At 54.0% G+C, this 68,015-nt stretch overlaps 2 protein-coding genes across 5 annotated transcripts in view; one reads left to right on the forward strand and one right to left on the reverse strand.

Annotated features, from left to right (window-relative positions):
• Positions 1-845: 845 nt before the first annotated feature.
• On the reverse strand, positions 846-38,034 carry COTL1 (coactosin like F-actin binding protein 1). Of its 2 annotated transcripts, none has more exons than XM_042968062.1 (4): positions 37,794-38,018; positions 37,449-37,531; positions 16,415-16,572; positions 846-2,006 (listed from the first exon to the last, which is right to left on the reverse strand). In XM_042968062.1, exons 1-4 carry the CDS (start codon positions 37,868-37,870, stop codon positions 1,896-1,898), a joined length of 429 nt encoding a protein of 142 aa, XP_042823996.1. In that variant the 5' UTR covers positions 37,871-38,018; the 3' UTR covers positions 846-1,895. The 2 variants fall into 2 exon arrangements, with proteins under 2 accessions (XP_042823996.1, XP_042823995.1); XM_042968061.1 differs by lacking the exon at positions 846-2,006 and adding an exon at positions 6,369-9,025 and having other exon boundaries at positions 37,794-38,034.
• A 24,041-nt stretch (positions 38,035-62,075) lies between these two features.
• KLHL36 (kelch like family member 36) overlaps positions 62,076-68,015 on the forward strand; it is a 12,238-nt gene continuing 6,298 nt past the window's right edge. The window contains exons 1-2 of one of the 3 annotated variants that reach the window (XM_042970316.1): positions 62,076-62,151; positions 64,439-64,517. In XM_042970316.1, coding sequence (XP_042826250.1) covers positions 64,455-64,517 — 63 coding nt within the window. In that variant the 5' untranslated portion in view covers positions 62,076-62,151; positions 64,439-64,454. Of the gene's footprint in view, positions 62,152-62,223; positions 62,350-62,487; positions 62,540-64,438; positions 64,518-68,015 lie in introns of those variants that run through there. The other 2 variants (XM_042970317.1, XM_042970318.1) reach the window with 2 other exon arrangements.

The raw sequence follows: 68,015 nt of genomic DNA on the forward strand, positions 1-68,015 counted from the left end.
CTGCGCCGGTCTTGGGTGCTGCCCTGCCCAGCCCCACACTCAGCTCCTCTGCGCCCGCCGTCTGTGTGTCTGACTTAAACTCCTCCGGCCTGATTCTGAGTCCCCCCCCGGGGCTGGCGTCCCGGAAGTACGGTTCTTTGGCTCGAGGACAACCTCCGAAAGGCTGTCGCAGCCCAGCCGAGGAGGGCGCTCTCCGTCAGCCTTTCCTGAAAAGCCAGCGTGGACGGTCCTGGCCACTCGGCAAATGTCACAACCCTGATGCGTCGTCACCCTCTCAAACGCAGGGCCTCTCCGCCGCCCTCCCAGACGCGGCGCCTGGGGCCCTGGGAGACGGAGGTTCGAATCCCAGCTCCGCTTTCTAGCTGGGCGGCCGCAGGTGACCCACTCAGTCTCTCTGAGCCTCAGTTTCCATGAAAGGGACACAAATGGCATCTAGTTCTTCAGGTTGTGGTTAAAAATTAAGCTACTGGGGCGCCTGGGTGGCTCGGTCGGTCGGGCGGCCGACTACAGCTCAGAGCATGATCTCTCGGTCTGTGAGTTCAAGCCCCGCGTCGGGCTCTGTGCCGACGGCTCGGAGCCTGGAGCCTGTTTCGGATTCTGTGTCTCCCTCTCTCTCTGCCCCTCCCCCACTCACGCTCTGTCTCTTTTAAAAATAATTAATTAACTAAATTTAAATAAATACATAAATAATTTTTTAAAAATTTTTAAAAATTAAGCTACTGAATGTGAATGTGCCTCTGTCCCCAGTAGCCCCATAAATGCCTCTTAGGTCCGAATAGGACAACTGCCTCCGTTGTTACAGGGAAGGAAGACGCTTCCTAAGACAAATCAGGCAAACTCGTTTCTTTTTGAAAAACAAAAAAACCACATTTATTTCTGTAAACTGTTTGAGGGCAGATGTTCACAGCCCCGATACAGCACAGACTTCCTACCCCCAAATGAAATGAGCAAGGAAAGAAAGAGAAAGAACGGGACGCATGAAGAAACAAGCCAATCTCATCTTCCTTTGAAAACAAAACTGCATTTGGACGTGTGGTGTGGACCTGGGATGAACACCACTGCCTTTCTGGGGCCACGCGGGCGGGGGTCCGTTCCACCGGCGGCTCGGCGGGGCCCCCCGAAAGCGAGGAATCGGGTTCTGCCCGAATCCCCACTCGGCACCCCGGCCTCCCTCCCTGGCGTCCTCATCACCTTGGGAGCCCCTGAAGCGAACCCTGAGAGATGCCAGGTCACAGCTGGACTCGGACCCGTGTCCCCACTCCGCGCCGCGCAGTGGGGTTCCGAGCAAAAGGGTAGGAACGAGCCGCTGCTGGGCAACTGTTAAGGCAAATTTTCTCTCTTCTCTTCGGTCGGAGTCAGGCTTCGATGTGTCACTGCCGGGCATGGGTAGCTTAGGCAACTCTGAATGCAGGGGTGAGGGACCCCCGGAGCACGCTTTGGGGGGGGGGGGTCCGAGCCTGACGCATGGGATGAACGAGGGTGCTCCCAAGACGGCCCCCCGACGGGCGCGGCCCCCAAGCCACGCAAGGTGGTGGTGGAGAAGCCAGGCGGGCTACGGTGTAAGAGAATGCCAGGAAAGGGGGGTCACCACAGGGGGAGCCTCAGATCTGATGATGTGCGTGGCCTTGGGATCAAAAGGATTTTTCCTTAGAACGAGAAAGAGCCGGGAAAGGAAGAGGAGATAAAAGAAACATGTTCCGCGAGCTTCGGGAGATAGGGCGCAACCGGGCTTGGGAGGGCAGCGGGAAAGGGGAGGCAGGCGGCAGACAGGGAGGCGCGTGCCTCTCACTGCGTCTCCCGTCCCTGGCGGGCTGGTGGGCTGGTGGCTGAGGCCGCGGTCCCCTCCCCCGGGGGGCAGGCAGATGACTTTGCAAGGGGCAGGGGAAGGGCTGGGGTTACTCCGTCTGGGCGTCGTAATTGGCTCCCCCCGCCTTCTTGAGCTCGCTCTTGATGAAATCTTCCTCCAGCTCCTTCCGATCGCTGATCACAAACTCTTTAGCAAAATTCTGCAAGAAAAGAACAAAATAAAACACAGAGTTCCCGCGAAGAAGGGACAGGATCTACATGCTGCTCAGACAACACACGAGCGAGTCCTGGCACCTAAAACGCTAAGAAATGATCAAAACGACAATCGCGTGGTTGCGTGGTTTGGCGAGAGAAAGAAAAACCGTGACTGGAGATCACAAAACGTGTGACATCAGGGTACGGTGTAGGCCCGAGGCCAAGGACGTGGGGCCAAAGTCAGCCCCGGTTTGAATTCTGGCTCTGCCATTTTCTGGCTGCATGTCCTTGGGCAAGCTCCTTCAACTCCCCGGGCCTCAGTTGCCCTGTCTGTGAAAGACCAACCTGTCAGGAGAACAGCAGGAGAGGAGGCTGGAAAGCCCGACTGGAACACCAGGCTTTCCAGAACAAAAAAGAGACAGGAAGAAAGACAAGCGGTGAGTAGCTTTTGCTCATTTCCATGGTGTGAATATTCCCACAACGGCCGGTTTCAGCCACAGCAAAGAGCTAAATGGGTACGGCCACTGTCCCAGCCCCCCCCCCCCCCGCCCCCAGAGGACACAGGCTTCAACCATAACATCCCACAGGCCAGGCACACGTGGGGCACTCCGTAAATGCCTGTGGCATGAATGCGTGGAGCGGGTGACCGGGCTTATCCGATAACTCCGAGCCATGAAGAATCAACGAATCAACGGCTGTTGTGGTATGTGGGTCACAAGACTTCGATAAACAAGGAAAATTTCAGGATGGTGTAAGAGACGGTTACCAAGGTACAAGTAACAAGCCTGAAGGTCAGAAAAATCATCCCCATTAAAAAAAAAAAAAAAAAAAAAAAAAAGAAATCCACAAGGAAATTGTGTTAACAATTACCGCCATTATTAAGCACCTACGGGTACCAGACGCAGTCACGCGTTGGCAAACTTAAAACACTTCAGTGTGACCCAGCCAGTTCACCCCCAGAGCTCTACACGAGGAAATAAAGCACACGGTCCCACAAACACTTGTACACGAATATTCATAGCAGCATCACTCGTAACAGCCCCAAAGTGGAAACCACCCAGACGTCCGCCGACAAACTGCGGTCTATCCACACAATGGAATATTATTCAGCCACAAAAAGGAACGAACGTCAAGGATGAGTCTCAAAACTGTCACGCTGAGTGAAAGACACCAGATGTGAAAGATCGCCTCCTCTATGATCCCTTTCATATGAAATGTCCAGAAAAGGCAAATCCACACAGACAGGAAGTAGATTGGCAGTTTCCAAGGACTGGGGGTGGAATGGGGTGACTGGTATTGGGGACGGGGTTTCTTCCGGGGGGATGAAGATGCCTTGGAACTAGACAGGGATTGTGGTTGCACAACACTGTGAAGAAGTACCAACGAACTCTATGTTTTAAAACGGTTAGTTTTAGGTTATGTGAATTTCACCTCTATTGGAAAAAAAAAAAAAAAAGGTCACCATGCCTCCAAGAACAATGACTAAACCAGGGGAACACTCAAGGTTGAGCCTCACAGTATAAAGATAAACCATTTGCCAGGCCAAGGAACTAAGACTACTAACTGGGAGGCGAGAGGGGAAGGTTAATATTTATCAAGCAACTAATATGTGCCAGGTGTAGGCTCACACATTTTCTCACTTAATCCTCCCTCAGTAGATTAGCTGTGTTCCTTTAAGATAAGACCCACGGGTTGGGTTTGGAGAGATTGTGTAGCCCAGAAGGACTAGACGTCCTTCTGACACTCTCTAGTCCCATTCCGTCATCCTGTGCCGTCTGTCCTCACTACAGTGAGGGAACATGAGTTGGGGCAGAAAGGGGAACTGAGAATTAACGTGTTTCTCAACCTGAGCCCAAGCGGCACGGTGGGGGGGGGGGGGGGGGGGAGAGGCAGAGAGCAGACCCAGGAGGAGGAAGCCAACATCTCGAGAGGCCTCTAGCAGGAAGTCCGAAGTTCCCCTGCCTCATGATAGCTATATATGGCAATCTAAAGAAATACGAACACTCCTGTTTGTGTCTGTTAGCCATTAGAAGATTTAGATTAAGAAAAGTTTGATAAGAGCCTAAGAAATCTACAGTAAAAGTGTAAATGGAGCTATGCATAGTCCAACTTGAGACCACAGGCATATGGCAAAGCAAATCACGGCCAAAATGAGGAACGATCCAGAATAATGGAACCCAGTAAAAACACGACATAACAATAAATGTAAATGAGCAAAATTACCCTCCCCCAACACAGCTATGTCTTAGACTACCAAAACCACCCCCCGAAACCCTACGCTACATACCAGAGACATGATTTAAAAACCAAAAGGCTAGTAAGAACGATGATTATACCGAACAAAAGTACATAGAGGAACAGCCCCATCGGCTCCCACTATGGGAACAGCACCTGCCCTCCAGGGGGCCAAAGGAGAGGGAGGGGGTGGAGCCACATGGAGGGGGCCCCACCAGGCCTCACAGGCCTCCCCCACACAGGATGCTCGTCACCCCCAGAGGCTTCAGAGGGGAGCTGACACTTCCCCTGAGGGTGTGGACTCTACAAAAAGTCCCTGAAGGTCTGAGTCAATCCAAAACCCAACCTGCATCAACCCCCTCCCCCCCCACCTCTGTCCCTTTCCAGCAGTCCTCAGGATAGGCCTTCCACTGGAGAGGGGGGACACCAGCGCCCCTGGGGGGGGTGGGCTTCATTGTGACATTTCAAAAAGAGGCAGAAACAGCAAAACCATATGCCCATGGGGCAGAAGCTGCAAGAGACAGAGGCATGTCCTCACTAGGAAGGACACAGGGCCCAGAGCAATGCTAACACATAGGGAATTTTTCATTTTCTAGCATCCACGGTGAAAAGAGTAAAAAACAAACAAACAAACAAAAAACAGGTGATACTTTCATAGGATTGTATCTAACTTTATATATCCCAAATACTGCCATTTGAACAGGTTACGGACATACAGAATCACTCATGGGACCTTCTACGTTCTTTTCTCCGTATTAAGTTTCAGGAACCCGGTGCACATGGCCCACCTACGGCCCAAAGCGGTACAGATGTGCCAAACCTCAAGAGCTCAGCAGCCACGTGTGGTTGGTGGTGGGGCAGGTCTAGCTAGAACAGGAAAGAGTCTGAAAGAATAATGTGTTCAGTCAAGGAGAAACATTAATCATAAAATAGCTGAGCTAGCTGACTGGAGGCCTGGAAATGTTCGTCTTGATCTGGAGATGAAAAAAAAAAAGAAAGAAAAGAAAAAAGAAACCTTAACTCTGACATTCACCCCCTCCTTTGATTGAAAAGCAGCATGAGACCCAGAGAGGGGAAGCTATTCATCCCCGGGCACACAGCAGCCTCATGGCAGGGGTCCTGGGGGCAGGTCCTGACCCTAGTCTGTCCTGTCCTCTCCCTTCCTCTGCTCCAGACTGCCTGCCCCACGACAGCCTCTGTCATACCCTCAAGGCTGCCAAAGCCACATGTCATAGACTTCAAAGCAAAAAGGTGCCGGTCTGCAGGTAGGGTTACCTATGGTTCTAGAAAGATCTTCTTTGTCACATCTAAGAACACTCTGTCCCTGTCTGATAGCTTCCAGAAAGGGTCACTCCCCCCACTCCACCCCACCTTTTTTTTTTTTTTTTTTTTTTTTTTGCCATGGCAGGACTTTTCCAAGGAAGAGGCCCATCCATCTAAATCTGACTCCAGGATGGCTTAGAAACCAATGACCAAGTTGAGGATACATTTGTCCCTGAGACTTTTCTCAAGTGCATACGTGTTCATATTTCAAAGATGTAAGACAGACATTGTTTCCAGCGGAAGCTTCCAATGGTCTGTTCCAAGGAAGGCAACTCTAGAGGACAGGTTAGGAACCAGGCTCTGTACACAGCCAAGAATCTATTTGCAAACCTGGTTTAAAAAGCGCTGGGGTGCCTGGGTGGCTCGGTCAGTTAACCGTCTGACTTCGGCTGAGGTCATGGTCTCGCGGTTCGAGGGTTCGAGCCTCGCATCGGGCTCTGTGCTGACAGCTGGGAGCCTGGAGCCTGCTTCAGATTCTGTGTCTCCCTCTCTCTCTCCCCCTCCCCTGCTCTCTCTCTCTCTCTCTCTCAAAAATAAATAAACATTAAAAAACACTAAAACATTTTGCGATCTTTGGTTTTAAACCATGTCATTTTCAAACAGCTCCCAACTGGCTGGCTTTAAACCCCTGCGTCAATCCTGAAGCATGCTGGGTGCCGCAGGTTTGGACCGAACACAAACAAGGGGCAGTTGTCCATTTGAATCTCCAGCAGCCGGCCCTCCCCAGGGACTTACCCCCCTCCCCCATCCCGAACTACCACTCCCCACCCCCCACTTCCCTGTCCCCCCAAGATTCCATCTCCTGGTCGGGTGGATCCGACGAGGGTGCAAAGGGTTTAGACACTCCATGAGGGTACCCAAGAGTCGTTAGGTGATAGTTTGGGTGATCCTGGCTGGGTTCACCTTTGTTTGCAAGATTGCCAGGGGACGCGAGGTCCAAAGTTTCCTGAAACACTCGAGTGTGAAGGCATAGGGAGCTGGCTCGTTCCTCTTCTCTCACCCACGATGATTCCTTCACCTCCACCCTTATTTTAGTGGAGGAAAGTCCGGGGAATTCCTGAGAATAACCAAGGCAGTGACTCTGGCATCACCTCGCCCTTGGAGAGAGAAGATAGCAAATCCAGCTGCACACCCAAAAGCTGGGGTGGGACACGGGGTTAGCCGTGGGAGGACGGCCTGTCAGGGTAGAAGTGTCAGGTCTCGTACCCAGAACATTAGGACTAAGGTGGGTTGCTAACCCGTGCAGACAATGTGGGTGCAGAGGAGGGTCTGGGAAGAGAAGAGGAACGTGGAGTCTTTAACGGTGAGGTTTGTGATGTCAGCAATGCACGTTCCTACAGAGCAGGGCATGGTAAGAGAGGTGACCTTCATTGTATCCAAAGATAAGGAGAGCTAATGAAACTCACACAACAAACACATGCTTACGAAGCACCTATTGCATAGCAGACATTCTCCCAGGTCCCAGGAAGTCAAAATTCTGGTACCTAGGGCTCTCTCTGAGAGTCTGAGAGCATAAAAGGAGAAGCAGAGGACTCGAAAATGCCCTAAGGGAAGCAGCCAATGGCTCTGGGCCCTGGTTTCTAGCTGCGTGAAAGAAGAGGGCTAGGCAACAGGCTCTTCTGGAACCTTCCCACCAGCCATCCTGGGTTTGCACTTAAGCCATCGGAGCGCGTGGGACAAAATTCCACCTCAGATGCCAGAATCTGATGGGCAATAGGGAAGAAAAAACTGGCACAGAAAAGTCAACTATGGGATTAGAGCCTGGCCTTCAAAAGGAAGGCCCGTCTTCAAAAGGAAGGCCTGGCCTTCAAAAGGAAGGCCCGACGTGGCCCGTCCCAAACCCTTGCAGAGACGTGTGGGGAATAGGCTCTCTCCTCCTGTGTGTGTGAGACACAAGACAAGACACACGCTGGCCACAATCATGTATCTTTCCCCCAAGTGGGTGGAGATTAACTAGAAACCAAAGACCTCAGTGTGCTGAAGGAAAGCAGTTGGTACCCTGCCGCCTGAATCTTGCTAGGAGAAAGGACACCCTCCAAGGACCATGTGCCAGATGAAAATGCACGGCATTGAACCCGCTGGGCATTCAGCTGCAACCCCTCCTGGGCCCCCCACGCTTGCCCTCCTACAACCATTCTAAAGAGCTTCAAAGACCCAGCTTCTCAAAATCCTTCCAGCAAAGTATAATTTACTCAAAAAGAACAGGTTCTTATAACAGCCATGAGTCATCAGAGAAACAAGAAAAAAAACAAACACCAAAAGGGTACAGTCTAGTGTTCGGCAGGTTCGGGAACAAAGGCACATACGTCACCTGAGCATCTCGTGAATGATGTGACCCTCCTTCGCGGGGGAGAGAAAACAAAGGCCATGAGAGAGGCACGCAGTCAGGTTTCAGGTGGGCACGATTCAGGGAATCGTCCAAAGCAGACGGATGGCAAGGAGGCATGACATCCTAGAACACGCGGTGGGTAGGTCTGGGCCAAAACCTAATAGGGACAGTTGTCCATATGCCTCGAATCCTGACCCCGGCAGGGCCACCCACCTCTTTAAAACTTGGGTGACTGCCTAGGTTCTGACCCCCGCTTTCCTGACCGTGGACACTTACAGAAGCCCACCTCCCCTCTGCCTGATGTCTGACTACGCCTACGTCCAGATCAGGAATGTGGGAAACACACGTCACTCCTCCCGCATCCACGGCAGACATAACCAATCGTGCCACTTTCCTCACGAGTCCGGACTTCGCATCAGAAGCCTCCTTAACCCAGAGCCCCAGCTGTCGACCAACTGGCAAGCACAGTGCAATCCGGGCTGGGGTGTTCAATTTCCGCCCGGTCAAAATCGTGCCCGTCATTGCTTGTTCCCCAGCCACACCCACTTGGGGGAAGGCTGCCCGGGAAATAATTCAGCAGATTTTTTTTTCCTAATTATAATATATATGCACAGATGTTCGTTGTCCGTAAACACCAGACTGTTTTCACTTTTCGACAAAAGCTGAATAAGTAAACAGCATCGCCGTCAAACCCTTCATACACATCAGGCACTTTGATAGGGTATTTTCTTTAATTTTTGCGACTCCACGCGTCAGCCAGAGATGCTCGTCCCGAACTTTCAGAGGAGGAGGCTCAAACTCAGGTTAGGGAAGTAGCCCGATAGAGGTCGCACCTGCCGAGCGCCGGGCTGGGCCTGGGAGCCACGACTCACCCCGTGCTGAGATCCCTGCCGGGAGAGCGTGCCCGTGTCGCACACGGGCACTACGCTGAACACAACAGCACGCAGACGCTAAAATGAGGAAAGCACACTTACAAAGCGTTAAGAGGACACAGGTACCTCTGCTATGACTAATCACCTTCGTAAAACACGTTCCATTGGCAAGGGCTCCACGGGAAGCCGCAGGAATCAGACATCTCTGCGTGAGGTGAGGGATCGCGGCTGATCGTTCTTTTGTGCCTTCGTTTTGTCTGAGCCACTTTAAAAAAAATTTTTTTAATGTTTATTTATTTTTTAAGAGAGAGATAGAGCGTGGCAGACAGAGAGGGAGACACAGAATCGGAAGCAGGCTCCAGGCTCCGAGCGGTCAGCACAGAGCCCGACGCGGGGCTCGAACTCACGGACCGCGAGATCACGACCTGAGCCGAAGTCGGACGCTTCACCGACTGAGCCACCCAGGCGCCTCTGAACCGTTTTTTAACAACCACAAGGCCCTGGGATGCACCACCACGGGGGAGAAACCAGGGTGCCTGGGGCTTGTTCCAGAAGGGAGTCTGAAAGGCAGCATATCCAGGGACAGAAAATGACAAGATAAATACAAAAGTGAGGAGCGGTACAGGGAAGGGACAAGAAACAGGGAGGAAAGATCCAAACGACACACACAAGACGCCAGGAGCAGAGACAGCTTCGGGGTGCCTGGGGGGCTCAGCCGGTGAAGCATCCGACTTCGGCTCAGGTCATGATCTCGGGGTTCCTGAGTTCGAGCCCCGCGTCGGGCTCTGTGCTGACAGCTCGGAGCCTGGAGCCCGCTTCCGATTCTGTGTCTCCCCCTCTCTCTCTGCCCTTCCTCTGCCTGTGCACGCTCTCTCTCTCTCTCTCTCTCTCTCTTAAATAAGCATTTTTTAAAAAACATCTGAAAAAAAAAAAAGAGTACAGGCAGCTCCACAGAACCCCAATGAGAACGTGGGGTACGCGTGTCACATGTGAACAGGAACCGTCTGGACTTGGTGCTCCGGGACCTGCCTGCGTTCTGACCCCGTCCCCACCACGGGGGTTAAACTGCATGCTGGTGACAGCCAAGGGGATTGCTGCGCGGGGCGCCAGGAGGCCAGCTGCTGGAGGGTGACCAGGCAGGGGCCGTGCCACCACGGGCTGGCGGAGGGCGGGGACCCGTCCGGGGCTTAGCGAGGGGCACCCAGGCCCCAGCCCGGCGGGCAGCGCTCTTTGCTTGTGACGGTGGCTTCCATTTTTGCGCCAGGCTCCGGGTGTGGGACAGCTTCCTCCCTTCCCGACTGGAGCTTGCACCTTCTTAGCAGCAGGAGCCCAGACGGGGCCGCGGGGCTCCCCACCCTGAAGGCGGCCTCTGACCCCCGCCATCTGCTTCTCTGCCTCAACGCTCGCCTTGGCTCCTCCCTCCGAGCCTCAGCTTCCCCATCTGTATGTTGGGTGTAATAACCTCACCCGGCCCCCTCCGCGATACCCACCCACCCCCCTTCACGGGCTGCCGGGGCGTTGGATTTCCGATCAGGTCGTTTGGGTCTCAGACATAGGCCACAGGCCACAGAAAGCCCCTTTGCCCGAGCCCAGGCCCAGGTGAAACGCACGGGGCCCAGAAGGCCCTCTCCGGCTCCGAGAATAAAGGGCCTTTCCATAAACCCCGAGCGTGAAGAAGCGTACACATTTCCCGGTGAAAACGAACAGCCGAAATCCTCTGGAGGGCCACGAAGCAGCCAGAGCCGGTCCCCCGAGTGCTGGGCGGCACCGAGGCTCTGAAGGCAGAGCGGGGACCCCACGAATCTCGTCCCACGGAGGAGCGCGGCTTTCTCCCGGGCGACCCAGCCAGCTTCGCTATTGCAACGAAAGCAGAGCCTCTGGAAACTCCAGCCCCGCCGCCAAAGCCCTCCCTGAGGGTAACTGGCTTCCACAATTTAATCCGATCCTGACACCGGTTATGGAACACGTAGGAATGTTCTTCTGTCCTAGGGATACGCAGAGTAAGACACAGTCCGAAGCCAGCCCGTGTGAACAGCTGTGTCTCTTTACTTTTTCGCACCCGTTTTGGTGCGTTTCCAGGTACGAGGACTGTTCTGTAATAAAGCAGGCCTGGTCCCTGCCCTCGAGATTCCTTTCGAGGGTCCTTTAATTATACTTAAATGGGACCCATGAAATTCATGGGATCATAGCAGAAACACGTGAAGGAGAAATTCTGCCTGAGGCTGGTAGGAGAATGGAGTAAAGAATGAGGGTTTTGAAGGACGAATAGAAGTTCACCAGTCACCAAAACAGAAAACTTTTTTTACATCCTTTGCATTTCTGGATCCTTTGCAACAGCTCTGTGGGCATTTGCGTTCTCTTTTTCATAACACCTTTTTCACAGGTTCTAAAGATAAAGTTACTTGCCCGAGGTCCTAAAGCAAAGAGTTATGGAGCTAGAGTATCACCTTGGGTCTCCCTCCCCCTTCAGCCCATGACCTTTTCCGTTGGACACAGCAACATTTTTATTTATGTATTTATTTTTTAAACATGTTTATCTTGAGAGAGAGAGACAGCGTGAGTGGGAAAGGGTCAGAGAGAGGGAGACGCAGAATCCCAAGCAGGCTCCAGGCTCCGAGCCGTCGGCACAGAGCCCGACGCGGGGCTCGAACCCACGAACCGTGAGTTCATGACCTGAGCCGAAGTCGGCCGCTCCACCGACCGAGCCACCCAGGCGCAATTTGCGGAGTCATGATATTCCATTTCCAGAATTTTTTTTAAGGCTCTACCATCAAGAAGATGAAGTATGTCTGAAAATAAATCTAAGAGGTTTATTGCCTGCACAACTTCTCAGAGCGTTTAATGTGCTGTGTGATCCTGCAAAGGTAGGGCTTCCGACCCGCACGTGGCCTCAGAACATTTCCTTGGGGCTGAGGACTTTGGAAACGTGCAGGAGGGCAAGGTGCCAGCGTCGGGGCTCTGGGGCCGGGCAGCCTGGGCGCTGGACGGAGTGCCACCGCGTCCAGGCGCTGGGAGCCTGAGCAAATTACTCAGCCTCCTTGGGCCCCAGGCCCCTTGTCTATAAAATGGGGACAGTGATAGAAGTGGCCTGTCCGGCAAAGAATACACGATTGCGATATGGGACTTTTCCCTCCTGTCTGAGTGTTAGGTATATCTGGGGGGTGGGAAGGGGTCCAGAATTTAAGCCGACCCCGCTCCCGGGGCTCAGGAGCCATCAGAGTACACATTAAGCTGATGGTTGCAGAGTCCCTGAAACATCGGTCCTTCCTGCCTCCCCTGCCCCTTGGGGGAAACAACACCGCTCTCCTCTGCCCAGGCTGAGAGCGGAGACGCGCCCTCTGGCTGTTCCCACTCCGGAACGTTCAGAGGACATCAAAAAATAAATAAAAGGATCACGTGAATAGAGACATTCTGCAAGGCAAGCACGACACATCAGTGACAGAGTCTGATCCCAGTCAAGACAGCCTGGCCCAGCACGGACAGTGGGCCCCGGACAATGGTGGCTGCATTGTCCCCGTAATCCCCCACAGGCGCCAGAACAACGGGCGCTCCTGTGCGGCAGACGACAGCCGCGGCGAGGCAGCCACGTGTGCTGTCCCCTCCGCGCAGCCCCTGGACTCAAGCCCGGGCGTCGCTACTGTCCGGCCCGACCCGCCCGGAAGCTCGTCTTAGCCACGCAGGCGCCCCAGCGCCAGGACCTTCCGGCGTCGTTGATGGTGGAGACTGTGGTCAGAGAGGCAGATACTACTTTACTCCCGTTCTTGGACTTCAGGGGACCGGGAGGCCCAGAGAAAGCAAGCAACGTGCCCAAGGCCGCCCAGAGCTGAAATCTGAACCCACAGCGCCTCGCTCAAAAAGCTCCGCCCGTTCGCCGGACAAAGCGAAATGAGGTTCCTGTAAAGGTATTATGCCATCGACCAAGTAGCACATTTTTAAAAGGAAAACACTAAAAAAAAATAAAAATAAAAAAAAATAATAAAATAAAATGAAAACACTTCGGGATACGTCCAAGCAGAATATGACCCAGCAAATCAACCCACTCAACCCTTCGTTTTATCAATGGGGAAGTTGTGGCCCGGGAAGGCCTAGGCCAGGCAGGCAGCATAAGGACCCACCTTTCTCGATTCTGGTGCCTCGGTGTCAGTTTACACGGCCTGCGTTTCGCGCAAAGTGCAAGGCCGTGGGGATATTACTTTCATTGCAATAAAAGCCAAGGGTGTACCGAAAATCTTAAGTCCTAGAGTCAATACGCTCAGTCTTCCCCTGGAAATCATGGCAAGAGGCAGTTGGGGAAGTAACACCGTCCACAAGACGCAGAATCCAGAGTGTCCCGTCTGGAAGGCCCCTCAGCATCTCAGTCTGAGTCTCTATTAGACAGAGGGGACGCTGGTACCCGCACCAGGATCGGCACGATTTTAGCGGCTGTGGAAAGACACCATTAGGCCAGCATAACTGACCCTTTGGGACTTACATGGCTGTATTTGCAACTGTAGGATAAGCGCGAGGTATCGCGATAGCTTCAGATACTAAACCCTTTTAAATGCAAGAGTGGAATACACAAAGGGTAACGGTCAAGATGCAACATGGCACCTGCAGGCCAAGATGGCGTCCCAGCTCCCCCACCCAAGTGACGTTCATCGGCATCCCTTTAACACGAAGCCCCGCCTCCCTGCCCATAGGATGTGCATGTGACCTGAGTTGAGCCAATCAGGGTCCTTTATAAGGGAATGATTGACACCGAGGGCTCTATCTTCCCTTGGGATCAACACCCAGAAGAACCACCAGAGCCTGGACCACTTCTGCTGTACAGAGGCCGCCGAAGGCTAAACTCAAGAAAAAAGACAGATGAGGGGAAGCTATTGCTTGAGCCCAGAACCCAGCCACACCTAAAGCCCAGTAACCCTGCACTTCCCAGTTTAGAGAGTCAGGCAATTCCCTTTTTCGCTTTCACGTCTTTGAGCTCGCCAACCAATGGATGATGGCCAAGAGTCCCAAGTGAAACTCCCCACCAAAGAATTCTATTTCCCCAAATCACCCTCGGTCACTGGCTCACTGAGCCAAACTGGGATGAGCACTAGACCCAAAAGGAACTCTCCCGGAGCTCTGCTCACGGAGACGGAGATTCCCTTGGAGGTGATGGAAAAGTTCTGGAACTAGACAGGGGTGATGGCTGCTCAACGCTGGAAATGTGCTTCCAGGCCACTGAGTCATAGGCTTTAAAATGGGTAAAATGAGGGGCGCCTGGGTGGCTCAGTCGGTTAAGCGGCCGACTTCGGCTCAGGTCATGATTTCGTGGTCCGTGAGTTCGAGCCCCGCGTCGGGCTCTGTGCTGACAGCTCAGAGAGCCTGGAGCCTGTTTCAGACTCTGTGTCTCCCTCTCTCTGACCCTCCCCCGTTCATGCTCTGTCTCTCTCTGTCTCAAAAATACACAAACGTTAAAAAAAAATTTTTTTTAATAAAATAAAATGGGTAAAATGAGGGGTGCCTGGGTGGCTCAGTCGGTTGAGCGTCTGACTTCCGCTCAGGTCATGGTCTCACAGCCCGTGAGTTCGAGCCCCGTGTCGGGCTCTGTGCTGACAGCTCGGAGCCCGGAGCCTGCTTCGGATTCTGTGTCCCCCTCTCTCTCTGCCTCTCCCCTACTCGTGTTCTGTCTGTCTCTCAAAAGTGAATACACATTAAAAAATAAATAGATTTCTTTAAAAAAAAAATAAACTAAAATGGGCAAAATGAGCAATTTGATGTTATTGAATTTTTACCCCAATTATTTTAAGTGGAAAGGAAAACAGAGCCCTGCGAGATTCAGAAGATTGCCCCACTGGACGTCACCCAGGCAAGGCGCTCTCTCCCGGGCCGCCGAGGGGAGAGGAATAAGCGTGCAAGGAAGAATTCGGCAGGAGACCTTTGGCCACGGAACAGGCTGCCGCCATAAAGGACACCCCTGATGGCCGGTTGACCATTAAAACGGCCCTGGTTTGAGCAGGTGGCTTTCCAAAGCGAGGGTCCATGCCGGACAGGGTGCAGCCAGTGATGTTAACCAGTAATGCGGATCAGAATGTGAAATCAACGACATGCATTAAGCACATACTATGTCCCAGACACGGTGCTAACCCGTTTCTAGAAGGTAATCTGACACGTCGCACCTTTTTGAAATGATTTTCGTGTCTATTAAGTCTGGAACCCTGCCTCCTGAACATGTACCCTAAAGACATAAGTCAGCGGGGGAGGCAGAGGAGCCGTGTGTATGAAAAGGGTGGTTGGAACGTTATCTGTGAAAATAAAAACTGGAAGCAACTCGATGGGCCAACACCAGGGGAACATTTGGCCCATGACGATGCACTTGGCAAAGGAACACTCAGCCACCAGAAAAACGCGCATCCCGGAGCCGGCAGCCACATCATTTAGGAGATGCCCCCTCGCGTGCGATTTGCAGGCTGTGACCGCGGGGATGCGCAGAGCTCGGTGGGAAAAAACGGGCCACGATCATGCAACGGAAGGACTTCTTTTTCTCTTTCCTAATAGAATTTGCTAAATCAACGTTTTCCGCGAGGGATGATTTTAGATTCACAGAAAAGCTGCAGGAGACAGTACGAGAGCTCCCACACACCCCACACTCTGTTTTCATGAGGCTTACGGTCTTCCGTTGCTGCGGTACGTTTCTCGCAACTGAGAAGCCCACACTGACGCGTTACCATTAACGAAACCCCTGACCCCGTTCTGATGCCACTGGCTTTTCCGTGCCAGGATCCGATCCACGATACCGCGTTCCGTGCGGCCTGTTTTGGTGCGTGTTGCTGGTTTGGGTTTTTACAACGCAGTGGCTTTTCACACATTCGTGGATACGTGCAAGCATCACGCCAGTCAGTTCAAGGATATTTTCATCCCCTCCGAAGGAAAGCCCATACCCGTCCGTCCGCCATCATGTCCCGATCGTGGGCTTTGAGGAACCCTTTTGCGAGACGGAGAACACTCCGGGAAGGAGAGAGCACTCCTTCGCCTCCCTTCCCCTGGATTCTCTTTCTGGAATTCAGATTTTCTCTTCTCAGTGTGACCCCAAGCCTTAGCCCCAAACGAACCACCTCGGAAGCTTCCGGCAGTACCGATCTGTGATATGTCCGCTTGGAAACAGAAACCCTCTAAGGGAAGTGTCAAGAGCTCAGAGACAAAACCAAGGGTATTCCCACCTCCCCCTCTTCCTGCTGATCTAGCAAGGACTGGGGGATAAGTGTTATTGAGTACCTACTGTATGCCAGGCACCGTTCAGGGAGGCCATGCATGAAGGTGCCCATTGGGTCGTCATGGCCACCACTGGGAGCCAACCATGATCACCCGCGATCCAAGCAGGTAGAGGTCCCCATTTTGGTCGTCCTTCCAGCCCCCTTCTTCATCTTTCCAGCTCCCTTCCTCATGAACCGCCTGCCCCACCTCAAAGGTGGGCCCCCAGCTGCCATGTTTCCATGACGTGGTGGTCAAGTCCTGAGCCCGCACCCTGCATACAACTGCGGTGACATTTCGCCGGTGGCTCTGGCGGCACAGAGATGTGGCCCAGCCTGCTTTCAGTCACAGGCGCCAACCCCGGCCTGCTCTGTCCCTGGGGACGGCGACCCTGAGTGGGGCGTGACCCGCCCAGCCTCGGAAAGAGCACAAAGCCAATTACCTGCACCACCTCCTTCACCAGGGTCTTGTCCGTGCCCGTTTTGGCTCGCTGCAGCCCGCTGACGTTCTCACCAATCCACGTGATGAGGGCAAACTTGGACCTCTTGCTCATGGCATCCCCGGTGGTGAAACGCACAAAGGCGAACAATCGGACGTCATCTGCCGGGACAGCAAGGAGAGGGCACGGGGCTCAGTTAAAACGTCCCAAGACGGTGGCCCCGGGGAGCAGCCACGAGCCGGAAGGCACCCAGGGCAACGTGGCAGGCGCTCAACACGGACCTCGGCCAACATTCCCTCATTTAAAAAAAAATGTTTATTTATTTTGAGAGAGAGAGAGAGAGAGAGAGAGAGAGAGGAGAGGGCACGAGCAGGGGAGGGGCAGAGAGGGAGAGAATCCCAAGCAGGTTCAGCATTGTCAGCACGGAGCCCGATGCGGGGCTCGATCTCACGGATCGGGAGATCATGACCAGAACTGAAACCAAGGGTCCGATGCTTAACCGACTGAGCCACCGGGCGCCCCCGACATTCCCTCGTTTAATCCAGCATTGCCACCACAGCCTCCGAGGCCCAATTCACAGCTGGGAAACGGGGGTTCAGAAGGAACATGTGACGCTCCCACGGCCACATGGGCAGTTCGAGGCCATGCTGGGATCTGAACCCAGGCCTCTGTGGCCACGACCCCTGCAACCTCCACCCCCACCCCCACCCCCCCCATCCCTCACGCACTCAGGGAAGGGCTCAAATTCTGGATCTTATGTAGGGAGACCTTCCTCAAGTCTTCTGAGCCCCGGAGGCCCTGCTCGGAATAGGAACTGAGCTGCGGGGTGGGAGCTGGGGGGGATCGCGTGGCCCCGATCTTGCTGTGGGATACGGCTCCAGGACCGCGGGCCACGTCTAGCTCACGGCTGGAACTCGCTCTTTACGGTGGGGACCGTCCTGAGCAGAATCCCTGGCCTCCACTCGCTAGATGCAGGATCACCCCTCCGCCCCTGGGACAACAACCGTCCTCTGGGGGGCGGAACCGCCCCTGGCTGACGATGACCTTCTAGACAGTCGGGGTCCCCATTTGATGAAGCCCCTCTGTGTTTTCCACCGAAATTCTGTGTTTTTCACTGAGGAAATCATAGACCCTTACTCAGCTGGGTTCCCAAACGGTTCATATTTTAATCGCGATGATGGCGGAGAGCTCATCTCAATCCCTGGCTGGAGACGCCCGCATGGGACTGTTCTGGGCGGGGGGCTCCTCTCCTACTAGCTGCTCGATCAGCTTTTCCATCCATGCAGGGCTTTTGGCTGCCGGCTGTAGGATTCCTCAGGTTCCCAACGACAGCGGGGAGCTGTGCTTCTGACATGTCCGTGTGTATCTGAATCGCTCGGGGATCCTGCTAATGTGCAGATTCCGAGGCCTCGGGTTTCGGATGGGGCCCCGGGGCCTGCGTTTCTAAGTGGCTCCCCGGTGACACAAACGCTGCCGGCCAAAGGACCACATTTGAGGCCTTTTTTTATTTTCCTGTATTTTTCTGAAAACCCAAGGCATCTTCCTTCCTAGACTTTCCAGGTGCTTCTGTGCTGAATCCCACACAGCGTATATAGGTTTAGGCACCAAGGTCACACGCCCTCTGGGTGTAAAGGCGACAGTCTGGGGCTGATTAAGTTCTCTGCCTCGTTAGGACCTCAAAGCCTGAGCACAAGTTGGCCAAGAAGCTGTCTGGAGGGGCAACCACCTGTCACAAGGGAACCAAGGAACACGGTCCTTTGCAGGCCACGGACTCCTGACCCAGACACTAGAGGCCAAGCCAGGAGGCTCCACGGCACTGATTTCTTAAAGGACACGGAACCACCAGTCACGGTTCTGAAACACGTTCATGCTTCACCGTCTCATTTGGTCTTTGTTAAGTTTTATTTCTTGTTTTTTTTTGTTTTTTTTTTTTCTTTTTGAGAGAGAGAGAGAGAGAGAGAGTGCAAGCAGGGGAGGGGGAAAGAGAGAGAGAGAGAATCCCAAGCAGGTTCCACGCTCAGCACCGAGCCCGATAGAGGGCTCGATCCCACAGCCCTGGGATCGTGACCTGAGCCGAAACCAAGAGTCGGACGCTCAACCCACGGAGTCACCCAGGCGCCCCTCATTTGGTCTTTATGATGAGGCCGTGAGGCGGGCAGTGGGGGAGGAGGGGACGTCAGAGTCTTCTTCATCAACATGCACTCCACCCTGTGACAGATGAGGCTCAGAGGTCATGCGATGTGCCCAAGGTAACGCATCCTGGCCAAGGGGGCTGCAGCCCGAGGCCTGGGTGGCTTGGGCGTGCCTGCCCAGCCCCCTTCCTTTGGGGAACTGCCCCCACCGGCCACGGGAGTCTGGCGGACACCCACTGGAGGACCCGCCCACGGGGGTCCAGGGGGACAGAGAAGGACAGTCTCAGGGACACCGCATGGTCAGATCGACAGGGCTTGGTGACAGACTGGCCACGGGAGGAAAGGAAGGAGTCCAGGGGCTCCCACGTGGGGGTGAGACCTCTATCTCGTACCCTCACGGACCCTGACTTAATCCCCAAACACTGAGCCTCCGCTCCCTCCTCCGTAAAACGCGGTGAGTTTTTTGTTTTGGGTACTGCCTGCCCCCGCCCCCCCTTTTTATTTTTAAGAAGAAAAAGAAAAAGCCACAGTGAAAGATAAAAGTCACCACGTCAACTATTTTAAAGCGTACGTTCAGTGGCATTTAGTACGTTCACAGTGTTGTGCAATCACAGCCCCTACCTTGTTCCAGAACACATGCCTCTTCCCCAAAAGGAAACCCTTTCGCCCACGACAGTCGCTCCCCGGCCCCCGTCCGCCCGGCCCTAAGCAACACCAAGCCGCTTTCTGTCTCCGGATCTGCTTGTTCGGGGCATTTCACGTAGATGGAATCACACCGCCCGCGGCCTCTGGGGCCCGGCTTCTCTCCCTCAGCAAGTTCAGCCCCCGCGGTGGCCCGATGGGTCCCTTCCACGGCCAAGGTCTGCTCCTCCCACATCCAGCTGCTGAGCCACGTGTGGGATCCTTCCAAACAGGGGACCACATCACTAGTCGCCCACGGGGATTAAATACCACGGGGGCCCGCCCGGCCCGCCACAGCGGAAGCCTCTCCCTGAAGCTGTGGCCACAGGACGGAGTGCGGGAACGAGGCGGCGGGTCTGAGGACCCGAGTAGACACAGCCACGCGGGATGTCTGGGTTCCCGTGGCTCCAGCTGGATCCCCACCCCCCCGTCGCCGGCCAGAGCCTCCACGTGGGAAAGTTGCCTGTCCCAAGTGCCAGCCCGGGGCCTGGCGTGAGACAGGCCCACGAGCAGTCAGTCACCAAGGGCGTGGGGAGCCCGGCCTTTGCGGACCTTCCAGAAGCGCAGGCCAATGTCATTTACATCCTCGTGGCAGCGGGGGACTGTTTGCCGGGGTGGCCGCTGGGCGCTGGCTTATCTGACACCGGTCTGGCCAACAAGACTGCTGACGTCTTTGAAAATTCGAGAGTCCCGTTACGCCTGCAAATGTTTGCTGCTCCCGATCGGGCGTGACACCGGGAAGTCAGCTGAGCCTGCGCGGGGAAAACGCGGTTGGTCGGGGCGATGTTTTCGCAGCTGCCCACGCAGACGCGAAGCCTCTCTCCCCCTGCTCTAAGCCCATCTTGACCGCAGACTGGTTTGTGCAGGGGGAGGCGGTCGTTCGTAGTCTGGGCCGGGCCACCTCCTCTCCTCCAGACACACGGGGCCGACCTGAGACACACGCGCGCACACACACACACACACGTACACACACGCGGCCACAGCACCGCAGGGGCATGGAAAACGCCACACCCCTCACTTCTGTCCCGCTGGCACCCGCTCACACACAGGAAAACGTGGGTGCCTCCACAGAAAGGCAGCGCTAAGCCTCATCGTAAATGTGTGTGGTGTGTGTGGGGGGGCACACGTGTGTGGACCAAGAAGGACACTGGCCGGGAGAACGTTACTACTCGACGTTGCCGTCCCTCTCATGGTGCCAGCCGGTCCCCAGGGGGCCAGGGGCACACCTCTGGGGCCTGAGACTGGGGAGCCGAGGGTGTGGGCAAGCCCAGGGTGGGAAGCCGGGCCCAGACACTCCCACAGCACGCGGACCCCCGCGCTCCCTCTCCCAGAGGCCTCAGCCCAGCCGTCTACACCGGCCGCTCACGTTCAGCCTTCTGCTCCCCGGCCCGGCACCCAGGCGAAGAGTCCAAGTTCCGGAATCCAACAGAAGCTCCCCCGACTTCGTACCAGCTCTGTGACCTGGACCAGACGCACGAATGCCCCTAAGCCTCAGTTTCCGCACGCGCACAGTCATGAGGCGGCTGAGGGGGCTGCAGGAAACAGAGGGCGTGTGACGGGCGCAGCTCGTGGGGCGACCGCTCTTTTTCTATCCCTACCTTTCCAGTTCCAACGGGCATTTCCGGAGGGCCTACTATGTGCCAGGCACAGTGCTAAGCACGGGGGGCGCAGATAAGACGAACGAGGGTCCTGAGGATAACAGGAGCCGTCTGCTGGGCACCGACGACGGGCCGGGTACCGTCCTAAGCTTACGCGTCTTGGCACATCGCTTCGTGCCGAGCTCTCTGTGAGGTCTCCACTGCTCCCGGGCCCATTTTATAGCTGAAGACACTGAGGCTCAGAGAGCTAAAGTGGTAAGAAGCCAGACAACGCTGGCCCTGCCCGTGGGAGCACTGGTTAAGCGGAGGACGGTTCTCGGAGCGGGGTCCCCCGGACCAGTCCAGTCAGCAGCCCCCCCCCCCCCTCCAGGAAACCATGAGCACGTGGTTGCCTGGGTCCACCCCAGACCTACTGACTCACAAGCTCTGGGAATGGGGAGTGGCAGCCGAGCCCCTGGGGGATCTGGGTGCTTCCAAAGCTTGAGAACCACTGACCTAGGGAGGGTGGGGGAGGGGAGGAGCATTCGTGCCAGCGCTGGTGGGAAAGGGGTGGCAGGAGGTTTCAAGGGCAGAAAAGCTTCAGTGCCCCGAGCCCAGCCCACCCCCTCCCTTCCCACCCACACTTCTCTGGTTTTGAGGAAGTGATCGTCAAAAGGAGCTTCCTGTATGGCCTGGCTTCGCATCATCATAATTTACAGACTGATTGTGCCTCAGGCATCATTCCCAATTTGGGGCTGTGAACACCCACTCCTTCTCACCCAGCGAGAACCTTGGCCATGAAAAGACGGCCCTCCCATGGTGTGAATAAACCCCACACTCAAAAGAACTTAACCTTCTGGGTGGCCTACAGAGCCTCACAGTGTGAAAGAGATCCCACCAGCCCTAAGGCCCCACCAGCTCAGGGCAGAGCAACACCGGGCAGGGTCCACCCGGTTCCATGTTCCAGTTCTCTCTTCAAGGTCTTTGCTTTCATGTACTTAGCAAGTTAATACACAACGTGAGGCTGCCATTGCCAAGTTCGTGGGCACGGCCTGGTGCAGAGTAAGCGCCCAGAAATGCCGCTGTCGTCACCTTGGGCTCTCTCCTCCATGCCCCTCGTTGCCTTGGGCTCTCCCCTCTCACCCCCTTCTGGGCCTTGCATTTCCCTCCTTTCTCTCCCATATGACCACCTTCACCCCTCACCACCTGCCCCTGTATTTCCTTCTCTCACGCTCTCTGTCTGGGGCTGGACTGGCAGGAAGGATTCAGGAGCGAGAGTAGACATGGCAAGAGGACAGGGGGCATGATGCTAAGCACTTAGGACAGGGTGGCTGTGGAAGGAAACACAACGAGAGGAGATGACCACACAGGGCACAGGAACAGAGGGAGGAAGGAAGGAGGAGTCAGACTTCACTGGCATCGCCACGGCCACCAGGATGAACCATTCCGTATTTTCCCAAAAACTGTGAATGGCACAGAATCTCCACCAAGCTCTCAGGGACTCTCCTGCCCTCTCCCCACTGATTTGAAATCCGCCCCCCCCCCCCCCCGCTTCAGCTCAGGTAATCCTGAGAGGCAGATTCTGACCACCCCACCCAGCATTCTCAGCAGGGGGACCCCAACACGGGGTCCACACTGACCAAGGGCCCCCACCTTCTCCCAAAAGGGACCCTAGTCTTCCCCTCTGCCTCTCCTTGAAGCCAGCCCTGGCTGGAAAGGGACAGAACCCAGAGGAGACTGAGGATCGTTTGCAAATGCTTTGAACAATTCTTTTCCATTTCACACAAAACACAAAGCGGACGATCATGAGAAGTACAAATAAGCCAACAATAAGGGTCTCACCACCTACGTAACCCCCTAAGTAGACGCTCTGGCATGTGCTCGGTTTATCTATTTAGCTACTTTCACATCTGTCCACTCGGTGTTATCTCCCACGGCACGAGGCACTTCGTGGGCACTAATACACATCTGCCGGCCAGCAGAGGGACAGAGAGAGCACACGCATCATTTCGTAACCTCCATCCAACAGTGAACTCGCTCTCAAGAGTGAGTCAAAAGAAAAGGGAAGGAGAAGCGGGGAGGAAATTGCCCCAGAGCGCGACATGATTGCAGCTTGCTCTAAAGCTGACCTTACCTTATATAGACTCCCTAAGAAGTTATGCAAACAAGGTTCATGTAAGGAAGAAAACAACCCACACACCAAAAAGCTGAGCTGTCAGCTTCCACCAAGAGAGCTCCTTGGAGTGGGTGAGGGAGGAAATGGGAAAGAATTCGAACATCCTGCTGCCTGGGGCCGGGGGACAGCTGGACAGGGACGACAGCAGCCCTCCCTTCCACGGGGCTGCTCACCGGGGTGGAGGGTGGGGGGGGGCAGGCCTAGTGGAGGGAGGGGAGCCCAGGCAGTAACGGACGAGGACCTGGGAGGTGGAGAACGTCCTCTCTAGGAGTCAGAGGACAGGGGGCTTGGTGGCTGCCCCAGGGGAGGGGACTGAGGCCTGAGGCTGATAGGAACGAGTTCCTCCCTTGACAGGAGAGACCTGTCATTACTGAAAAGCCCCATGTGACTCACACTCTCTTTTTCAAGGTGGTTCTTAACTGTTTGCCCTGATTGGTTAAACACACAACAAAAAACCCTCCTGTCCCACTCAAAAAATTTGGGGGAAATACTAAGCACAAAAAAAAAAAAAAGAAGAAAGAAAGAAAGAGAGAAAGAAAGCCCATTACCCTAGGAATAAGGCCCCTGTTCACATCTTGGTTCATTCGTCACAGAGCAGGCATGGAGACTGGATTTGATTACGTGCTCTGTGCTGTGGGTCCGTATATAGAGGGTCCACACCTGCCGTCTGAGATCTGCTCCCCCATTCGTCAAAGGGAGGCTTTTTAAAAACTGTTTTTTGATGTGTATTTTTGAGAGAGAGACAGCGCATAAGCAGGGGAGGGGCAGAGACAGCGAAGGGGACACAGGATCCGCAGCAGGCTCCAGGCTCTGAGCTGTCAACACGAGGGCCTGATGCGGGGCTCGAACCCACGAACCGCGAGATCCTGACCTGAGCCGAAGTCGGACGCTCCACCCACGGAGCCCCCCAGGCGCCCCTCAAGGCGGTAGACTTCTCCAGGGATTCCTGACTCACTGCGGTTCCATTACACGCGAGTGACCCAGCTTTCCCACTCTGGCAGAAAACAGGAGAAAATGGAGTACACGACAGCCAGAGGGAAGGCAAGGTGATTACTTCGGTAGAACCCTCCGGGAGCGGGCTGATCTGGATACCCAAATTGTCAGGGTAGCTGAAGGTTCTCCCCAAATGACAAGGCACCGGAACTTTCTTGCTGCCTTTTTTTTTTTTTTTTTTTTGATGGTTAGTTTTACTTCCTTAAATGGAAGTCAGCATGCTAAACCCGACGGGACCTTCTGACTTTGAGAACAGAGGCCACAACCAGGTCCCGGAGGCAGAACCCACTCCTACAGCACCTGCAGCGAGACACCGTGGGGACGCTGAAGTGTCTGACTGTCCCAGCACCACAGTCCCCTGTCGTGCCCCGCTCTGCATTCTTGCATCTGTTTTTGCTGTCGGTCGTCGTGGACACGTATTAACAATCTGTGAAGAGGGACTTTGCTCAAGAAGACACAGTCCCTGGGGCGCCTGGGGGGGGGGGGGCTCAGTCGGGTGGGCGTCCGACTTCGGCTCAGCTCATGATCTCACGGTTCGTGAGTTCGACCCCCGCGTCGGGCTCTGCGCTGACGGCTCGGAGCCCGGAGCCTGCTGTGGATCCTGTGTCTCCCTCTCTCTCTGCCCCTCCCCTGTTCACGCTCTGTCTCTCTCTGTCTCAAAAAGAAATAAACATTAAAGAAAAAATTTTTTTGAAAAAAGAAGAAGACACCATCCCTGCCCTCAAAGGACGTACACTCTAGCCCAGCAAACAAAAACAGAGCGTGTGACACAGAGCAGTTAATGCCACAGCAACAAGTTTCCACAGGGCGGATGGGAACTTCAAAGAAAGCAGGAAATTCATTCTGCCTGGGGAGTGGCGATCAGGGCGAGCTTCCAAGAGGAAGTGACGTTTCAACTGGGTCTCGGGGAGCCAAGCAAATCCTAGACCCCAGCAGCCTGAGGGAGCCAGGAGCCCCAGGCTTGCGTCCCAGCTCTGCCTCTTTCCACGGGGTGACTGCGGCCCAGTGGCTTCTCACTCCGATCCCCAGCTCTCCGGGCTGCGGCGTGTGGCTCTTTCAACTCCGGCGCCCCTGGGTGCCGGGCACAGAACTCACAAAACGTTTGCACCCCCACCGATCCCCACGGCTGGTAACCTTCCAGCCCTCAAGTTCGCCCACACGTTCACAGCTGACTCATTTCACTTTTACCGACTCACTAATTTATTAACCCCTATGAACACCCGAGACGGACCGCCTACTTTTCTTTAAATGCTCATTTCTGATACCAGGGCTGACGGCAATGAGATACACACGCCCTGGGCACCGGCTCCGTCCTGGGCGTGGGCTCGGGAAGACGAGAACACAGCCACGGGACCTATGTCCCTGGATATCAATCCTCCCCAGAACGGAGAGCGAAAGCCTCAGAAGCGAGCCTTGGCACAGAGCCAGCGGTGAAAAAACGCTAGACAGTGATGACAAGAGGTCAACTATCACGAAGCCGATGGAAATGGCGAGGAGAATGGAAATCCAGGACATCAAGTGCACACGGCACGTGCAGGGGTGGCGGGGCGGGGGGGGGGGGGGGGGCGGGGAGGGCAGCGCTGAGTGCATCTGAGGGGCCCACGGGGGTGGAGGGTCGCCGTGGGGACGGGCAGGTCTGCAACAGACGGAACAGTGACAAGAGCGAAACATGCTGAGCAGGGGATTCTCCACGAGAAGGACCGAGGCAAACTTCCAGAAGGCTGTAGAACAAAGGCATAGGAAGAAAACGCTCAAGTAAAACCCAGAGTCGTCGCCGCGGCCCACGGGGCCCCCCGGACCCCCTTGCCTCTACACATTGCAAAAACTGAGACATCATTCACGTATCATAAAATTCACCTTTTTTTTTCAACTTTTATTTATTTTTGAGATAGAGAAAGAGCATGAATGGGGGAGGGTCAGAGAGAGGGAGACACAGATTCTGAAGCAGGCTCCAGGCTCTGAGCTGTCAGCACAGAGCCCGACATGGGGCTTGAATTCACGGACCGTGAGATCATGACCTGAGCCCAAGTCGGACACTTATACGACCGAGCCACCCAGGCGCCCCAAAATTCACCCCTTTTAAACGCACAATTCATTGGCCGTTAGGTCTAATTCCAAAACATTCCGTTAGCCCCAAAAGGAGACCTCCTACCCGCCGGTGGTCTATCTTCCTTCATCCCCTGCCCCCCACCCCGGCAACTACTCCCCAGCTCTCTAGCGCCTCGTTCTGGAACCTTCAAATACATGGGATCGCACAACGCGTGGCCTTTCGCGTCTGGCTTCTTTCGCTTGGCATCATGTTCTCAAGGCTCGCCAGCGTCACGGCATCGACAAATCGCGATTTCCTCCCTTGCTACGGCTGGGTAACGTCCCACCACGTGGAGAGACGCGTTTTGTCTATCCTGCATCCGACGACGGTCAGCCGGGCGGTCTCCGCTCCCCGGCTCTCGTGAACGATGCTTGTGAACATTCGCGCGCAAGTTTTCGCGTAGACCCGTGACTGCGTTTCTCTCGGGTAGATACTAAGGAGTGGGATTGCCAGGCTCCTGGGAGAGATGCCTGTTCAAACCCCTCGCCCGTTTTCTTTTTTGTTTATTGTTGAGGGCCTTCCTTTGTGCCGGGCCCACTCCACTCCCAGGCACCCGAGTGTCCACCTCCTTCGCGTTCAGGCTTGCCTCAGCGTCCCCTCCTCTTTAGGCCTCCCGTGACCAAACCCTGGCTGACGGTGGCCCCGCTGCGGGCCACCTCCAGGCCGTGGCTTCTTTTCATCCTCTTTGGGGCATTCGGGAGTGACCCAATTTGCCAGCTTGTCTGTGATCGGTCCCTGTGCCCCCAAAACAACGCGAGCTCTGTGACTTATGTCCCTTGCGGCCAGAGGGGCTGGCATGCGGCAGGTCCTCGATTTGTATTTGTTGGATGGGAGTGAAGAGAAGTCACGCTGAGGGAGAGAGTAAGCTATTTTCTCAGAATCGGACACGTGGCAGTGGGTTTTGCTAAATCGAGAACGGGGCGAGGGGCATCGTCTTCAGGGCTGCGGGGCTCGCGGGAGTGAACACGGGCCCTCCTCTGTTGGGGGGTGGGGGGCGGAGGGGGGCTCGCAGCCCAGGACCCGGCTCTTCTCAGTTTTCCCCAGGAGCCCAGCGTGACCCAGAGGGAACCCTGGCCTGCCCGAGGCGGCAACCGGCTTTTATCTGAAACCAGGAACAACACGCTCCAGTCTACAGTCGGGGTAGAATCAGAGCCCCCCAAAAGGGACGAAAACTACCTCCGGGTCAGATCAGATGACCTCCCGGAACGTCCTTTCAGGCAAAAGTAGCAAAGTCAGAATTGTCCCCTGGGAAGGACAGAGGCATTTGAATCACAGAGGTGTCCTTCAGAGACCATCGCAGGTTTTCCACTTCTTCCAGAAAAATCACCTCTGAGCTGTGAGTCCCACTAACGTGTGCCACCAGCCAGGGACACAGGCCTTAGGTCTGCCCCTGAGCGTTCCAGAAAAGAGCTTGCGGAAAGCTATTATGAGCGTGGGTCCTAAGAGCTCTGATCACAAAGAGAAATGCTTTCTCTTTCGCTTTATTGCACCCCCCCATCAGATGACAGATATCCACGGAACCTCCCGTGGTGATCATTCCGCAGCACGTAGAAAGCAAACCATTGTGCCTTACGCTGCTAATGACATCTGTCAAATATCTCTCAGTAAAACTGGGGGGTGGGGGAAGGAAAAAGCTTTTTTGTTTTTTTTTTAAGAGAGATTTTTTTTTTTAATGTTTTTTTCAAGAGAGAGCGCGTGCACGCGTAAGGAGGGGAGGAACAGAGGGAGAGGGAGACACCGAATCGGAAGCAGGCTCCAGGCTCCGAGCTGTCAGCGCAGAGCCCGACGCGGGGCTCGAACTCACGGACCGCGAGATCAGGACCTGAGCCGAAGTCGGACGCTTCACCGACGGAGCCGCCCAGGCGTCCCCAAAAGAGCTTGTTTGAAAAGAATTTCAGTTGCAAGCGTAGGGAAGCAGCGGGGTGTCGGGGGGGTGGCCAGGAACCCAGGCGCCAGGGAAGGAACAGAGCGGGGCCTCTGTGCAACCTTGGGCCAGGGCCTTCCCATCTCTGAGCCTCAGTTTTCCCACCTACGGAGTGGGACTTACAGCGGGACCTACCACACTGGGCCACGGTGTAGATGAGATGAAATCATTAGATCACAGCGGCTGGCAAGACGGCTGGCCACGATGTCCGCGTCGGAATCTCCAGAACCCACGACTATAGCACCTGACCCAGAAGGGCCTTTGCAGAGGTGATTGTTAAGGATCTGGATAGGAGAGAGCATCCTGGATGATGCAGGTGGGCCCAACGTCATCAGGAGCAAAAGAATCAGAACCAGAGACACAGCAGCTTGACAAGGACGCGACCCGCTCTCGCTGGCCTCGAAGGTGGAGGAGGGGCCCTGAGTCGAGGGACGCAGGCGCCTCCGGGAGCTGGAAAAGGCCAGGAAATGGACTCTCCCCTGGGGCCTCCAGAAAGACCACACCCCTGCCTACACCTGGAGTTTAGCCCGGTGCCACAGATTTTGGACTTCTGACCTCCAGAACTGTCAGATGATAAAATCGCGTTACTTCAAGCCACTCGGTTTGTGGGAATTTGTTCCAGAAGGCACAGGAAAAATGAGGTAGAGGAGGATAAACGCAGTCCAGGACCAACTCAGGACGTAAGGCAGGCTGATTTCAAAATGTGCTGGTGAGACAAAAGACAAAATGCTGAGGGCATAGCCCCGCCAGCAGGTCAGACACAGGCCTCGGGGGACCTGCCCCCGCTGAGGCCACTGACTGAGCTGAATCTGAAAAGCCAAGCACACAAAATCAGGTGGGCGAGGAACGCAGCCATGCAAGGGCCCTGGGGCAGGAAACCGGAGCCAGAAGCCAGTGGGGGCAGAGGCAGCGGCCAGGGAGCCCTGGCACCTGCAGATGTCCATACGGGCCACTGGGTTGCAACCTCAGCAGGGGCACAGCGTGCCTTCGCAGGGGGGTGGGGGGTAGCTCAGCTCTCAAACATCTCAGGGGACTGTCATTCCTCAACAAGCAGCAGATGAGAATGCCAGGTGGTGTTCCAGGTGCTGACGGGACAGCAACCAGGATTCCGCCCCGGGGGGAGCTCAGCCTCCAGCAGGGAAAGTCAGACGACAGACGTGGGGACGTGGGTACGTGGGTACGACGTGGGTACGACGTGAGGCGCTGCTGAGTGCTGCAGCCTGCGACTTGGGCCCACATAAGGAAAAGAGATCGGGACCGGCTAACCGCGGGGGGCAGGGGTTCGCCACCAAGGAGGCCACCACCCCGGCCCGAGTGGCTCTCTCCAGGCCCTTGCTGCACCGCTGAAGAAACAGGCACCCCTCACCCCGCACAATGTGGTGAGCATCACGGAGGCAAGGAGGCCATCTGCACTGAGGGGACATTTCCACTGGGCCTTGACAGGTGTATAGAAGTCCTCCGGGAGGACAAAGCTCCTTGGACACAGATCTGGGGTCCAAGGCCACCTACTCTCCCATCTCAAGCAAGCAACTTTCGACTCTTCAAGGAAATGGTCAGACTCCTCATCAGTGAAACGGGAAAACTCCTACTTACTCATCACGCACACATCCTTCACGGATACGAAACAGTATCTGTGCCAATGTGTGCAAAGCGTCCGCACGGAGCCTGGCCTTTGAGTAACCGAGGGGTCAGAACCCTCTGTGTTGGGGACGAGCAAAGGGAGGGCTCGTAAGGGGCATTCTGTGTTATTGCTAAGCATTTGGACCTTATGGGCAAAAGCCACCAGATGTTCCAAAGGGGAGAGGAGTTGACGCCACCTGGCCCTGGGCTACGCGGTCACCAGGCAAAGGGCGTGGCACCCAGCAGGCGCTCACCCCATTCCCTGCAGAAGGAAAAGCCAAGATCAAGGGTGGGAAACACCCACTCTTGTGGGGCAAGAAGGGAAAAGAGAAGCGGGAGCAGGAAATGAGAACAGGAGGTAAGAGACATAAAAGGAGAAGTATGTGTGTTTGCAGGGGGAAGCAGAGGGAAGGAAACGTGTTTTTTCAGTGAGTCGTGCTCACCAACAAAAGCTGGGAGAACACAGAGTGGAATCAGGACAAAGAAACGGCCGCTAATTTTGGTGACCAGATTACCAAAGACCTACGCGTGGGGTGCCGTGCTCTAGGGGTGAGGGGACAGTCCCCAGAACGTAACAGGTGGAGAAATGATGGAAGATGAGGGGGCGGAGGGAACACCTAGTCACTCCACAAGCAATACATTAAAAGTCTGCACCAACTCCCAGCGATCTTCAAGGAGCAAAAATTCAATTCAATTCAATTCAATTCAATTCAATTCAATTCAATTCATCGAAGACTCTTTCTGAACAAGGACACGCTACTTACCAGGCAGATGGACAGGTAGCAGCCTTCCCCATGGAAGGGGAAAGACCACAAAGTCAAAAGCAGGCACCACTATCACCCCAGAGGCAATCCAGACAAGCCATCTCAAGTGTGCCCATGCATCTTAGGACACAAGGAAGCAAGGCAGTGCAGCTCAAAACCCCTCAGCGACACACGTGCGGGAAAAGAAAGCAACGAGACACTGTATATCGCAGAAAGCCGTGCAGGTAGTGGGTCACTAGCCTTCAGAGTGTCACCTAAAAATCACAAACCCAACACTGTCTCTGGAACAAAGGACGTGCTCTGTCCTCGTTCGTTCCATGGGCGGACAGACTGCTTAGCGCTTTGCCACGTTCACAGCACTGTTGCAGATTTAAAGCTTCCTTTCGACCTCCTATTCCCTTAGACTCACTAGACGTTTCTCTCCTGACCTTTTGGCTGAAATTTCTGGAGTCTGTACGTGTATGGGCCACAAGGGGGTCGGGAAACAGCCAAGTGCAGAACAGCACGATAAACTGACCACCGATTGTACGTGCGTTGTGCAGCTGCACACACAGAGGCCCCAGACGAGGGCATTTGTCTTATTCGCGCCCCATCCGCTTTCTTTTGGTAGCAGCAAAAGTTCCGTCCTTGACCAAATTCTAATCTGGCCTTCTGAACGCTTCTTCACCTAGGTCTCAACTTTCGGACTTCTGTGTTCATCTGTGCGTTACTCGCGTTCAGCAAGAATCCTGCTAAGTTTAGCAGTTCGGCCAGAATCGCCCTCAGCCCTGACACTTCCTCTTGGCCACTCCCCACCCACTGGCCCCCACCTTGCTTCTTGACTATAAATTCGGACTTTTTCTTGTCGTATTCAGAACTGAGCCTGATCCCCCTCCCCCGTTGCAAACCCACACGGTAATGGTCCCTACACCTGTCACACAGTCCCCCTGAATAAAGCCTGCCTTACTGTTCTTGGGCAAGTGTCAGAATAAATAGTGTTTCCTCTAACTATAAACGCACCCATTTTCCTTAGAAACCACCCGACTGCCGCTGTCAGCCCCTGGTAGGGCTGACCCCATCCCGGGCCTATACTAATGCATTCTGTTTCTCTTCCTGGGAGTAGAACAGACCAGAAGAGGAGAGTGCATGGTCACGGATGGCCCCTTTCAAACCCTTTCTTAAACATCTGTGCTAAGTGGTCAGGCAACCACTCCCGACATACCTTCCACGATGGCGGTCTCACTGCCTTCAGTGACAGCCCATTCTAACCCAAGGACAGTCCTTCCTCAGGTGAACCTACAATCTACCCCTGAAATTCCTACTGTCTGGTCCTTCTACCACGTGGGGTTGGGGTGTGAAGAAGTAAAGTGGGCACATGGCACAGGGCAGCCCCTCAAACACCAAGGACAACACTCAAGTCCCCTGAGATGCCTCTCCGAGCTAAAAATGCCCGGATACCTCAACCAATCCTCATAGGAGAGCTTTTGAATTCCTGGGCCAGCCTGGATTCTCCTCCCTCAGCCCCGCCCAGCCATCTACCCTGGGGGCTATGGCCTCGGGCTCTTTTCGATGGAAATGATAAAGAGCCTACTCAAGTTGGCTTGAGGAAAAGAAATTGAACTGGCCCCTGGAAGCAAACAGCCTCAGGAGAGAGCTCCAGGCGTGGCTGCACCTGAGACTTTAAGCCACGCCCTCTAGGTCCCGCTCCCCATCTCTGGCTCTGCTCCCGAGTCCCCACAGGGTGCAAGGGTCCCGAAAGCTCCAGGCCTTCACTATGCTAACAGGTCTTAATCCCAGAGCAAAAAGGGCTCGCCCAGCAACTCTGTCCAAAGTATCAGGGATGCAGCCGATTGGCTCGACTTGAGTCACGAGGGCCCAACCCCGAACCAATCAGTCAACAGAGGACACTGCTTACTCCCAATGGGGCTGTACGGAGTTAAGTCAGCTTCCCTGGAACTACACTGGCAGAGCGGGGATTACTCTGAAATGAGAAAAGCCCCCCACCCCAAGGATGGGACGTCCAAGGATGGACAAAAATATCAAACCCCGCTTTTCCCTGTGAGTGAGGTTTTGAGCTGAAGACTCCAGGCTCAACAAAGCATCGTGGGAATATTATCCGCACCCAGACCCTCATCTAGCCAACATCACAGGGCATCTACCCCAATCAAGCTTCACGCGGACACTGACCTCCAAGTTTATTTCAACCTATCCATTGATGTGCGACACCTTCCAAGAAGGTTCTGCATTAGCAACAACCATAGTTTTTGAGCCCTGAGGCCATACCAAGGGCCGCTTTGTATATATCATGTCGATGTATTCTCACAACAAAGCTTGGTGCAGTCATTATCCCCATCTTACAGAGGGGGAAACAAAATGCGGGAGTCTTGCCCAAGGTCACACGGCACCTCAAGGCTACAAGTCCAGGCAAGATACCCTGGCTTGACCATCGATGCTCGAACCCGATCGGCTCTAAAATATGGACCCACAGAAAACTGGATTCATTCCCAGGTGCTTGGATCCGTTCCAAAATAAAACGGGCTTGCGACAGAGTACTTTGGGGTCCATCAACAAAGAATTGGTTAAACAATGCTACACTTATATGAGAGAACATTACGTAGCCATTTTAAAGGCTGGGCAATGACAATAGAACATGAGCTCTCTGAGGACAGGGACCTTCTCTGTTTCTATATTTATCCTCAGTGCCCAGAACAGGACCCTGCAGAAGAGCCACTCACATACGTGGAAGGCAGAAATATGTGGAGGGAGGAAGGGAGGGAGGCATGAAGGGAAGGAAGGAGGAAGGAGGAAGGAAGGAAGGAAGGAAGGAAGGAAGGAAGGAAGGAAGGAAGGAAGGACACACGAATTAACGAACTCATTTCTGAGTAATAAAAGTGTATCTGAACTATATCCAGTTTCTATTCTCTTCTTTTTGCTTAGTCTGGCTTTCTCAATATTCCACCAGGGACACACAATACTTATCAAGTACAAAAACAAAACGTGATTTCATAGACAGCTTGAGCCACTGATCGTCGCGTACCCATGATCCGCAGGCCCTCTCTGCCGCAATCAGAGGGATCACATATCCACTCAGCCTGGCAAGTGGCTCCCCTCGGCTCCCCCAGGCTCTGTCGGGGGCACCCCCCGCCCTGCAGCACAGCTGGCTACCCCTTTCCTCCCCATCGCTTCTTGACCCTCCCACCTCTCTGGTGCTCTCAGACCACACAGGCTCCTGCCACACCAATTAAGTTCCACCAAGGAGATGAAGACCATGACAATCACAGTCATTAACATTTAAGGAGCGCTTAGGACCTCCTCAGCACGGTGAGTTGCTTCCTTAACCCTCCTAATGACCACACTGTAGCAAAGGATGCGAAGGCAGGTCACGCAACTGCCCCAGGTCACATGACTGGCCCGACCCGGAAGCCAGGCCAGCCCGATGCAGCCTAAACCTTGAACCGCTGTGCCAACCGTCTCTTCCGCAGTCGGTGCTTATGGACTGAGCGTTACTGCGCACTGACCCAGGCGAAAGGTCCAAGGCGTGCCACGCCGCCCTGGGGTCGAGTGGCTACTGGGGCTAATCTGGAGCTCTGGGCCCACTGGGCACGGCGCTGAGGCACGTGCCGGGACCTCCAGAACAGAAAACACAACGTCCTCGTAAGAGGTACGAGAGTAAACCCCATAAAAAGTACCAACAGTCGACGTGCCATCGGGGGCCTGTGCTCTCCTTTTAAATGTGTTCTTTCGGCCAACCCTCCCAGTCACTGTCAGAGGTGAGCACCGCCAGGACGCCCATTTCACAGACTAGAACACTGAGGCACAGAGAAGGGGATGTCCTTGCCCCAGGCCACACAGCAAGCAAGAGACACAGTTGGGATGTGACTCTAGAGATTTTCTAACTCCGGGCTGTGGAAATAAAAAACACACCCCACTATGCGAGCTCTCAGACCATCTCTCGTGGACTGAGGTGTGGGGCAAAAAGCCAAGAGTGGAGGCAGTAAAGCAGTTGGGGGGGGGGAGGGGGGGCAGGTGCATCCAGCACCAAAAGAGCCAGTACAGAACACAGAGGGCTCCAAACCCTGCCAGCAGAAACAGGAAGATGAGCAACCTTCCAGAAAACAGCCGCAGCCAAGGAGAGGCCAGGCCTGGGGGCGAGGAGAGATGAGAGGCAGAAGCTGGGCAGGCAGGACGGCAGCAGCCAGAGGGCACGGGGCTGGGAAAGAAGGGCTGGTTCGGAGAGAATGCCAGAAATGGGCTGTCAGGGAGGAGAGAAAGCCGGGGAGGAAACGCCCCGTCCCACCGCCCCTCCCCCACCCCACCCCAGCACCTTTGGAGGGAGAGATGGAGCGATGGCTTCTGGCTTCTAAGTCCCCTTTGCACCTTGTTCGATGTTTGGAAAGGGGAAGGCTGGGCCAGAGCGAGAGCCTGTCCCCATGGCCTGGGCCCCTCAGGCTTGCAGGACACCTGCCTGGGAATTAGGGCCACAGAGAGCCCTCCCCGCATCACATAAGTGGTGTATCCTGCAAACAAACTGGAACCTACTGTAGCACTAAAGAAGCCTCCTGGCTTGAAAATGAGAATCTAAACCACTTCCGGGGTACCTGGCAGGCTGGGTCGGAAGAGTGAGCCACCCTTGATCTCGGGGTCGGGAGTTCAAGCCCCACGTGGGGTGTGGAGATTACTTAAATAAATAAAACTTAAAAAAAAAAAATCTAAACCCACTTCCTTAGAGAGACGAGGCCACAAACATGGGACTTGGAGCCAGCCTGCCTGGGTTCAAGTCCCAGCTCTGCCACGTCCTAACTACGTACGTGATGGCGGGCAAGTTGCTTAACTGCGCTGGGCCTTGGGCTACTCACCTGTGGAAGGGGAACTATCTCAGTCATGGGGACAAGGCACGCCAAGTGCAGCGACTTGCGAGTACAAAGCTACCGGCCGGTGCGTTCTGAGTCCTTTGTCACTGGGTCACGAGGACACGGCCGGCCGTGGTTTTCCGAGGGGAACCAGTGCAGACACAGCAACCGTAACTCGTCTATACATTTGTCCAACAGATGGCTGGGGAAGGCAGGCAGATTTCCAGCCAAAGCAGACGGAGCTTCGGATCCCACAGCCCATTCATAAGATCAACGAGCAGCAGGGAAAGCATTTTTAGTTCCCCCACCAGGCACTCCCCACTCCCATCCCTGCCACTGGGGGAAGGGTCAGAGTAAACCGCCTGCAAGGCCCCAGGGGAGGAAGGAAGTATTCTCTGACCGCACCAAGCCCTTCCAATGGCCTCGAGCATCTGTTCAGAGTCTCTTCTATTGACAGGATGCACTTTCGTCCCTGGGTCACCTTCTCCTACTTGCTGGAGCGGACAATAGCTTCAGAGGCAAGACCCAGTCTGATGGCGGCGGCGGCAGCGGGGGCGGGGTGGGGGTGGGGGTGGGGGGGAGGGGGTTGGGTGGGAAGTGATGGATGGTCAAAGGGAGGAAAGAAACTGCTAGTTTTCTGTTCCTGAATTCAGCGAGGAGCAAAGCTGGCCGGTCGGACAAAGCCTCAGATCCGACCAGGCAAAAAATACTGCTAAATCTCCTGGTTGTCCACCAGATTGGGGGGAAAGCCAAGAGTCTGTACTTAGGCTACTTGCAAAAGCATCCACCACAGCGGAGGAAGGGTAGTGGTGGTACAGAGGCAGGGATCCTGAGTCAGGGGCCTGGGTTCAAATCCCGCCCCAGCGGCTCTCCACGAGACACGCTCGGTGCCTTATTCAACGGGAGCTGTTACAGCATTTCACACCTCTGATATTTTAGGTTTAATTTTTAAGCAATCTGTACGCCTTAGGACCGCCCAGCCCACAGCAGACTCTTCAGAAACATTCTTTCAATTAAACCAAAGGCAAAATACCATTTGGATAAGGAAACAGTGAAGGAAAGGCGCGGCCACGTGATCCCGTGGCACAATTTCCTACGTTTTCTTCATTTCACAGTTGGCCGTGTAGTTTTGCACAGGCACTGCCCCGAGCATTTTACACACGTTGACTCAGTTACCCTCACAGCAGTCCTCTGAGACTACAGGTAAGGAAACCAGGGCCCCGAGAGGTTAAGTAACTTGCCCCCAGTCACACAGCCAGGAAGTGGCCAGTTGGTGATTCACACCCAGTCTGTGGAGCTGGCCCAGAGTTCCTGCTCTAACCTCCAGGCCACACTGCCTTTGTTTGCACATCTGTTTCAAAGCTAGAGACCAGAGACCTGGAATGGGTCCCATTCCCAAAGGGGCTGGGCTTTTTGCCTCTACCGAGGGGTCTGTGGTTATACACAGCATGCATTCTTTCCTTTCAACGGTTTCACACACCCCCAGGGAAGTGCACAAAGTTTACACATCAGAAGTATTTTGCTCAATGATTTCTAACCTAGGTACACACCTGTGTAATCACCTCCCAGATGGAAAGAGGAGACATTTTCAAAAGCCCGCGGCCTTCCGTGTGCCCTTCCCAAGTCAAAGGCTATCTGCCCCAAAAGGAGATCACTCTTCTGACTTTTCACACCACACATCGGATTTGCCTTTTCTACAATTTCACATCAATGAAATTGTACTCGTCATATGGCGTGTACTCTGTCCTATCTGACTCTATTTTCTACAAGGAAAAAACACACATATGACCAAAACACTGACAATGATCTCGGGAGAAGGGAGGATATAGCTGAGTTTCTTTCTCCTGCAAGTTCCTGGATTGTTTTTATTTTGGCTCACTGACTGGTGAAGGTGGGGAGGGCGGAAGACGAGTTCGGAACCACACTGAGTTGGCCCTTGGAAAACCAGTGACCCGCAGGGGGCAGAGGAGCCAAAGGAGCCATCTCTTCTGGAGAGGGTACTGTGGCAGCAAGGGAGCCAGGCAGTGCCCCCTGGTTGCTCTGGATGTCCAGAGGGAGCACGTTTCACGAGGCTTTAAAATCCTCAAATCTGGTTCCCCCAGCGCCAGAGGCGCGGTGGGGGTGGCCAGGCTCCTCGCAGCTTGGCCTCCGCCGAAGCTCCTCTTTCCCGCGTTGACAATTTCCCCCAAAGATCAGCAATCTCCCCCCACCCCCACCCCCGCCCCAACCCCCTCGAAGGCGCGTTTCCCTACCTGTGCACTGTTGGATGAAGTCCTGATACTGTGCTCCCTGCTCGCCGGGGACGATGGTGGAGCCGTCATATTTAAAAGTCACCCTTTGGATTGGGAGAAGAAAAAACACACACATACACACATCAGCGATGGTAGCAGCCAGGTGCCAAGCTTCCAGCAGGACAATCTAAAGGATGCTCTGAATAGGGAGAAGCCAGCGCTGGCTTTCCACGCTGTCCTGGGTTAAGGCTGCGGGAGACAGCACGGCATGACCCTTAATCCGTCCCGTTTGGAAGCCGGTTCAGTGCACCAGGCCCCTCGCGAGCCCGGGGAGCGGGGCTTGGAGAGCAATGGAAAGTTCCTCACCAGATGACGGCCGAGCAGTCGTCGCGCACCAGGTTGTACGCCGCCCGGCAAGCCTCTTTGTCGATCTTGGTGGCCATCGCCGCAGGGCCGCAGCAGGGACACTCTGCCCGGAGCGACCGAGCGCTCCCCGGGCCGGCCGCAGGGAAAGGAGCGCGGCGGGGACGCGCGGAGGGCGGGCGGCGGTGGTGGCAGCGGCGACAGCGGCGCGGGCTGCGAGGGGCGAGCTGCGAGCTGCGAGCGCGGCGGCGGCTCCGAGGGCGCATAGGGCGCGCGCTGGGATCCAGGCCGCGCCGCCACGCCCCCCTCCGGCCATTGGCCGCTGGGCCGTGGGGGCGGGGCCTCTTGATTCGCCTACGACCAATCCCAGTCCGGGCGGGTTGCGCAACTCCGTGGCAGGGGCTGGAGGAGGGGCTTTCTGCTCCTCCCTCCCAACCCCCTTCTCGTTCTCCCACTCCCCCTCCTCCTCCCCCCCACTTCCTCCTCCCCAACCCCTCTTTCTCCTTTCCCTCACCCTTCCCTACTCCCTCTCCCTCCTCCCTCCTCCCCTTCCTTGTGGAAGCCCTCCTTATTCCCTCCCTGCTCCCCTCCTCCCCTCCCCCTCCTTGCTCCTCCCACTTCCCAACCCCTCCTCCGCCTCTTCTCTTACCTCCCCTCCCTTCCTTTCTTCCCCCTTCTCTCTTCCTTTTTAACTCTCCCCGTTATCTCCACCACTTACCCCTTCTCCTTTCTCCCTATTCTCTCCTCCTCCTCCCTTCCCCCTCCTCCCTTGTCTTCTGCCCTCCTCCTCCCTCCCACTCCGTGCCTCTCCCTCTTCCTTATTCCTCCTCCCCACCCCCCACCCCCCGCCCAGGCTGCAGAACTGCAGACCTCCTAGCCTCCAAAGGGGACCTCCAAGCGGGTGACTTAATGGAGCAGACCAAAGGAACTGACCCCACCCCGTGTTTGACCCTGGGTTCTAGGTGCGGAGGGACTGGAAAGAAGGAAGCATTTCAAATAGGAGGGGATAGAAAGTGGATTGCTTCCAGAACGCTGGTGGGATCACTGTTTACTTTGTACTCTGGTTATTTGTATTCTGGTTATCTCCCCCTTTGGGTTCCTCTGAGTGCAAAAGCTGACTCATTCGATCTTCCTCCCTCCCTGGCTGACTCACTCATTCATTCCTTATCCTGCCAGACCACAAAGACTAGTAACCGTGTCAAGGCAGGTAAAAAAGAAAAACAGGAGCAGGTGTTGCTATAAATAAAAAGTCAAAAACAAATTCCAGTCCAAGGCAGCCCAAAGCAGTTCCTATCTTACTCCTTGATAAAGGTACTGATACAATTGACCGTTGGGAAGAAACAAAAAAACTGGATGCAGACCTCGCACCACTGATCGGGGGCAATCCGAAAGCATCACGGCTTTAAGTGTAAATAAAGGAGACCGCAGAAGTTTCCGAAGCAAACCCGGGAAGAAGTCTGAAATGAGAGAGGTCTTTCAGGCTTGACTCAAAATCCAAACCTAGAACAAAACAAGGACACATTTATATGGATAAAGAGTGCTCTTCCGAGGAGAAACAACATAAACAACACATAGTGCCTCGTGCAAAGTGTGAAAACAAAAGACAAAGCAGGGAACAGTATTTGCAACTCACATCACAAAGAATTCATCTTGCTGATGTATACAGACGCCAATCTGAGCAAAAAAACGAAAGCAGAAACCGGCCCAGGCCACGACCAGATAGATTAAATGGCTCTCAAACATATGCTCCCTTTCAGCCCAAATTAAGGCAGGACAGAGATCCCTTCAAAATAAACTAGCAGGTCAGCAAAGATCAAAGTTGGACAAGCCTGCTCTGTGGTGAGGCTAGGGAGACCCAGCCCCTGTCACACTGGTGGGGGTGCACGTGGGCATCACGCCCAACAGAGGCCACTTGGCAATGTCTAGCAGATTTACAAGCCTACGTGCTCTTGACCAGTCAAGTTCCCCTAGAGGTCAGTGGTGCCCAGGGCTGGCTGGACCCTGGAGTTAGCCTGGTGCCCTGACCCCACACTCGGAGATGCTGATGCGATTGATCTCAGGTCCAGCCAGGGGGCCGGGATGCTTAAAGTCCCCCTAGGTGATTCTCCTGTGCAGGTGGGGCTACAGCCGCTGCTATAGCCAGGCTCACGTGTGTGTAAATCTATTCAAGGTTATTCATTGAACTTTATTTCCAGCCGCAAAAGGTTAGGAGCGACCTAAAATGCCCATCGGTAGGGGACTGGGTGAATAGAGTATGACACAGGTCTGCCAAGGAGAACCAACGCAGCCGTGAAAGAGGTGAGGGAGGGGAGTCTGGGGTGGGGAGAGACCCTCTGTATGGACTGATATGGAACATTCTACCCGATACGTCATGAGCACACAAAGCAAGGTCCAGAACGGTGTTGCTCCCTTTTGGAGTAAGGTTGGGGGTGTAAATAGATATTTCTATTTGTTCAGACACACTTAAAAGCCTTTGGGAGAGCGCACAAGGGTCAAAGAAGTCATACCTGTGATGGAAATGAGTGGGAGGCCAGATACCAGCGGATGGGGATTGAACCATCTGAATGCATTATATATTAAGTAATCTCCCCCCCCCCCCCCCCCGCAAAAGTGGCTCCCATCCAGAATATGACTCCGCGGGCTCAGCATCCCTGTAGGAAGCACCTTGACTGTATTTCGCCTTTAACTATTGTTCTCCTTCTATTCGTTGTTGCTGTCGCCCCCTATTGGACGGAAAGCGTAAAGGGCTGGTTTTCAAGGGAACCGCGATTCTGAGCACCGCGAGGTCAACTCGGCCCAGCAAAGGCGGCAAAGGAAAACGGCACGCCGGAACTAAATTTGTCTAAACTGACATCCGCACCCTATACCCAGCAAGCTAATTCATGTTTCTTTAGAAATCAAATGACAATATTTGACACCTTGTTTAATGTACTGCGTCAAGAATTGAGGGAGTGGTATAAATGCAGGCATGCATTCATTCTTTCCTGGCCCTGGGCCCATTATGGTTCCAAAGGGATCGCAAACTCACTCGCCTGCAGGGGGCAGGCACGGAATATAAATGAGCTAAGATCGTCCTGCAATCTGCAAGAAAAGTGTTTCTGCGAAAGGTGGTCCTCTCTGTTGCGCCCTCCCCTGGCCGTCACTTTCCGCTTTGCCCTCACTGGCATTCCCACTGCAGGAACCTTGGCATGGCGGGTGCCAAGTCTTCCAGTCGTCTAGGGAAAGCAGAGCAGAATACCCGGACCTCTCTGTGAAAGCTCTTGATCCTTAAACTTTGGCAAAGATGTTCCCTTTAAGAGTTGCCTGGGTGCAGGGGCGCTCAGTCGGTCAAGCGTCCGACTTGGGCTCAGGTCATGATCTCGCGGTTTGGGCGTTCGTGCCCCGCGTCGGGCTCTGGGCCGACAGCTCGGAGCCTGGAGCCTGCCTTAGGTTCTGTCTCCTCCTCTCTCTGCCCCTCCGCAATTGTGCTCTCTCTGTCTCTCGACAATAAATAAATGAAAAAATTAAATAAAAAAAAAAAAAAAGAGTTGCCTGGGTGCAAATCTGAGCTGGACAAATACTCTCGTGGCCTCGTGGGGCTTACAGTCTAGCAGGGGAGCAAGCAGTCATTTTGGGGTGAACGCTGTTGGCTGCTGACCACAGAAGGTTCTACTCGAATAGACTTCCACAGTGGAGGGCAAGTAATGGCTCGATGACAGGAAAGCCCAGAGCTAAGGGGGCTTCAGGTGTGTCAACTTACGGCAGCGGACCCCTCATGCAGATGTCAAGCGTGCCCCTCGGAGAGGCCTTCCCCAGCGTCCCAATAGAAAGAGCCCCTTCTAGAACGTCCGCTGGTCACTCTCTATAGAAAGTACGTGCAAATCATATATCTGATAGGGCTCTTGTATCCAGGATAGATAAAGAACACTTACGACTCAAACAAACAAAGACAAGTAGCCCCATTTAAATAGAGGAAAAGAGGGGCACTTGGTTGGCTCAGTCAGTTAAGCGTCCCACTCTTGATTTCGGCTCAGGTCATGATCTCACGGTGGCGGGATAGGGCCCCCTCACACCCCGCTGGTGGGCATGTGAAGCGCTGTGTCTACTTTGGAAAAGAGCTTGGCAGTTCATCAAAATGTTGAACATGGGGTTGGCACATGACCCAGCAATTCCAGCCCCAGGAATACACCCAAGAGAAATGAAAACATACATCTACGTAAAAACTAGCATGTGAGTGTCCACAGCAGTGTTGTTCACAATGGCCAACGTTCCAGAATTTCCGTCTCCCCCAAAAGAAACTCGGCACTCATCGGCAGTCACTCTCCTGGCCCCTCACTCCTGGCCCAGCCCCTGGCAGTCATGAGCCTACCTTCTGCCTCTCATGGATTTGCCTCTTCCTGATGCTTCGTACGGATGGATTCCCGCCATGTGATCTTTTGTGGCAAGCTCCTCCCATGTCGTGTAACGTTTTCGAGGTTCCTCCAGGTTGTAGGACGAATCTGTACCTCTTTCCTTTCTGTGGCTGAATAAATATCTCATTGTATGCAGAGACCATATTTCGGGCGTCCATTAATTAGTTGGTGGACATTTAGGTTTCTGCTTCTTGGGTGCACAACTTGTGAATATATGAAAAATCACTGAATTGTACACTTAACAAAAGGTTTAATGAAGTTTTTTAAAAGAGTCAAGGAAGGGGTGCCAGGGAGGCTCCGTTGGTTGAGCGTCTGACTCTTGGTTTCAACTCAGGTCGTGATCTCGAGGTTCGTCAGTTCAAGACCCACATCGGGGTCTGTGCTGACAGCGTGGAGCCTGCTTGGGATTCTCTCTCTCTCTCTCTCTCTCTCTCTCTCTGCTCCTCTCCCATTCATGCTGTCAATCTCTCTCAAAATAAACTTTTTAAAAAAATTGATAAAAATAGTCTCTCTCTCTCTCTCTGCCTCTCCCCCCCCCCACCTTGCGAGTGCTCTCTCTCTCTCTCTCTCAAAAAAAAAAAAAAAAAAGAATGAAGGAACATTCTCGAACTTGGGCCTGAATATCTGGGTAGGCGGAGGGAATGAGTCCAGTTTGGGACAAGTGGCATTTGAGCTGCCCGTGGGACATCAAAGTGGGGACAGCCAGCAGAACCACAGGGCTGCAACAGGACAGAGAGTGGGCCAGACATGCAGATCTGGAAGCTATGGGTGTGTAGGGTGGGGGCGATCAGGCCAGGGATGTGTGAGATGGCCCGGGATGCTCGAGGTAGAAGTAGGTCTAGGGCAGAGCCCAGAAGCCCCAAGGATCCCCAGCCCCTTAGGATCCTTTTCCTAAGGGAAAAGGAGCCAGTGAAGCAGACTGAGAAGGATTTTCCAGCGGGAGAGGGGGCATTTCAGGAAGAGGGGAGTGACCAGCATTGGACAAGCTGGGACCCATCCCTGTGATATTAAGCAGGGGAGAGAGAGGGGTTCAGCCAGGGGGGCGGGATGTAAGACAGTACACAAAGGTTTTAATCTGTTATTGACCCAGGAACGGACAACGGACAGAAACTAGTGTGTGTGAGCCCCACAGTGCGTGTTTCACAGCATTGCCTCTTTCGGGCCCAACCGCCATGCCAGGTGGACGAGTTATACAATATATATAAATGCGTGATGACAGTAGGGAGTATCAGTAATAGTAATTATGTGGCGCATACATTATATGGTGATTATATTATGCAATATTAGCCATAGTAACGTCTTCCTAATGAGTGTGTGCCAGGCGCCGTGTTAAGTGCTTTGCAACTACCTTCTCAGCTAATTCTCACGTCCGCTGGGGCGACCCTGTCACTAACACCCGGACATAGATGAGGGAGCTGAATTCATCCCCCAAGGTTGCACAGCTAGAACATTGCGGAGATACGAATTGAACCCAGGCAGTCTGCCCTCAGGGGTCTGAGCCTCCCCACCAAGAAGCAGAGTTTGGAGACCTTGACATCGATCCGAGGTAGCTCAGCTATACATGCCCTGAGACAACCAGAAAAATCTGTGCTGGCCTTTCATAGACCATTCACTTGGGCATGGGTTTTATTTCTTTCACTGCAAAAGCTTACAGACTTTGTAAGGTCGGCGTCCTGGTTTCCACATTTTCCTTGGAGCTGCCAGTTGAAAGAAAAAAAGAAAGAAAGAAAGAAAGAAAGAAAGAAAGAAAGAAAGAAATCCCACCTCAGCTGTAATTAGAGATGGGAATAAAACATAACCCTGAAACTTGCTGTTCTCAGCAAGGTGGTTGTCATTCTGAAGCAGGTGCCTTACACGGAACAGATATTTATAGCAAATGACATTTATAGAATCGGTGCTGAGCTCACCCATTGTCAAATCTCTGAAAAGAGGTTCCCAGGAACGTTTGGAAAATGAAGATGCTGGGCCAGTGACTGAGGGAGTGTAAAACAGGGCTCTTGAATGGTCTTTTTCAGGAACTGAGTCGCTCAGAGACAACGCTGCTCGGGTTCCCGACATCCAGCCGGAAGACACTGGAAAGGCAACGTGACCTGGGGTCTTAGCTGCTGGTGAGTAGGAAAGCGGTCTAATAGTTAAGGGTTTGGGCAGCCACTCGCCCAAATCTGGGCTCTGCCATACCTTTCCTCAGCCTTAGTTTCCTCTTCCACAAAATGGGTATCTCCCACCGAGGAATTCTTCGAGCATCACATGTGGAAAATGCGTGTGAAAGATATAACAGCGGCTGGTATTTTACGTGCCAGCCCCCACATCTGTTTGCAACCTTAAACTACTTAGTAGAAGTCACACGCTGCACTAGAGTCCACAGGGAAGCATAAAGTATATACACACACAGCTGACCTTTGAACAACGTGCCTTTGAACTGTGCAAGTGCACGTGGGTGTTTTACGGTACAGCACTATAAACGTATTTTCTCTTCCTTGCGATTTTCTTAATATCTTGTTGCCTCCAGCATCATGTATTGTAAGCACACAGTACCTACTACATATACAAAATATGTATGAATTGGTTGTTTACATTATTGGTAAGGCTTCCAGTCAACAGTCAGCTATTACTAGTGAAGATTTGGGGGAGTCACAAGTTATATGCAGGTCTTCAACTGTGCAGGGGTCCAGCTGCCCTAACCCCTCATTGGTCAAGGGTCAAGTGTATATATATATAATATATATATATATACACACACACACACACACACACTCTCTCTCTCTCTCTCTCCATATATGTATCAAGTATATAAGCAGGAAGAATTGAATGCAGGGTATTGACTGCACCAGGGCTGGGAGATCTGAGAAGCCACGCAAGTTGGCGAAGTGCCCCCAGAGAGTAAGCACAGCACGGAGACTGGCAACCAGCCCTGGGCTGGAGGGACAGAGAGGCCTGGGGCTGGGGTCACCCAGGGAAAGCTGACGCGTGGAGGAGGTACGGCTGCTAGAGATTTGCTCCAAAAAGGAGTAGAAATACCCCAGCCTTTTCCCCCCTCCTGCCGTCCAGTCTCTACCAGTGTCCCCCATTGGCCAGTCCCAGCAGGAAGCCACTGACCAGGGAGCCTGGGAAATACAGCCGGGGTGGGGGAGGCCCTTCTCCCACCCCCACAGTGATGCAGAGCAGAGCAAGGGGGAGGCTCAGACCTAACTGGCTCTGGAGGAGCACTCCTGCCCCGAACACGGGAAGAGGGGGTCGTGCTTTACGGTGAGCGGTCAGACCACAGTTTGAGAATTGCGTGCTGATGGGGGGACCACGCTTAGAGGAGGAGCCCGGCTGACACAGGGCAGTGCTCAGGACAGAGCGGGGAGAGAGGCCTCAGATGCAGTATATCCTTCAGGAGGGCAGTCCTCACGGAGGACGGGAGAACTGCCTCTCCATTTGGCAACTGGCCGTCTTCGTGCATGAACCTCCGGAAAGCAGATGAAAAACAGTTACCGGAAGACAGACTGGAATCGGGATAAAGAAGCTCTTTCTGATGCAGACAGAATGGGCTCCTCTGTGAGGTAGCGAGTTCCCTGTCGCGGGAAAAGAAACACGAAAGTTAACTCTTGGTCTAGTGATTGTTGCTATTCTGAACTAGTTTTTACTTTTGCCATGTCAGAGAAGTTTCAGGGGCACCTGGGTGGCTCAGTCGGTCTAGCATCTGACTCTTGATTTCACCCCAGATCATGATCCCAGGGTCCTGGGATTGAGCCCCACGTCGGCCTCCACACTGAGCATGGAGCCTGCTTAAGATTCTCTCTCTCTCTCTCTCTCTCTCTCTCTCTCTCTCTCTTTCAGGACGCCTGGGTGGCTCAGTCGGGCGTCCGACTTCGGCTCAGGTCATGATCTCACAGCTCCCGGGTTCGAGCCCCGCATCGGGCTCTGTGCTGACAGCTGGGAGCCTGGAGCTGCTTCGGATTCTGTGTCTCCCTCTCTCTCTGCCCCTCCCCCGCTTGTGCTCTGTCTCTCTCAAAAATAAACATTAAAAAAATGTTTTCATAAAAAAAAGATTCTCTCTCTCTCCCTCCCTCTGCCCCTTTCCCCTACTCACGCTCTACCTCTAAAAAAAAAAAAAAAAAATATATATATATATATATATATATATATATATATACATATATATATCTTCTAAAAAAAAAAAAAACAAAGACAAGAAAAGAAAAGTTTAAGCGACACAGCGACTCTTATATCATCAGCTAAATTTTCACATTTTCTGTCTTCTCTCCCCTGAGCAGGGTATAAATTCCTCAGAGGCAGGAATGTGTCTGTAGAGCTGCCTGACTTTAGGCAAACACAGTATATGAAAACCTGGGTTTTCCGGTTTTGCTGAAATCAGACAAGCCTGCAAATCTGACGCAAAAGTTTTTCCAACAGTAATTTGAACGTTGAATACTTTCAGGTTCACAGGAGATGTTTTCGGAACCATTTATTTCACGCCGGAGAAGGGAAACCATTACAATGGGGAGGCCCCACGGGGAGGAAGAAGTTCATGTGGACAATATGCAAATCAGAAGCCACGACTGTCTACAGGACACAGCGAAAGTGAGGATCCCTTTGGCTTGAAGCAACCATAGCAGTGACACGCCGAGAGTAAAGACAGACTGTTCGAGTTAATTAACGGGAAATATTCCATGTGGTTCAAGGAATGCAATACATCAGAAATCAAATATTCAATAGAATTAAAATGAAATCCATTTAAAAACCAGTTCCCTGTTTGGACATTTAATAGGCAGAGAAAAAGGGAAGACAAACTAGCAGAGAAAACCGGAAGGGCAGGAAAAAGGGAAGACAGAGAAGTTCGGAAAGACAAGGAGGCTTTCTTATTCTAGAAATCAGGACTCTGGTCAATCAGCAAAGTCAATATCAGTTCCCTTAGCCTGGAATCCACCCCTTCCTAGAGTTCCTAGAGACAACGTTCGCTCGTTCTTGTCACCCTCAGATTCCCACGGTGTATGCAATGCTTAATTAAATCAGTTAATGACAATGACAAACACAACTGCCAGGAACAAGTTTGGGCACAAACGCACCCAACCCCAGATAAGCATTGAGACCAATTGGTAGGGGAAGGAGTCCACAGGTGCAGGGTTGAGCATGCTACCGTGTTTCACAGAAGAAACAGGACCCGTCTGCTAACCGAGGGAGTCAGTTGGGCAGTCCCTATCAAAATAACACCAGCATTCTTCACAGAGCTAGAGCAAACAATCCTGAAATTTGTATGGAACCAGAAAAGATCCCGCATGCATGGCCAAAGCAATCTTGAAAAAGAAAACCAAAACAGGAAGCATCCCAATCCGACTTCAAGCCATAGTACAGAGCTGTCATCATCAAGACAGTATGGTACTGGCACAAAAAGACAGTCAGACCAACGGAACAGAATAGAGAACCCAGAAATGGACCCACCAATGCATGGCCAACATTGCTTTGACAAAGCAGGAAAGAACATCCATGGAATAAAGACAGTCTCTTCAGCAAATGGGGGCTGGGAAAACTGGACAGCGACAGGCAGAAGAATGAACCTGGACCACTTTCTTACACCAGACACAAAAATAAACTCAAAACGGACGAAAGACCTCAATGTAAGACAGGAAGCCATCAAAATCCTCGAGGAGAAAGCAGGCAAAAACCTCTTTGATCTTGGCCGCAGCAACTTCTTACTCAACACGTCTCCGGAGGCAAGGGAAACAAAAGCAAGAATGAACTACTGGGACCTCATGAAAATAAAAAGCTTCTGCACAGCGAAGGAAACAATCGGCGAAACTAAAAGGCAACTGACAGATTGGGAGAAGATATTTGCAAACGACATATCAGATAAAGGGTTAGTATTCAAAAATCTATAAAGAACTTCTCAAACTCAACACCCAAAAAACACATAATGCAGTGAAGGAATGGGCCAAAGACATGAACAGACACTTCTCCAAAGAAGACACCCAGATGACCGACCGACACATGAGAAAATGCTCCACGTCACTCCTCATCAGGGAAATACAAATCAAAACCGCAATGAGATACACCCTCCCCCCCGTCAGAATGGCTAACATCAACAACTCAGGCAACAACAGATGTTGGCGAGGATGTGGCAAAAGAGGATCTCTTTTGCGTTGTTGGTGGGAACGCAAGCTGGTGCAGCCACTCTGGAAAACAGTATGGAGGTTCCTCAAAAAATTGAACTAGGGTAGAACTACCCTACGGCCCAGCAATTGCACTACTAAGGTATTTACCCAAGGGATACAGGAGTGCTGTTTCGAAGGGACACGTGCACCCCCATGTTTATAGCAGGATCATCGACAATAGCCAAAGTATGGAAAGAGCCTGAATGTCCCTCGATGGACGAATGGACAAAGAAGACGTGGTATATATAGACAATGGAGTATTACTCGGCGATCAAAAAGAATGAAATCTTGCCATTCGCAGCTACGTGGATGGAACTGGAGGGTATTATGCTAAGTGAAATTAGTCAGAGAAAGACAAAAATCATGACTTCACTCACATGAGGACTTTAAGACGCAAAACAGACGAACATAAGGGAAGGGAAACAAAAATAATATAAAAACAGGGAGGGGGGCAAAACATAAGAGACTCTTAAATATAGAGAACAGAGGGCTGCTGGAGGGGTGGTGGGAGGGGCGATGGGCTAAATGGGGAAGGGGCTTAAGGAATCTACCCCTGAAATCATTGTTGCACTATATGCTAACTTGGATGTAAATTAAGAAATTAACTAATTAATTTTTAAAAATTTAATGGTAAAAATGCTAAGCTTTATGTTATGGATTTTTTACCATTACAAAATAATACATTTAGTTGTTTTTTAAGGTGTCTAAGATTGAGACATTTAAAAATTTTGAATGTAGTTTCGAACACTTAAGGGAACTTAATTAAAATAACTAAATTTGGGGCACCTGGGTGGCTCAGTCACTTCGGCTCAGGTCGTGATCTCACGGTTCGTGAGTTCGGACCCCACGTCAGGTTCTGTGCTGACAGCTCAGAGCTTGGAGCCTGCTTCAGATTCTGTGTCTCCCTCTCTCTGCCCCTTCCCCGCTCCTGCTCTGTCTCTCTGTCTCTCCTAGATGAATAAACGTTGAAAAAAAATTTTTTAAAGAACGAAATTTGTAAATGGAGTTAATTGCAGGGGAAATTTTAACCCACTAATTTGTGAATTGATTATTAACAAACGAAAACCAGGTTGAAAAAAAAAATCAGGTGGAGGTTGGCTAAGAGAGTCATCTTAAAAGATAAATGTTTATAAATTAAAATTTGGGGGCGCCTGGGTGGCTCGGTCAGTCAAATGTCTGACTCTTGATTTTAGCTCAGGTCATGGTCTCATGGTTTGTGGAATCGAGCCCCACATCGGGCTCTGTGCTAACAGGGAAGAGTCTGGTTGGGATTCTTTCTCTCCCTCTGCTCCTTCCCCACAGGCTGTCTCTCTCTCTCTCTCTCTCTCTCTCTCTCTCTCTCTCTCTCTCAAAAAAAATTAAAGTTTGATTAGACATTAGAAGTTAGGGATGACTTTATGCATTAGCTCATTTTGTTTGGTCATCCATTTACTTTTTCGTTCAATAAAGATTCCTTCCGTGACCTGATAATACTCGACGGGGTGCTTACGGCAGGCTAATTGGCAGGGTCACTGTACTATGTCCTTTTTTATTGAAGGGGAGTCTGGGGCCCAGCCACCTGTCCATCGGCACACACATGGCGAGTAAAAAGTGGCCAGCCTGGAACCCAGACCCTCAGGTGCTTCCTCTGTGCAATGCTGTGGGTTCCGATTCATCTTCCCCCGGGACCAAAGTTCAAATCCTCCGTGGTGGCAGTGTGAGACAGAAAGGAGACAACTCCAAAAGCCACTTTGGAAAATGACAGAGACATGGACAGAAAGGCACATTTTCCCAGGGGAGAGAGCCACGGTGAGGACCGCGGACCCAAGGCACGTCTGATAGAATGCTCAAGAGAATTTCTGAGTTAGAACCAACAAGGGCTACTGAGGCACCCCGAGCCAGCAAGAATGAAGCTGTCAGTCCCCTGAGCCTGGGGATGGGGAGACAGGAAGGAGTGTTCCCGCAGCCTGGGGGGGCGGGAGCCTCAGATGGGGATTGCTAAAGCTCCTCCTTCCTTGACCGGATGTTAGTCAGCCTCCTCTGAGCCCTCTCCTTGATGAGGCCTTGCCCTTGGCTCCCATCCTCTTGGACCTGCCAAGCCCAGATTGGGCAAAGAATCCTGCAAAGTCAGTTCAGGGAGAATCCCCTGACCCTTGGTATCTGATCAAATTCCTCATGTCCCACCTTTGGCCTGTCTTCAGCAAGAACTGTGCCCCCCACCATGACTCCTCCCTGTAAGGTTCCATCCAGGGCTCGCCATCCCCCCATCCAGCTGTAAACCCCCAGCTGTAAACCCCCAGCTGTCTCTGCTGTATTCAGAGGTGAGCTCAGAGCCTCTCTCCTATTGCCATGGTCTTAAAACAAGTCTACTTGCATCTTTAACGACTGTCAGAATAATTTCTTTTTTAATAGGATGGCCTGACAGGAGCCAGGGTCATGGAAGGGAGCAGCCACTGACGGAACATCAACCCAGAGCAGAGAGCGTGCAGGAAAAGAAATGTCCCAACCTCTCCCTTCCCGCCCTCCAATCTCCTCGTGCCTTCCATTGGCTGAAGCCAACAGGACGTCCACAGGGAGGGGGCCCAGGTGATGTCCGTCAATGTCAAACTTCTAGGATCTGGAGAACCTGGAGAATGAATTGGGGAGAGGTGTGGGGGGCGAGCCAATGGGGAACAATCAGCCCACCCTGCTTGCCGATGGGTGGCATAATTGATGGGATCAGAATTCCTTTTTCCTTTACAATGTCCAGAAGTCGGTGAGATGAACACAAGAAGAAGGGGCAGGGCCAGGAGGAGAACATGGAAGCCAGGGAAGGATTGGTGCCAGCCCATCAACGGCGTCAGGGGAAGCAGGCAGGGGACAGGGGATCGACACACAGACCAGGCCAGCCAAGTCTTTGGAGGCCCGGGAGGTGACCAGAAAAAGGACTTTGCACGAGATTGGAGGTCAACAAGGCAGAGAAGAGGTGTGGCAGACAGACATGACTCCACAGTTATCGTCCTAATCCAAAAAATCCCAGCACGGGTGGACTTTGGCCCCCACTCTGCCGGATGAGAAACGGTCACTTGGAGACGTACACACCCTTCCCACCCCCTCTCCCTACCCGACCCACGTCACTGCACGGGCCTGTCCGATGCACAGAGCTGCTTTGTCAAAAGCAAAGTGATGGGGAGACCCAGCCAAGGCCAGGTACATCTTGCCTTTGCCCTCAGACTTCTCAGACACCATGGCGTGCAATATTGCAGAGCCCTTTGGGGACTCACACATGCACAGCCCAGAATTGGGCCATGGGGTTAACTCCCACGGCCTCCCCTTGAGCAGCGGGGCGCAGGAACTCACACACAAATGTGTCCCCGTTTTGTCTCCTGGAAGGACAGTTCTGAGCTGGATTACACAGGCTCCCCAGAGGTCCCATGAGATCCACCATGAAGTCGCCCCTGCCTGGGGGCAGGGCATTGGACAACTCCATGGTATATCCCTCTGATTCCCTGTTCCACACCCCCAACCCGCATTCCTACTTCCTGGAATCACATGTGTTATGCAACTTGGAAGAGAAAAATACAAAGCTTTCCAGTTGAGCTCAGCCTTCCGGGAACAAACCACATGGGAATGGCCTGGCCTTGAGTACACAGACTCATAATCCAAGATTCTCCGTCAACAAATAGGTCTTCGTCTCCAGAATGCTGCCACTCGTGAGTCTGAGGGAGTACAAGAAGGATAGACCCCATATGAGTTCAGACTCCGTTGTTGCAAGTGAGAGAAACAGAAACCGTACTGACATAAGCCAATAGTTTGGGGAGAAAAAAAAAGAGGGGGGATGTAATTCACTTCTCTTGCAGTGTAATTCACTTCCTTCCATGCAGAGAATTTCCAGCTTACATCCTCCCTCAGCGATAAAGAAAAGAGGACTTCTCTCTCTCTCTCTCCCCGGACAACTGTATAAAAATGCCAGGGCACGATTCTGATTGGCCCAGCCTGGAGGACGTGTCTACCCTTTGAGCCAATCACTTGTCGCCAAGGAAGTGGGCTGCTGTGATTGGCTAAATATGCGTTATACGCCCAGGCCCGTGGGTGGGCTTCTCAGATCGGCAACTTCAAGAGAAGCTCCCGGAAGGGACTTTGGGGAGGAATCGTTTCCCAAAGGACGATGCAGCCCATGCTGTTGGTGTTCCGTCCGTATTCCTCCGGCCTCCCTTCTGCAGCTGCCAGGACCTGCAGGCCTGGATGTGAGGCCTTCGATTCTGTCCCCTGGCCGGGCAGGCTGGAAACGCAGGCCGGTTAGCCCTGCCAGCAGCTGTCAGCCCATACGCGCCAGGAGTGTTGTGTAAGTACCCGGGCCGCCCCACCCCTGGGGTGGGAAAGCTCCAAAGGGTGTGTTCTCCACTATTTCCGAGAGTTCCCTGCGCGTAAAGCTCCGGCCACCTCCGGAAGTGGGGCTGGCTTCATTCGTGCCGCGGGGACCCCTTCCCTTTTGCTCCCTTGCTCCTTCCTCCCAGTCAGCGTTTCTGCACTTTCCAAATCAGCTCCTTGAACTTGGATCTTAGCCTCAAGGCCTGCGCCTGGGGAACCCCGGCGATCGGGTAGGGGGCAGGGCTGTCCCTGCGCAAGAAGGGCAAAATAACCGTTGGCACCCACAGCCCTGCTTTCTCACTTACCTGTCCAACTACAGAGCTTTAGGTGAGGCGTCGAAGAAGCAGATCTCCAGACCTGGATTCTCTGCCCTGGTTTGCGACGGGAGAGCCCTCAGGAGAAATCTGTAAGGAACAGAGGAAGTAGGACAGGGCAGGAGGAAGCCCAGCCAAGGGGGATCTCAGCTCGTTCCCAGAAAGAGCTCTGGAGCTCGACTAGAAACGCAAAATTATCCCCTCCACCTTGAGGCAAGGGGGTCACACTCTGATACTGGTCAACCAGAGGCTGCAGGCTGCCCTCAAGGGGAGGAGGTTGAAAGCCTCTAGGCGGAATATTCTGGGTATTCACAACTCAGACATTCACAACTATTCACAACGGATGGGATCTGGGGGAGGCCGGCCCGCATCTTCTACTTGTGGATTGCAGCTGGTAGGAAAAGGAGCCTCAAAGCTGCTAAAACTCGACACAGACAACAAATATATAATGAATGTGACAAAAAAAAAAAAAATAGGATACAGGCGCTTTGCCTTCTCCAAGTTTATGGTGCACTTGTAGAACTTAACATAAAGCTGCCTTGGGGCACCTGGGTGACTCAATGGGTTAAGCAGCTGACTTCGGCTCAGGTCACGATCTCACGCTTGGTGGGTTCGAGCCCCGCGTCGGGCTTGGTGCTGACCGCTCGGAGCCTGGAGCCCGCTTCGGATTCTGTGTCTCCCTCTCTCTCTCTGCCCCTCCCCTGCTCACACTCTGTCTCTGTCTCTCTCAAAAATAAACATCAAAAAAAATTTTTTTTAAGTAAAGGTGCTCAATCACCCAGTGCCAGACGCGCAGCTTAGCGCTGACGGGTTTCTGTGTTCCTGGAGTCCGCGTTTTCTGCTGTTCCCCGCAAGCTCCCCTGGTTGAAGCCAGGTTGGGCCCTCCCTGGACTCACCTGCTGCCTCTTACCCCGGCCTTCGTACCCACTGCTTCCTCTGCCTTTCATGCCCTTTCCTCCTTCACCTGCCTACTGATCCCCCACGTACCCCTGTGAAAAGCTCAGATGTCAGTCTCTATGTCAAAAGCGGGTAAGCTTTATCCCAGGGGAGCCAGAAAACTTCAGTATTTGAAAAAAAAAAAAAAGGTAGTTCATGAAATTTACCACACCAACAGAGTAAAAAAAGAAAACACTGACCGCGGCAGTGGACCTGTGTTGTGGACTGAGTACAGCACCCCAGGCACCCTGCTAAGCCCTCTGCAATGACTCACTAAATTCTCCCTGTGACCCAGACGCTCCCTGTAGGCTCGGTTGTAAACCCCGTTTCACAGAGGAGAAAAGCAAGGCACAGAGAGTCTCGGTAACTTGCCCGAGGTCACACAGCTGGTAAATGGTAGACGGGAGAGCTGAACTCCCGACAACGACCCCGGGTGTCGTTACTACCTGCCGTGCCGAAGGAATGAGTGGAGGGACCGGCATACACGAAGTGACGCAAGATCCGGAGAGAGGACAGCCCTCCGGGTGAGTCCCCGCAGTGGAGGACAGAGAGGCTTGGGCAGGCAGTGCAAGGGTTCTGGCTGGAGGCTGCAGTGCAGGACATGCATCTCGTCTGTGAAGCCGACTTCCAGGGACCCGGTGTCCCGGCCTCCCTGGGGTCCCCGGGGCACGGGGCCTCCTCCGCCCACCCCTTATCTTCTCCGTGTCACAACTGTGTGTTCACGGGGGACGCGCGCTGGGTTTCACTCAGACCTTTTTGGCCAGGACTTATTTGCCCTGCCTAGAAACAATCCACTTTTCTGGAACAAAAAAGAGGGACAGGATTCGAGACCCCAGGAGCCCTGGTGGGAACAAAGCCAGAGCCCACTCCGGGAGGCAGTGACGCAAGAAGCCAGTCCCTGGCAGGTCAGAGCAGACCAGCTGCTCAGCTGACCAGGTACTGACCAGACACTTGTTCTTTCTCCCAAGTGGGGGCGGGCCTGGGCCTGGAGTCTGAGCTTCCGGAGGACCACGGGGGTCCAGCATCCAGGATTGGGGGGCGGGGGGGGGGGACAGGCAGCTTGTAGAGGAATGCAGAGGTGATGTCGAACAGGGTGATGGGAGTTCAGAGGGGATTTGTCTGAGAGTGCTGCCTGGCGCTCTATTCCTAGAATCCTTCAGGCACCACTTCTGGGCTCAGTGGAGAGTGTGCTGTGATCGATTAGCAATGTCTGCCACGGGTATAGGATGAGAAGTATGGGCAGGACAGTTACGTGTTTACCATCCCAGTTAGCGGGGCGTGGGAGAAGGGAGCTGATAACTAGTAACACCAGCAGCTACCATCTACTGAGCTCTTGGAACATGCCAGAAACCACAAAAAGTGCTTTTCCTGCCCTATTTCATTTCATTCTCAAACCAACTCCAGGAGATAAGGGCGGCCCCTCCTTTAGAAGGTCCGTTCCACCAGGGCCATGATTTTATCTCCCTGTGTTGCTTACTGCTGTATCCCCAGCCCCTCGAAGAGTACCTGGCAGGGCCTCCGCGAAGCATCTGCTGTTGACTAGATTAACTCTCATTTTGCAGATGACGACACTGAGGCCCAGAGGCGTAAGTGACTTGCTCCCAGGCCTGCAGCTAGCAGGAAGCGCCGCTGTGGGACAGCGTCTCTTGTACAACCTTGTGATGGTGGCATCGTCCTGTAACTTCTGCCGTCCAGGGCAACAGTCCCTAGCGCACGTGGCTGTGAATGCTCGACATGAGCCTCGAGCGACGAATTTTGAGTCTTAGGTGGTCTTGGCTAATTGACATTGAAATGGCCACCGGGGGCCGTTGGTGACCACTTTGCCCAGCATCGCTCTAGAGCCTGGGGGGCTTGACTCCCCCCCCCAGACCGATACCAGACGCCAGATTCAGAATGTGGTTCTGATGCACACGGGTACCCTGAGACGTTCCCGGTCTCCACCGATGCGCACGGATACCCTGAGACGTGCTCGGTTGCAGTTCCGTCGGGGAGGGCAGGGGTGTAACCAAGGAGTAGACTTACCACGAACAACTGTGTTTGTGTTCTGCCGGCTGCAACAGTTCTGGGAAGGCTTTTTTCCGCGTTGTCTAACCTTACACGAGACGTCGCAAGACTCTAGAGGAGGATATGGCCCACTCGGGGTTACCTGCTGGCCTTGGACCCAGACCCTGAAGTCCCTCCCAAGTGTTTCATTTTAACAGTTGACGAAAAGAGAAACACGTGGTCCGCCTGGCGTGCCCCGGGGGAGTCAGGCCGCGGGTGATGTGAGCTTAGTTAGGGGCCTCGGTGTAAGCGGCAGGACCCAAGACAGAGTCAGCGGCAGGTGAAACCGTGACGGGCAGGGAGCCTCCTGTACATCTTACACGTGGCACCTGCTTCCCCGGTCACCTTGTCCCTACCTCTGGCCGGGGGCGGCCGTCTTTCCTTCCTTCCAGTCACGGCATCCTCCTGAGAAAGTGCCAGAAGCTGATGGAAACGCTAAGGTATAAACGACCGGGAGGCAGAGCGTCCACTGCCCGACAATTTCTCTTTTGACAGGAAGAAGGGGCTTCAGCTGGGAACCGCTCTCCGGCTGGCCGAGCGTCAGGCATCATCAGCAAAAGCTCACACATATTCAGCTGTCCGTGGCAGGTGCCGCCGGGAGTGCTGGTCATAGGGCAAATCAGTGATTTATTACTATTTTTTAAATGTTTATTTATTTTTGAGACAGAGAGAGACAGAACGTGAGCGGGGTAGGGGCAGAGACAGAGGGAGACACAGATTCCGAGGCAGGCTCCAGGCTCCGAGCTGTCAGCACAGAGCCCGACGCGGGGCTGGAACCCACGAACCGCAAGATCGTGACCTGAGGGGAAGTCAGACACTCAACCGACTGAGCCGCCCAGACCCCCTGTGTGGCTCTGCCCATCGGCTGGCCTGATCCTCTAGAGGCATCTGGTGCTTCCTGTCCTCTGGTCTAAACAGTTACAAACTTACAAGAGTGAGCCTGCCAAGAACTGCGCTTGGGGCGGTGATCCAGGTCGGGCCCCTGGGCCTGCCCCTCTGTGCCCGGCTGCGATTTTTCTAGATTACTCAGCTTTTGGGAGGGAAGCTGGGCCAAGGACAAACACTTGGTGAGAAGAACAGACTGTTTAGAGAACAGGCCCACCTCCTTCTCCCTCCCTCCTCCTCCAGGAGACAGGGGAGCCTGCAAACGCCCCGCAGGGGGGGCGGGGCCAGCTCCAAGTGCAAGTTCTCAGGGCCCGCCCCTGCCAAGCCCAGCTGCTCTCTGGAAGTCTGGCTGGCCTTTCACACTCACTCGCTCGCGGGGACACCTTTCTCTGCCTCCCCTTCCTACCGGCTGCAACCTCCTGGGCACAGGGAGGTGAGGGCCAACTCAGTAGCCTGAAAGAAAAGCAGCTTGCAGCCCTTTCAGAGAAGCTTCTAGCACGCTGGTTAACTTTGGGCGCTGGCGCATGGTGGTGTGGGTTCCTCATCCTGGTTCCTGTGCTCACCCATCTGTGTGGTACGGGATGCATCCTCCACTCCCAGAGCCTCTGTTTCCTCATCTGTAAAGTGGGGTGACGGCAGCATGGGGCCCGAAGGCTACCGTGAGGGCCTGTGTATTACCTGCCATTAACTAGGCCTCACTTGCCTACACCTTCCTCCTCCCCGCCCCGTGCCTTTTTCTTTCTTTTTTTTTTTTTCCTATTTTTATTTTTTGCCATTCTGTGTATCCAGATGACGTGTTCTTTACGAGGGAGAGTCAGCTGTGCGTGTTCCTGAAGTATCGAGCATAGAAATAACAGCCTCGCGTGTCCCTCTCTGGTGACAGTTGCACCTGCCCCATCTAGGGCCGGCAGCCTCACAGAGCTCGACACTCAGGCTTGGGATTCAACGCTCTGAGATTGTTGTCTTGGAATTCTTAATAATTCCATTCGTTGGATTTGTATGAGTGGGTTGGTGGGCGTGGCTCACAGGTTTACATCACTGTCGCTCCCGTGGGGGCTTGGGCACAGACAGGTGCAGGGAGGCTTAGGGCCAAACCTCTGGGCGCTGCCCACCCAATTCCACGGCCTGGGGTGCCGTGAGGGTCTGCATGTGTCCCACAAGCATCTCCATGCTCCAGGCACACGGCACAAGCCGGCACCACGACAGATCAAGAGAGATTGCCGAGGAAAGGAAATCACGTTCTTCTTGCTTTAGGGGCCCCACATTTTCACTTTGCCCTGGACCCTGCAAATTACGTGGCTGGCCGTGGTTCCGTCTGGTGCCGGAATCTCAGAAGTGTCAGGGCACTGAGCCACTGCCAGGGGTTCCCACCGGAACAGCCTTTGGGGGGGTTATTTACAGCCTCACAAATATGCACTCCTCTGGGCCAGCGTTATTTATAACAGGGAAAGCGGCCCAACAATGGGGGAGGCGGTCAAGCGTACAATCAAGATGGGGGGGGAGGGATCAGATGCCCCTGGAGAAGCATGTCTTGGAGGAGAACTTAGGGCGTGAGAAAAACTCATGATATTTGCAAAAGAGGAAAAAAGGCAGTCAGCAGAGGGCCTGTACCACGTGACTTCATTTGCATAGCTGTGTGGGCAACGTATACCGGGCTGACTTACACTTAAGTACTGACAGCTGCTCTCCTTAGGTGGGCGATTTTTTTTTCCCCTTTTGTAGGTGCGTGTTTTCAACTTCCACACACGGGGCGCACATCACTTCTGCCATTGCACAGAGGAGCCACGGTGCAGGGGGCAGGCTTAGTTCAGACCTGCAGACTGTGAGGCTTGACTGCCTGGGCTCAAAGCTCGGTTCTGCTCTGGCCAAGCTCTGTGACCTTGGGCAAGTGATTGAACTTCTCTGGGCCCCAGTCTCCCCGTCTGTGAGCCGGGCGAGTAATACCACCTCCCTCAAAGAGGCACGGAGATGAAATGAGTTAAGAGGTGCAAGGGGCTCAGACCAATGGCTAGCTCATAGCCAGCTGCGTACGGCATTGATGTTAGTCTTGTAAAGAAATTATATAAGAGAAAAACCCAAAGACGCAACAATATTAGCAATCGTTACTTCTGGATGGTGCGGAAGTGAGTGGTTTACTTTTCCTCTTGGACTTCTCTGCATTTCCCTTGAAGCATGCACTCCTTTTACAATTGGAAAGAAAATAGTAATTAAAGGCGAAATAAAAGTGAAAGTGTCGGGGAAAACAGGATGAAGTCAGGTTCCACAGGAAAACAGCATGAAGTCTGCATGCTTTTCCGGTCAAGGTCACCAGTGGATTCTTGAGCTTGTCCCAGGCCCTTGTTCTAGGCCTCCTCATCTGGTTGTGGTCTGAGGTCTCCCTCATAAAGGATCCAACATCTGGTGGACAGATGCCAGTGCTGAATTAGAGGCTCTCGCGATCAAGTATCTATAGCTAAATCTTTCCAATAGATATATAGCCATATACACATAGATTCATACATATATCATTTACTATACTATATCCATCCGTCTATCTACTATATATATAATATGTATATATACAGAGAAGGAATCGTTAACTACAACTATAAAAAAGAATACTCCCGCCCACAGCGCCGAAAAAGAACCCTAACAGGAGACTGACCATGATATGGTAATTGCTCACTCACTTGCTTGCCTCCCTGCCTAAAATTCCTGAAAATGTCTTCTATCCCAGGCACGTACCACGGTGCCTGGAGCATTGTAGAAACTCCCGGGGCGCCTGGGTGGCTCAGTCGGTTGGGCGTCCGACTTCGGCTCAGGTCACGATCTCGCGGTCCGTGGGTTCGAGCCCCGCGTCGGGCTCTGGGCTGATGGCTCAGAGCCCGGAGCCTGCTTCCGATTCTGTGTCTCCCTCTCTCTCGGCCCCTCCTCTGTTCATGCTCTGTCTCTCTCTGTCTCGAAAATAAATAAACGTTAAAAAAAAAAAAAAAGAAACTCCCTCCAAGTCTGTTGAATGAACTAATGAATGAAGGCGGGCGTGAGTTCAAGGAATAGCAGACATTCACATGGCAAGATACAGACATAGAAGAAGATGTGGGATTAGCTTTTTTCGGGGGGGTTAGACATAGATCGAGGGAGGGTCAAAGATGAGCAAGGAAGGCTTCCGAGTAAAGATGATCCCTGACTGAAGGCCTGAAGGTGGTTCCAACGTTAGTTTTGCCCTAAGTCCCTTTATTTTATTTTATGTTAGTTTTTTAACGTTCATTTAATTTTGAAAGAGAGAGAGAGAGAGTGCGAGAGCAGGGGAGGGGCAGAGAGAGAGAGGGAGACACAGAATCTGAAGCAGGCTCCAGGCTCCGAGCTGTCAGCACAGAGCCCGACGCGGGGCTCGAACTCACAAACCCTCAGATTATGACCTGAGCCGAAGTCAGAGGCTCAACTGACTGAGCCACCCAGGCGCCCCCTACCCTAAGTCCCTTTAAATTAAAAAGATACTTTCTATACTTTTGTTTCTCCACCAGTTAAAGATATTTAGTACAAATCCCAATCGTCCCAAGTCATCTTTGAAAAAGGCCCATGAGGGGCGCCTGGGTGGCGCAGTCGGTTAAGCGTCCGACTTCAGCCAGGTCACGATCTCGCGGTCCGTGAGTTCGAGCCCCGCGTCAGGCTCTGGGCTGATGGCTCGGAGCCTGGAGCCTGTTTCCGATTCTGTGTCTCCCTCTCTCTCTGCCCCTCCCCCGTTCATGCTCTGTCTCTCTCTGTCCCCAAAATAAATAAAAAACGTTGAAAAAAAAATTAAAAAAAAAAAAAAAAAAAAAAGAAAAAGGCCCATGAGTGTTGTGTCTAGCACGGAAAGGGCAAAGACCAGCCTCGAGAATTTCCCCGGCCATGCTGACTCCCCATCCCTGTTTTCTATTCTTTTCTGGCCCATCTTCAGGGCTGCAACCAGCCCCTGCTTTACGGGGCCCTGAAAGACGCACTGAATCCTTCCCAGAGAAGACAGGGAGTAGAAAAACAAGGAGAGAGAGCCTTTTGTTTGATTTTCTTTTTGTAACAGCTTTACTGAGAGGTAATTCGCATACCATAAATTTGCCTTTTTAGGTGGTACAATTCAATGGCTTTTGGTATATTCAGAGTTGTGCAATCATCACTATTACCCAATTCCAGAACATTTTTGTCACCCCAAGGAGAAATCCCTTGTACGGCCACCCCCATTTCCTCCCAGCACCCCCAGACCCAGGCAACCACCAACCTACTTTGTCTCCATGGGTTCCCCTGTTCGGGACACTTCATGTAACTAAAATCATACCCTGTGTGTCCTTCTGGTGTCTGACTTCCTTCACTCAGCGTAATGGTGTCCAGGTTCAACCAAGCTGTAGCAGGAGGTAAACTGGACAACTGATAGACGGGTGGGTGATAGTTAAATTCACTCATCCCACAGTGTTAACCAGATTACGGAGCGCCTACTGCGTGCCAGTCCTGAGGGCCCGGCCAGGAATGAAACCGACCGTAAACTCTGTCCCGGAGGGTTTCTAGTGGGGGAGAGAGACCCTAAACCCAATGAGTAAGAAAGGGATTTGGCACATTCAACGGCGCCACGAGCCAGGTGAAGCGCAAAGCTGCAAGCGGCGACAGAGGGGGAAGGCGACCATACCTAGAGGGGCCAACGGACGCCTCACTTTAGGGTGAGCGCAGCGGGCTGAGGACCCCTTGCAGCGCTCAGGTCGGTCCCTAGGGGCCGCGCCAGGGACTCTGGCGGACCCTAGCGCGCGCTTCGCAGGGCCAACCTGGGGGCCGCGCGCGCGGGGGCGAGTCCGGTGGCGGGGGTGGGGCTGCGGCCGAGGGTGGGCGCTCCGGCCCCGCCCCCTCCCGCGGCCGCGCTCACCGCTCCCCCTCCTCCGGCCGCGCGCACCGCCCCCAACTCCCCCGGCCGCGCGCACCACGGCCTCCCTCCCCCGGCCGCGCGCACCGCCCCCTCTTCCCCCGGCCGCGCGCACCACCGCCTCCCGCCCCCGGCCGCGCGCGCCTCCCTTCACCGCCCCCCTCCTGCCGCGCGCGCCTCCCCCCGCCCCTCCCGCCTCGCGCGCCTCCCTCCCTCCCCCGGCCGCGCGCGCCCTCCTCCCTCCCCGGCGCAGGCCCCGCCTCGGCGCCGCCTGAGCCCACCTCCTCGTGGCCGCCGCCATTGGCCGCGCGCGCCGCCTCCGCCCTCGGCCTCGCACTTCCTGGCGGAGCCATGGCTGCGCAGCCGGCCGGTCCCGGGGCTCCGGCGACCCGGCCCCGCCGCCGCGCCCGTCCGGTCCCGCCGCCGCCGGGGGTCCCCGCGCCGCTCCCGTAGCGCGCCCTCCAGGTGGGCCTCCGCGCGCGCCGTCGGGGGATCCGGGGAGTGGGGAGGGCCCCCGCCCCGCGAGCGGCGACCCCCGGCCGCGCCGCCCCCTCCCCCTCCCGGCGTCCCGCGGTGCTGGGGGTGGGGGCGCGGCGGGAAGGGGAACACGGAGGGGCAGCGGCCGCCGCCGCAGGTGAGACAGGTGCGGCCTGCGCGGCCCAGGTGAGTGTCCCCGCGTCCCGCCGCGGGCGCCGGCCCGGCCGCGTCCCGACTCCGCCTGCTCGCCGCCCGCTCGAGCTGGCCCGGCGGCCGTTGGGCCGCCAGTTCCGCCGGCGGGGGTGTGGGGGGGGGGTGTGGGTGCGAGCCAGCGACCGCGGCGGCCCCGAGACCCAGCCCTCGAGACCCGGGGCTGGTGAGTAGCGGCGGGTGTCCGAGGCCATGTCCCGATCGCCGAGGTCCGGCAGGTTCAGGGTAGAAACCCGGAGGCAGCTCGGAGAGCAGGCTCCCTGGGGACCCTCCGTCCGGACGTGGCCTCTGGTCCCATGTTTACTAAGAGATCTTGTAACGCGGAACTGGGGATCGCCGCTGCCCGTGCGGATGGCCTTGACCCCTTAAAGCACGCGAGGCGGCTGACACCCAGCGCTCCTGTACACATTGGCCCCAAACCGCTTGCCCCGAGACAAAAGGGAGCCTCCACCAAGGGGAACTCTCTTAAGAAATCTTGGCCTAGAAAAGAACGCTTTGAGCGCTGAGAGCAAACCTGAGCTCTGGCTGGTTGCGGGGGGGGGGGGGGGGGGGTTGGTGGGGGGGAGGGGTGCGGGGGGAGGGTTGTGGAGAGAGGGACCTGCTGCTTTCTCGGGTGTGACCTTGGACGGCCCCCTCCACCACCTGAGCGTCAGAGTCTCAGAGGGTGAAGGTAGAACATCCAGCAGGCCCGGCCGAATATTGATTTCCTTCCTTTCCCTCATGAACCCCCCAGCAGCCCAGGGGCAGTCAAAGGGGACAGGGGGGTGGGGACAGCTGGCCTTTGTCACAAAGTTGCTAGTTTGTCAGGGGAAATCTAGCTGTCCTTTCCTTCCCCAGGGAGCTGGACAGGATGGATTGTGCCCGAATGTATGTCCCCCATTATCTTGACACTGTGCTTACATTTTGTGACATTTTTCTTTATTAGCCTAGGCTGTTGGTTCAGTAGGTAGCAACTTAGCAAGGGGAAGAAATTCCTCGTTAAGCCCAGGGTGTGACTTGCTTAAGTCCCTTCTCGGTGCCCCCATGCCCTCCAGATCCCCTAAAGCCTACCTCTGTGCTATTGTTAGTGAGTTACTTGGCTGGAAGAAACTTTAAGGTGTCTGATTCACCCGCCCATCCCGGAGACGTGATTACGACGTCTGGAGGTGAACGTGAGCGTTTGGTTTTATACTGGGTGGTCCAGGCAGGGCCTAGGCCTTAGTAGAGGTTTCCTGCCTGTGGGCAATTTTTTTTTTTTTTTTTTTTTCTGTTTTGAATGGCCAGGCAGGGTAGCTTGGGGTTGAGAGCAAGGAGGCCCCCCTGGGTGGGAGGCCCAACCCCGCAGCTCCTTCCTGGCTGTGTGATGCTGGGCAGTAGCCTTGGACTCACGGGGTTTTTCCGGGGATTAAATCCGTGAAGACACAGGAAGGCACTTAAAGGAAAAGTACCTGTGTCGAGACCGTGAACGTGTTTTATACGTGGCAGTCATCACTGGGTCACAGCCCTGCCTTCGTCATGATCTTTCAAAAGTTAAGCTGTTCTCACAGACTGGGCCACGTCCAGCAGAGCTTTGCGGTGAAGGGCCCATGTCTGGCCACTTTTGGGGGCCGGACGGACCCGGGTTTGATTCCCAGCCGTTTACGAGCTTGGTGACTGGAGCTCAGCGTCCTCATCTGTAAAATGGGATGTGACATTAGCCTGGCCGAGTAGTTGCGGGACTTACACGAGACAGCCCAGGTAAATCCCTTAGCCGGGGTCTGCGGTCACTATATCTTGATCTGGCCGAAGGCCTAGTTGAGATCAAGCATCAGAAGGCAGGTATTTGTAGGAGGTGGGCTGTAAAAGACAGGATACTGTCAGATTTTAGTGACTAAAGGAACAACGTTAAGTCCACTGTCTGATTCTGATCACCTGAGTTTTTCAACTCAGCGTAAAAGAGTTCTCATTTCTGTACTGTCTTCTCTCCGTCTTTCCTCCGTGTAACTGGTTTCACCCTCGTCGTCCTCGATATCTGCCAGCAGCCTGCGATTACTGAATGACCTGGGGTTTATTACTGCACACTCAAAAATCCCTGTTCTTGTCCTAGGGCTGGGATCTCTTCTATGATGGAGGGAAGCCGGCAGACGCGAGTGTCACGGCCGTACAAGATCAGCGAATCTTCAAAGGTCTGTGAATGGCCGCTCGCCACCCTGTGCAAGTTGCCTACGAAGTGTGGTATTTTTCTGATGAGATCAGTCCTAAAGGCCAGACAGATTTTCTGTTCCCGGTGGTGGTATTAGCCTCCTTAACAATGAGTAGACAGGTAGCTCGGGCACGGGGTAGAAAACATCCGAAACTCAGAGCAGGAGCGTGAGGGACGTTAGAGATACACCTTGACTCGCTTGTTCTTTGCCTCAACTCAAAGATGTGGATGGGACAGAAGGAAAAAGCCATGGGATGTGTGTCCCCACTTGGGGGCCCCAAAACTCCAAGGACACGTCCATTGACAAGCCAGCACCTGACCTAGCTGTCGGGGTCACGTGTTGCGTACCTGGGTATTAAGGGCCCGGAGTCTTTCCCCCAGTCTGCCTTTCTGGGACCCTAGGAGCGAGTGAGGGTGGGTTCCCTATGGCCAGCCTACCAACCTGTGTCATGCTGGCCACATCAGGATCACCCTGGCAGGGGGGAACGTATCCAATTCAGAATGCACATGCCGGGCCCCACCCCAGACCTGCTGATTTACAATCTGAGAGCAGGACCTGGGAATCTATACTTTCAGCAGACCCGAGGCTACTATAAATAAGGATCGGGGGACCAATTTTCAGGCCAGTCTCCGTTCACACCTGTTCCTCTATAAATATCAGTAACACCTCTTTTTTTTCTTTTAAAAAAAAAATATTATTTTTTTTTTAAATTTTTTTTATCACCACTTTTCTTTAAAAGTGGCCCTTTTGGAGATTTAAATGTTCTGGTTACCTCAGCTCGTGCATTTTCACTGGAGCCAATATTGCCCCCACAATTGGTTCTTGGGAGAGGGGAGGGTATAAAAAGAATTCTCTTTTTTGCGATCAGAGAGCACAGCTATACGTACAGTTCACGTACAGATACACAGGATATGTGTGGCATTAGAATCTCACGGGCGCCGTTAGGAAAAAATATGTCAAAAGAAGACTGAAAAAAGACGGAGGTAACCACTTCAGATAAAGGGACCTGTGAGCAGCGTGTAGATTTGAGGGCAAAACAGAGGTTCTGCAGATGTGCATAGAAGGAAAACGAGGTAGAATTTTCAGGAGAGGTGGGTTCTCCGGAGAAACGGGCTCTTATTTCCATCTGAGTTACCGAGAAGGCTCTTGCCAAGCCCGGCTTTATCTGCCGCGAAAACCCAGAAAGGTCTCGCGGCTGTCTCAAAGAGGCTTTGTTTCAGAGCCTGGCTGCAGAGACAGTACGGCTTTCTGAGCGTGGTGATAGTGCTGGAAATCTTTGTCCCCGAAAGGCGCGTTCCGGGTTCGTTTCTGTCGGAATCTATCCCGTGGTTACATGGTATCCGTGTTTCTGACTCACTGTACTTAAAGAGGGCCCGGAGGGTAAGTGTAGCCTGGATTTTCTAGACGTCAAACACACCCAGGTAGCCAGCCCCCAGATTACAGCAGAGATTACCGGACCCTCCAGTCCCAGTCGCCAGCTTCCGCGACTGGAGTGTTGTCTGCCCTTGAACTCAATGCGAGTAAGGCTCCTTTCGCCGGTTCCTACGCCTCTGAGGTCTGGCCCTGTTGCTGCCTGTGAGCGGTAGGCTGTTCACCTTCCGGGCGCGATGGAGTCTTCCATTGTGTGACGGCCGCTGCTGGTTCATCTGCTCTGAAATGTGTTGATCCGTTCTGATGATGAATCCCGTTTGCATGTAAAACACTCCGTACGTGCTGCATTCTGGCTAGGGTTGGCTGCTGAGGGCCTGTGTTTCTTCTCTCCCGTCGCCTTGCCGCGGGTAGAGGCACTAAAATAGGGAATAAATGAACGAGTAAGAGTTAGCACCATCGAAGAGTGTGGGGTCGAAGCTTCTAGGTTTTAGGAAACGCTGCGACTCTGTTGCTGAGGTCCCTTTGAAACCGGGAGGTCGTGTTTGGTGTTTTTTGGTTTGGGGTTTTTTTTTTTCTTTTGAAAGTCTTCACCTCTGCCGCTGCACTGAAATATCCAGAAACGGGTTGTCACTGAGACCCAGGTGAAGAATGAAGCGTGCCTACTTAGCATGGAGACCCAGTTTTAGAAACAGTGGCTGCCCTTTTCCCTGCCCTGGCTCACTGGAGCAGATGGTCCTCTCCGCAGCTGTCATCTGGGGCTGTCCCCATCCCCCACCCCCTCCAGGGGGCTGGTTTTTCTTTTTACGCCGCAGCTGGGGGTCCTGTGTGCACCCATTGAAGTGTGCTGGCCCCACATGCCCACCAACTTACAGACAACCGGGGGCCTGGGGCGGGGGGCACACAGCCCACCTGACGCCCCTCGCTTCCGGGGGCTTTGAGCCTTCGCGGTCACGAGAGGGGCTGCCGGTGTGGTGCTTGGACGCTTCCTTCCTCGAGTCCGCACCCGAGAGGGGCCCGGAGCCGGGGTGTGTTGCAGCCCAGACCGGGCCAGCCGGGCTCTCTCTGCCGGTAACCAGAATAGGCAGGGAGATCCACGTATGGAACCTCCGAGAAATCGTCCTGTGATGTGAGAACAACACAGCCTGGCTCTCCGCACTTGGATGGGAAGGCAGCTTCGGGCAGTACCTGTTAGGCGTCCACGTCACAAGTCCGAGAACGTTGCCCGCACCTGTAACCTAGAGGGAGCGGTGGGTGTTGGGAGTGGCCGGGTGAGGAGGGACCGCGGGGAAACAGTTATTACCCCCGTCACACCTGCTGAGCCCTCAGCCCACCTCCCCTCACCCGCACCACCTCCCCTTTGAGGCTCGGTGCCCGGCCAGCCCTGTCTGCCGACACCCTCAAATAGACCAGCTACGTCACCCATGTGCCTGGACGGCCTGTGCCTCCCTGTACTGAATTTCGTGGTGTTTCTGATGTAAATAAACCGGGCGGTGTGTGGATCCCGAGCCCCCGGAGCCTGATTGGCCTTCCAAGGATGGAGACGCTGCTGCCTGGGTCTGACGTGGCCTCGTACCCTCCAAAGCACGTGGCAGGCAGACAGGACTCCGCAAACGTCTCCCGACCTGGATTGCTTGAATTGACCCATTTTCGTTGTTCACGTGAACTGATTTGTTGATTCCGGTGCCGTGTGGTGATTAAACGTTCGGGCTCCAGAATCAGACCTAGCCGCAAATCCCAGCCCTGCCTCTCAGCCACTGTGGGACTTTGGGCAAGTTTCCTAGTCTCTGAACCTCAGTTTCTCCTCATCTGGGAAATGGGCATGATTACAGACCTTCCCTTGGAGGAGGCTCATCGTGAGCCTCGAATGAGACAGCACATACCCAGCGCACAGTGCGAGATTCGTATAAGCCCCGCCCTGGGGAAGAGGCCGCGCTCCTGCACTTTTTCCCCAGAGCACTTTAGTCGGGATGCATCGCGGAGTCTCTGGGACCCGCCCCATCCCTGGACCCATCGATAGAAGTGGGAGCCCCTCGCATGGCTGGGCGCTAAGCATTTTCTACAACACGGAGCGAGCAGTCTTCCTTGGTGGGAGGCCTCCGTGGGAACCCT

This window comes from Panthera tigris, chromosome E2 (assembly GCF_018350195.1).
Source record: "Panthera tigris isolate Pti1 chromosome E2, P.tigris_Pti1_mat1.1, whole genome shotgun sequence".
NCBI lineage: Eukaryota > Metazoa > Chordata > Mammalia > Carnivora > Felidae > Panthera > Panthera tigris.

Coding starts and splice junctions, on each gene's coding strand:
- COTL1 (XM_042968061.1), bottom strand. CDS start 37,870: ATGGCCACCAAGATCGACAAAGAGGCTTGCCGGGCGGCGTACAACCTG. Junction 37,532..37,793: donor GACTGCTCGGCCGTCATCTG/GTGAGGAACTTT, acceptor CCCAATCCAAAG/GGTGACTTTTAAATATGACG. Junction 9,026..16,414: donor TGGTGAAGGAGGTGGTGCAG/GTAATTGGCTTT, acceptor TTTTTTTTAAAG/TGGCTCAGACAAAACGAAGG.